Here is a 72,089-nt window from a genome sequence, read left to right as displayed (position 1 = left end):
CACACAAGGAGTAGGGGCTGCATGATCAGTTCGTGCACAGCTGGTTGTAAGATCTGTCAGGGACTTCTCTGAACAACAGTTTTTAGCAGTTTGATAAGGGGAGGTTGTGAGACCTGTCCGCGGGAGGGGCTGTCTCCTGGCGCGATGGGTTTTATTAGAGTAAACACACATCAAGAAGTTTTATATCCTGCAGAGATGCAGGTATGCAAAAAGCCCTGCAGTGGGGAGTGGGGCTAAGGTTTCCCTAGGCTCCAGGCACCCAGAGAGCCCAGGGGTGGGGGTTTATGACTCTACAGGGTGGCAGCTGGCTCTGCAGTTAATATTCCACATATGAGTGAAATCATAAGTATTTGTCTTTCTCTATCCAACTTATTTCACGTAACATAACATCCTCAAGGTCCATCCTCCCTGCTCCCATTCCCCCCACATCTGAACAAGCTGCTCAGAAAGCCTGGCGCTTCCTACTCTAGTGTCAGTGGGAAGTTCAAACCACATGATCCCTGACCCACACGCAGGAACCTTCAACCCACCCTGGTACCCTAACCGCCATAAAAACACCGAGCCACTCTCCTTTCCTTGTTCTCTGGAAGCATTTGTGGACCCGCTTTGGAGCTGCCCTACTGTCTCCAGAAAACCTTGTTATATGAGTAATACGGATTTTCACCGTTTCTTGGTGTGTGGGGGGTAGATTGTAACCGAGCAGGACCCTGTGGGGGCCTTCCCAGGACAGCCTGCTCCCCCACATCCTCTGCTGTAGCTCATCTCTGAAGTACCCAGGTAATAGTATCTCATGTGTATTCCCTGAGTTTTTCAGATGCTAAAAACCACCACCAAAGGGAAGAAATTAACTACTTGATGGTCAAGGGCACGTGGCCCCAGACATTCTGGTACCCAGGGGTCGATAGTGTGGACCACCCTCTTACCTCTACATCAACCCATCAGAGGATTGTGCACAAGCTGATCCTGTACCCTGCAAACTCTCTCCCTTATCTGGCCTTTAAATGTGCTTTGTTGAAACTCTTTGGGTATTTGGCTTTTTATTTTTTGTTTTTTTTTTTTGATCATGAGACACTGGGTCCTATTTGCTTCTCTCTGCAATAAACCTTTCTCTGTGCCAAACTCTGACATTTCACAACAAAAAGTCAGAGGAAAGGTGGATTTCTCTCCCTTTACTTGAGCTGGGACATTCGTCTTTCCTTCCCTCAGTGACTGATGCTCCTTGGACTATCTGCTTGGCCGCCATAATCTCACAATCTGATTCCTGTAATAAATCTCTCTCCAGACAGATAGATATCCATCTTTGTATTCATCTATCTGTTTATTCTGTTTCTCTGGAGAACTGTCATATACTTCCCAAATGTCGCATCTCCACACACCATCACACTGTGGATTAGGGTTTCAACATAAGAATTTTGGAAAGACAATTCATTCCATTTCACCCACATGGTTAAAACAGTTAAAATGGCCCAAAGTAAAATAAAACAGAGATTTCAAGGGTTTAAACCCATCATGTAATACCTGTTTAGAGAAGGTGTGATGATCCCCACTGCTTCTCCATTTTGCAGCCCAATTTGTTCAGCTCTTAAGGTTGAAAATAATGAATGACACTATACTGCCACGATCTTAAGGCCATGGTTCCACCCGCAGGGTCTCCATGGGCAGTGTTACTGACATTACCCACCATTCAGTGAGCAACTGTTAAATATGTTGCAGCTATAGATTAACCTAATATGTTCTCTTCAGTGCCTATTCCAGCAGCATCTCAGAGGCAGTTTGCCTTCCCCTCTGAAGGACTATAACGCATCTTTACTTGGCTGCTCATGGGGAATCTCAATAGCCCGGCCAGTGAAGGGCTTTATATACACTTTAAAGGTCCTAGTGGGTGGGTACTGAGATCTACCTGTCTTGTGGCCGTGCAAGACAAGCCTCATATGTAAGTTATTACAAATTATTAAACCTGTCACCACCCAACCTGGAGTGATCTGCTTCTTTCTTCAGCCTGTCCTTGCCCTCCATGTATGAGGGCCACTTTTAAATTCTGCTGGGGAAATTCTCAAGTTTGCAAGCCAACTGGGTCTGATCAGGCCCCCCAAGATGGCTGTTGTCTCGCTCTCTGTACATGCCCTGCTCACCAGCCCCTGTTTCTCCTACACCTACTCACCTGGCTGACCTTCCCTCTTAATCCTAGAGCCTAATCAGTGAACGCCTACATACTAGCGCCCCAGCCCTAACTAGTGATTGTTCTAATCTTTAGCTAGTTTATCAAAGGGCAGTGAGGGGCGTGCCCCTTGCTGGTTTCCCTGGTAACCAGGGAGCCAACCTGACCTCAGTTCCGTCTCTAACTGGTGACCTCCTCTCCCCCGGTAGGGAAGGTGCTGCCATGTCCTGCCTGCCTTCTGCCATCCATAGAGGGTGTCGTTCCAGGACACCTTTGCCTGGGATGTGTAAGATCCCCTGTCCAATAAACCACTGATGTCTCTGTCAGCGTCAGTGGCTCTTTCTTCGGTCTTCAGGCTGGGCATTTACAAGCCTAGCAGGCCTGTGGGGTGCAGCCCAGTGAACAAGAACACACATGGACAAAGAAGATCATGAAAGGGGTTGGGCCGTGATCCTGACTACAGTCAGGCTCCACCGGCTCAGTTACATTCCTGAAGACTCTTTGGCAAACTCAAAGTTGTCCCATCCTTACAACTACAAGGAAACAATTATCGATCTTCTTCATACCCATAATATTAAAACGAAGATGACGTCTTACAGATATTCTGAGATCTGGAAGCAATGCATTTTGAGGGGAAGGGTAATTAGGTTTGTTTGTTTGTTTGTTTATTATTTTTATTATTTTAAATAGAGGTATGGGACCGAACCTGGGACAACTTCATGCATGCTAAGCATCCATTCGACCACTAAGCTCTACCCTTCCCCCTTAGAAGCAACGCATTCTTGATTTACAACTTTTACCTAAGCTAATCTATGCTGGTTCTCACAAATGTTCTTTCATTTAATTGGGTCTCCTAAAAGCAGCTTCTGAAATCTGTCCGAATTACAATACACTTGGCACTCCTGTTAGTGCCTCCCAGAGGAGGCCTCTTTATTCTAGAAGCTTTAGCAACCTTCCCTCCTGTGTGCTGGAGTCTTTGGATCACCTATGATGGTTGTAAGTTGCCCCAGGGCTTCTGGTGCAAGAAATTGCCCTCCTCTGCTGCGTGCTACACATGATTGGGGTGACAATCGCTGGATGCATAAAAGAATCTCCTGGAAACAGAGGCTCTCACTAACTAGATGATTACACAGTTGTCTCTGGTGCCATCTCGTGTCTGGAGGATGTAAGAACTCTAGGCAAACAGAAAGCATTCATTCATTCTCAAGCAATCCCAATGCCAAAGAGCATTTCCTTAAGGCTGCTTCACGGTGAGTGTTGTAGGTTTTTGGGGGAAAGCAGCATATATTTTCCTGATGGCCCTCTGTATCACACAGGTTAACTTTGGGGGCTGACAATTTCTGCTCTATATGATGTTTGTAATTGATCTTTTGTCTCCTAGAAGTTCTCAATTGGAGCCAAAAACTAATGTGAAATATCACAACAATCTGTCAACTAAAACAAAATCACACACGTGCGAACTGTGAGTTAAGTTTTATTTGGGTCAGAATGAGGATCTAGCCTGGGAGACAGCATCTCAGCTCTGAGGAACTGCTCTGAAGAGGCAGAGGGAACTCAATACTACATATGATTTCAGTGAAGGGGGGCACGTGCAGTCAGACATACACTTAGGCAGAAGCTTGCTGCTCGTTATGGGGAGCAGGTGTCACTGTTAATGATTTTAGTGCTTTTCTAGATATGAGGCAAGAATTTGGGCTGATAAAATCTCCTCCTGAAAATATCTATCTGAAGGCCTGTTCAGCAGTCTTCCCAGAGCACAGAGCACCTCATTCCTGACCTGGATCCTGAACTCCTTTCAGGGTGTGTTGGAGGTCAGCGGCTGCAGGGCCTCGCGATTTAATCCAAGCAGAGCCAGATGCTCTCAGGCATATTTAAAGTCCTCCCATCTTTTCAGAAGATGCTTATCTAAAGTCCTTCCATTTTCTTAAGACAGCACTTGCTGATACCAAACTCTGCAGAATCTTCCACTGGGCTTACCCCTCAAAACCACCAAGAATATCAGCTTTCAGTACTACTAATAACAGGTAACAGCTTTGAGCTTCCAAGTGGTTTTTAAAATAATTTAAATAATAATAGTTACATTTTTAAATATCTGAACTATTTACAAAGAACCTCCATAACAAAGGGGGTCTTTTGTAGAATTCCACATATCATTAAAAACAACCACAATATTAATGACCGTGAAAATTGCGCATTCAAACTAGTACTAACAGAGTTGCTATTATAATCATCAAAGTATTTTAAAAAGTAAATTACAATAGCAATAACCTGCTAATTGTTCCCTAGGAGTCCCTTGGAAAAGCGTATGTTTAGAATCCTTCAATTATTAGGTCCCTAATGACATAAGAATGTATGTAAAAGTCCTTGGTTCTATTGGTGAAATTATTCATCGGGGTAATCTGGGTAATTGGAAAACAGCGCCTTCCTTGGTAAGTAGCTTCTGTGGTTACCAGACTGGCTTTAAGGTGCAAAGATAGGCTTTTGTGGATCTGGGAGAAAGAACCACTGATTTACGTCTAAATAATTAAGAAATCACATTTATCAGTTTCATATGCACAAAGAAATCTATCTCGTGTCACTGTTTCTTACATGGCTTATGCAGGGATCAGAAACACTTTTTGTTTAAATAAGCTATTTTGCTACAGATGAGAAAACTGAAGCATGGCTGACTTCCTGATATTTGGAATTAATTTATTTTCTATTTTAACATTATTTTGGTCTATATTTGGGAAGAATTTAGTGAATCAAAGCATTTTGATGGGATCTTTTTGTTCGGTCTCTTCTAAAGCAAGAATGCAAGATTTGCTATCTTCTGTTTTTACCCTCAGGCTTCTCTTCCCACTCACATTTCTCTACATAGAATTCTCAGGCTCTCAGTGGATGCTCCGTGTACATCCCTGAGAGTCATGCTCTATGTTTTCAGTAAATATGTGAGTCATTCCTTTCTTCCTTCAGCGACTCACAGTCTCACAGTCGCCACATTATTAAGGCTCCAACCAATCTCCTATTACTGTCATGAGCTTTGACCTGAGACACACCTGAATTTGAATTACATCTGTCCACTACCAGCTGAATGACTTGGAGTGTCACTCTAAGCTTCCATGTTCTTATGCAAAATATGGAATTAACAGGAATCTAGCTTATGGTAGAGCAAATGCATCAGAAAGCTTTGGAGTCAGGAGCTTGGGTCCAATCCTGTTTTCAACACATCTTGGTTCTCAAACTCTCTGTGCCTTAGTTCCTTCATCAGTAAACAAAAAATGATAGTGACACTACCTGAATCATAATTTTGTTAGTTTGTGACCATTAAATGAATTATATGTAAAGTGTTTAGAATATTGCATTCCACATCATAATTATTATACAAATAGGAGCTGTTATTAATAAATCCTTACCATGTGGTGCTAGGCATAAGCTAAGAATAAAAGAGGAGTGGAGCAATTGAAACTGAACTTTGCTGTTTGTCAATTATGTGTCAGTCTGTCTTAAGTGTGACAGCTTGGAAGGATAGATAGATAGACAGACAGACAGCTAGATAGACAACTTCTCTAATTTGACCCATAGAGCAATTATGTGAGATATTTATTTCCATTATTATAGTACAGATTATAATACATACATATATTATATATGTTTTATATATCTTATAATACTGACATGGTATGTATGGTCCAGTATAGTATAATACTATATAGTATGGTACAGGATATATATAATGTTACATATAATATGCATAATATATATGTTATATATATATATAATTGTGCAAGGTCACACAGCCCACAGGTAGCCAATGTAAGATTCTCTCCAAATTTTTATTGACTCTAAAATCAGATCTTATCTTTTTGAAATACCCTGATTGCTTTGAAAACAGATAAAATAGGAATAAATTAACTACTCTCCCAGCGTAGGGCTGCATCTCACTCGTGCTCTCTGGGGCACTAACGTAAGACGGCACACTAGCCCTTCTGATTCTCTTAGGCTTCTCTGTGCCTCTGTCAGAGGGTGGTTCTAATGACTGGATAATATGCCAACCGTGGGGTTCTCAGCACTATCACTGTCGTAATAATATTTACATAAAGGAGAGGAGGACCCCACACCATTTTACTCTGGCCCACTGGGGCAACACCAGCATGGCTCATTGGATGTTTTGCTTGTTTGATTTATCTATTTTCAAGCCCATCCTTCCAGGTTAAGTGTAAAATTTCTTGTACTTCAAGTCAGATTCAAATTCCTCCTACTCTCAGGAAAATTCTGAGACCCCAGAAGCAGGAATGGACAGAATTCTTGGACCCAACACCGTGAATCATATTAACGTACAAATAACTGGCGGCTAAATATTTGTGTTTACTCACACGTGTAATCAGTGAGAAGGCTATGTTGAGTATTTTTTTTTTAATTAGAAGTTAACTGGTAACTAATTTTTTACCCACATTACTCAATCAACTAATATTCACTGTGTGTGTACTAGAAGCCAAGAATTATAATAACTGCCAAGGAGAAAAACAGTTAATGACTTTAATTACCTTGACTTAGTATCTTGACAGGATTTATGGAATGACCCTAAACTCTATATGCAGCTGATGCCTACTGACATTTATTTTTATTTTATTCATTTCCCTTTTATTCAGCATTTATAAAAAAAAAAGAGCTGTAGTATATTTCATTATGCCATTCCAACCACTCTGTCAAGAGTACAACACACACCACCATCTATTAAATCTTAGACCAAAGGAGCAAATTGTTCTATAGTTATCATTCCAAGGTGTATTGTATAAGTCAATTTATTTTAATTTTATAAATATATATACTCTTTTATTTTATTATATACATATATTTTTTTATATATATATATATATACTCGTCACACCATCAGTTCATTCATTAATTTATTACTTCCTTTAATCTTTTGGGCCAGCTATTGTGCCATATTTGGGGTACAAAAAGGTAAGAAAAAAATCAGATGTGACCTTTACATCTCTGTCCAATAGAAGATATAGTCATTAAACAAACAAATAAAATGAGATACAGCTACTAAATTATGAAATATAGTTCCCAAAGTCTATATTTGGAAGGAAATCTGGGCTGGGGGATTCTTTATTTGATTGCCTGTTTGTTTACTTAAATAATAAAACAACCTTATAACTACAATTGTTTTTTCTTTCCATCAATACAACATTTTAGGATGTTAGACCCCTCATAAAAAGGAAACAACAGAGAATATGGAACTTATAGATGGAAACTATACCTTGGTGACTGAGTTTATTCTCTTAGGCTTTCCAGCTCTCCCTGAACTACAGATCGCGCTGTTTCTCCTGTTTCTGACTTTGTACTGCATGATTTTAATGGGGAACATTGGATTGATGACGTTAATCAGGATCGATCCGCACCTTCAAACCCCCATGTATTTTTTCCTTAGTAACCTCTCCTTTGCAGACCTTTGTTATTCCTCAGTCATTGTTCCCAAAATGCTGGTCAATTTCCTCTCCGAGAACAAATCAATTTCCTATCATGGCTGCGCACTGCAGTTTTATTTTTTCTGTGCTTTTGCGGATACAGAATCCTTTATCTTGGCTGCCATGGCGTATGATCGTTACGTCGCCATCTGTAACCCTTTACTGTACATGGTTGTGATGTCTCGGGGCATCTGTATACGGCTGATTGTCTTGTCATACTTCGGAGGCAGCGTGAGTTCCCTGGTTCACACATCCTTTGCGTTTATTCTGAAATACTGTGATAAAAATGTCATTAATCATTTTTTCTGTGACCTCCCTCCCCTGCTGAAGTTATCCTGCACAGACACATCAGTTAATGAGTTGCTTCTCTCCACATATGGCAGCTCAGTGGAAATTATCTGTTTCATCATCATTGTCATCTCCTACTTTTTCATTCTTCTCTCCGTCTTAAAGATCCGTTCTTCCAGTGGGAGGAAGAAAACCTTCTCCACCTGTGCCTCTCACCTGACTTCAGTGACCATTTACCAGGGGACTCTCCTCTTCATTTACTCACGACCCAGCTACCTGTATTCCCCCAACACTGATAATTATCTCAGTGTTCTACACTATCATCATCCCAGTGCTGAATCCCTTGATTTATAGTTTGAGAAATAAAGATGTAAAAGACGCTGCTAAAAAAGTCATCAGATCAAAGATAGATTCTTCGTGACAGAAAGTGTTCCAAGATTCACCCAAATCTCCAATTACAAACTCTAGGAACCTGCAAAACCTTGGCAGCACGTACATAACTTTTCACACAAGGCATTTTATCAAACACTTGTTTTTCACACTGCCGAATGTGTTCCATAGCCCCAAGAAAACATTTAAAAGTTTCAAGATTGTTTCAAAATAATAGTTGGACCACGGTCCAACTATTAGGAGCTTGGAGTTAATGTTAAAATTGGTTGTATTGTTTTGTCTTAAGGGATATAGTACATACCTCAGAAGTGTGTGTGTGTATGTGTGTGTGTGTGTGCGTGTGAGTGTGTGTGTGTGTTCATGTGTAAACTATGTCATTTACAAGGGTATATTACTGGATTAGGGAGGAAGCCAGATTCCTTTGGTTCATATGCTAGCCTTGTACCTAACTAGTGAGTTGTACTTTGAACAAGTTACTTAATTTTTCTCTGCCTCAATTAACTGATCTGTAAAATGGGGAGAATATAGTGTCTTCATCATGGATTTCTGCATGTTTAAATGCTAGAATAGTACCTTAACCATTTCAAGCACTTGATAGATGTTAAATATATATGTGCATATATTAAAGTGCATATAGCACAGTAAGATGGTGGGAGGCAGGGACGTTAGGAAAGCTATAATACAAAATCAAATACATTTTCTTAAGTGCAGTTTGAGAATATATTGGAAATCTCGTATACCCAATCTACTCCAAAGTAATTTGGAAGCATTTCCTAAGTAGCAGCTTGAAAAATATAGGTTAATTGCAAGGCAAAATATTTGTGTTCTTCCCTATCTTTTATTTTTAATATATTAAAATTATTGAAAGTGCAGCACATCCTTCTCTGACATCTCAGAAATATGATCAGCTACCTAATATGTAACCTGTGTCTTCAGGGACAAATCAACTCACATGACACTGGGAGGCACCACACGGAGAACGTGCATTTGAAGACTGAACTTAGAGGACATATGTCATCACAAAACATATTTCCATAGCTGATGCTTTTGCTGTATATTATGTATTAAATTATTTAATTTCCATTTGTATATCTTTTATGGTGAGGTACCTGTTCAAGTCATTTCCCCATTTTTAGTTCCATTGTGTTTTTATTATTTATGAGAATGCTTTGTATATTCTGGCTGCAAATTCTTTGTCAGGTATATGGTTTGCAAATAGTTTCTTCAGTTTAGCTAGCTAGCTAGCATCTATCTATACTACACAATAGTACATAGTAGTAATAATGATTTTATAAAATCATATAATGGTAATAAATGATTAGGGAAAACATTTCTCTCTGATTATCTTTTATTCATACTGCTTCAGTTATCTTTTGTGATACAAACACTATCCCAAAATGTCTTGGTTTAAAATAATAAACACTGGGCTATAGTCTACCTTTCTCACGTTGACTGAGGAGGTCATGTGGTATGCAGGAGAGGCTGTGGTGTGCTGGACAGTCTCTACAATAGCACAAGCATAAAAACAACTAGAAGAGTTGGTTCAACTGGTCCCCTTTCTCTGTCCATTTAGTCTCGTGGCCGTTCACATGGTCTACCCAGAAGATTAGTTGAAATTCTTACGTGGCAGCTCATGGCTTTCAGAAACTGTCTTCATAAAAGCTAGACTCAATATACAATTTTCATACAAACTTCTGTGGTTATAGCCACTAAAGGCCAGTAAAAGTTCAAAGAAGGTATAAGTAGTCACTATCTAAGGAAAATGTGTTAAAAAAAAAAAAAAAGTACTGCCATCTTTATCAGCCCAAACTATCATCAGCCTGTTGCAGAACTCTATTTTATATATCCCAGGTTTTTTAATGTATAGCTTCTTAATTAATAGTTTAGGTAAATTAATGACTGTGTGTGTGTGATCTGTTGTTTTTTGCTGTGCACGTACTTAGCAAACCCACTGAAGGAAGCAGAATTTGAACGGTGTGCATACAGTAAGGAGAGTGAAGACACACTTAGCATCCAGGTCACTAGGTCCAGGACCTTCGGAAGTACGCAAATGAGACCAGATACTAAGATAATACCAAGGTTCGAGAAGTATGGAAAATGTATTGCCACCTCTTGGGAAGGATTTGGAGAGGGTATGGAAGTAAAACTTCCAGTATTTCTCAGTTTTGCAAAGAACTAATATAGATAACAGCAAGTTAAAATTATTTTTAGGAAAAAAAAACAGCAGAACTCTGATTTTTTTAGAAAAAGTAATATCCATGCCAAAAATCATAAATGAATCATCCTTGCACATATGAGCTATCCTATTAGGGAAAAAAAAAATCCCTCATTCCAGTGTATTTCCATCCTTTTCCCATCACCCTCCATTTCTAGTAGCTTTAAATGCTTAACAATAAATATTTAGCAAGAATTATCTTTGTAAATCTTTTGTGCTAGGGACCTTGGGGAATACCAAAAATAGACATTGATACTCCTAAAGCCTTAAATGTTGTAGAGATATTCTTTTATGAATAAAATAAACATAAGTCAAGAAAAAGCGCATGAAGTGTAGAGAATGTGATAGAATCATAAAGTCAGTGACATGTCCCTGGATGGGATGTGGCTGGAGGACGGGAATAAGACAATGTTTGGTGGTGAAAATGGCATTGAAAAAAGAATAGTTACAGCATCATTATTTGTCACATCCCAAAAGTGGAAACAACCCAAATGTTCATCCAATTGATGAATAGATCAAAAAAAGTTCATAAATAAAATATGTTTTCAGCCCTAAAATGAAAAAATTTTGACACATGGAACAATATGGATGAAACTTGAAAATATTATGCTGAGTCAAAGAAAGATGACACACACGAAACCACACATGCTTTATGATTTTGCATGTATGAGACGTCTGGGATAGGGAAACACATAAAGTAAGAATGTAAATTAGTGGTGATCAGGGGCTGAGAGAGGGGAGAAACAGGAGTGATTGCTAACCAGTATGGGTCCCTAACTGGAGTGATGAAAATGTTCTGGAATTGGATAGCCCTGATGGCTGTAAAACCTTGAAAACATACTAAAAAAAAAAAAAAGTATACATGTTCAAAGGATGAATTTTATAGCATATCTATTATATTAAAAAATAATAATACTGAAGGGTAATAATACTGATAAATATGGTGATGAAGGAGAATGTTTCAAAAACAGAAGGAACAAAATAAATACTATTAAAGTGCTGGAAATGATGGAGCAAGGTTCTACTGGAATTTCATTCGATTTCTGCTTTGACCAGAGAAGGAGATAACTGTGAAGCGTATTATAAAAATCATTTGCAGTTTCCCTTCCCTGTGATCATAATGGTTACCAGAGTAACCATTTAGGAAAAGCACAGCTTTTCCTAAAGTTGTCTCTGTAATCCTGGGGGAATATACAGAACCCGAAATATAATTAATGACATGTTTGTATAACAACAAACCATAAAGGCAGTACCTTCAGGGACTGAAGTCCCAAAAGTAGCCGGTAAAATAAAATGCCACCCGCCCGCTGTTCAGCGACCCAGACCTCCTCATCTCAGGTAGGTTCCTGAGTCTCCAGATTTAAATACTATAGGAGGGGCAAAAAAAGCTTACCTTTTTAGAAAAAAAAAAAAGTGAGAGATTTATAAATGAATCATTGATGCCTGCTTACTCCAGTTAACAAACACTGCAGTTGGAGAGTCACAAAGGACACCGTCTACTCAGAGCTGAAAGACTTCGATTTATTAGTATCTGCAAAATTACATTGAAATAATTATTCTCATCTAGTTTACTGTGAAGACTTTGCTCCTGTTCTCCCTGGGTAAGTATCAGTGCAAGTTTAAGGGGTCTTGCTGTTGTTGATTTAATTCAAAAGTTGTTGAGGTTCCACATTACAAGTAACAATGTGTGAAAATCAGACCATCATGGGAACCATAGGCCCAGTTTGTTTAAGTACAAAAATATATCTGTCACCTAATATTCCAATTCTTGTACATCCGCAGAGACATACACACGTGTAAGCATATAGCACACACATAAATACACAAAACCACAAGCGTGAGAAGCCTATCTACTTCTTTTGTTTTTTAAATTTTATTATTGGGGGTAATTAGGCTTATTTATTTATTTTAATGGAGGTACCAGAGATTGAACCCAGGATCTCCTGCACGCTAAACACATGCTGTACCACTGAGCTAGACCCTTCCCTTATTTCAGAAGCATTTACTATCCATCATCCCATTTTCATTTAATAGCATAAAAGTGCTTTTAAAATCCAAAGACATGTAAAATTACGTGCTAAACAAGGTTGTTTTCTCTTCTATTTAGCGTTTTCCTTCAACAAGTCAAGAGATTCATCTTTTGGCATCAGACAGTTCGTGCAAATAGATAATGGGTATTGTGGCAAAACAGTAATAAATGTCTAGAGAAAAGGTTGGTAATTCTTATTTAATGTTTCACCAAATGCTGAACACAACATAAACCAAAACCAGGAAAGATCATTACTTTCATTATGATTAGTCAATGATACGCGCATTGTCTCTGCATCTAATACCGGCACTCAAACCAATTACGTTTTTGAGAGACAAGACTATTGTGATCACTTTCTGTATGCATCTGAATATTTTCAAGCACAGAAAATGCTCAGAGCAGCGTCTTACAGCCTGATAGGTCTCATGCTGGTGTCTCTTCCCTATTGTTTTGAAGAGAAGAAGAGAAACAAATTTATCCAAACCTACTCCATGAAATAAGGAAATTAAGACTCCGAGAAGGGCTTGTAGAAAGTAACACACCTCATGAATGACATGCAGATTTAGATCTCAGTTTCCCTACTGTCTACCCGGGACAGTTTTAATTAGCATTGACTAGACAGCAATGCCTCTTTAACGCACGGGTGCAGGGCTGGGTAATTTCCTGTGTACGAAAAGACAATTACACAAAGAACTCATGTTCTGCTTCACGATATTGTGCAGATGTCTGGAAATGTTACACATACATGTATCATTTTCTTAGAATTTTCTCAAATGCTTGGACAAGAACCTTGAAGAATGGATAGAGGGAATTGCTCCTCCTTGACTGAATTCATTTTCTTGGGAGTCACTGACAACACTAAAAACAAAGTGACCCTATTCACCATGTTTCTACTTGTTTATCTCATTAGTCTCCTGGCCAATCTTGGAATGATCATCCTAATTAGACTGGATTCCCAGCTGCACACACCCATGTACTTTTTCCTCAGCCACCTCTCTTTCTGTGACCTCGGCTATTCCACAGCAATTGGCCCCAAGATGCTGGTGGACCTATTTGCCAAGAACAGATCAATCCCCTTCCTTGGCTGTGCCCTGCAGTTCTTGGTCTTCTGCATCTTTGCAGATTGTGAGTGCCTCCTGCTGGCAGTGATGGCCTATGACCGGTACAAGGCCATCAGCAACCCCCTGCTCTACACAGTCAGCATGTCCAGCAGAGTGTGCTCCCTGCTCGTGGCGGGGGTGTACCTGGTGGGGATGGCGGATGCTTTGATGCACACGACATTAGCCTTCCGCTTATGTTTCTGTGGCTCAAATGAGATTAACCATTTCTTCTGTGATTTACCTCCTCTCTTCCTCCTTTCCTGTTCAGATGCACAGGTCAATGAGTTAGTGATATTCACCGTTTTTGGCTTCATTGAACTGAGCACCATTTCAGGAGTCCTTGCCTCTTACTGTCATATTATCCTATCAGTGGTGAAGATCCACTCAGCTGAGGGGAGGCGCAAAGCTTTCTCCACCTGCACCTCCCACCTAACTGCTGTGGCCATTTTCCAGGGGACTCTGCTCTTCACGTATTTCCGGCCGAGCTCTTCCTACTCTCTGGATCAAGACAAAATTATCTCACTGTTTTACACCCTTGTGATTCCCATGTTAAACCCTCTGATTTACAGCCTACGGAACAAAGATGTGATAGAGGCCCTGAAAAAACTGAAACTTAAAAGATGGTTTTGAATATATTACACTCACAAATACACACACACAATGTAGTTTTTGTATTTGTAAAATTGCTTTGTATAATACAAGAGAAACGATCTTGTCTAAAATATTCTAACTGATAAAGTGAATATTTATTCTAAAGCCTGATCTTAAGAAATGTTGCAGTTCCCCAAATATGTCATACTTTATTATGTGTCTAGAATTTATAAATGGCACTCCCTCTTTGTAGAAAACTTTTTTGACTTTTATAATTTTGTCCAATGTTTTGTTCATTTTTTCCATTCAAACATTAATTTGTTATACTTAAATTGACTGTGTATTTACTAAGTGAAATTTGAGCATTTAAGTGCATTTTATTCCCTGGTACATCAAGTAGTTTCCTTACTAATGAATCTTACTACCTTTTTGAAGGAACTGATGTTAATTAAACAGGCACCAAATAATTCATACTAATCCCAACATCATCATGAAGTAAAAACGAGGGGCATTGAATCCAAAGACAACGTCCAAACCTAGTGTGAAAGAAAGGCTTTATTGGGTGGGGATTTTGAGTTTCAAATATAAAAAAAAGATGCATATTTGGAGAGGAAACAAGGGAGAAGAGCTGACAATTAAAGACGTATTGAGGTGATGAAGCCCATAACTATAGAAGTAAAGAAGCTTTGGGGAAGAAAAACTTTTACTTCTGCCCTTCAGGTTTCTTCTGGTTGGTCTAAAAATTAAATTGATATTAAACAGATTAACCAGAGGAAGAAATCCAAATTTAATTATATCCATAAGGAGAATCCACATAACATGAGAGATTCCAAAGACAGGTAAAATGGTGTATATATGTTATTGTAAACAAAAGAGAAAGGGCTGTGGGTCTGGAATTAAAAGGGAAGGAAAGCAGTTCACAAAAAGATAAAAAGAACAAATGTTTGGTGAACAAACGTGTCCTTGGCTGTACCGAATCAATGAGACACAGACATTGTAACGGGCTGTTTTTAGGTTCCTCCCTGTCTACAACACATAGTTCACATTACACTGTCGTTATCTGTGGTAATAGTCCGCTTCCTGAAACAGGTCCTTTCTCTAAATTTTTTTAGGCAGTTAAGGTGGGGGTAAAAACTAAGAACTTTCTGGGTCTTCTGTTTCTTCTTTTATTCTTTTTTTTTTTTACAGTTCGACTGCACATACACATTATATTGCATGTAAAAACATATATACAGTACACTGCACATTTTTTTAGTTTACAGATACGTACTTGAGTCTTCTGTTTCTTAAAAATATTCAGCCTAAAATAATCCTCATGTCAAAGAGACATTTTGGGGTGGCACATTTTGATCCTCTACAAAATCATATTCACCAAAACATGGGTGAACCTTGAGAGCATTATGCTAAGTGAAGTAAGTCAGACAGAGAAAGACAAATGCTGTATGTTCTTTATATGCAGAATCTAAAAAAGTTGAACTCAGAGAAACAGAGTAGAAAAGTAGCTACCAGGTGATGGAGGAGTGGGAAGAAGTGGATGGTGATGTTGATCAAATGATACAAACTTTCTGTTGTAACATAAATAGTTTCTGGGGATCTAATGTACAACACGGTGAATCTAGTTGACAACACCATACTGTATACTTGAAATTTGCTAAGGAAGTAGATCTGAGTCTTTTCAACACAACAGAAAAATGGTAACTATGTAAGATAACAGATCTATTTATTAACCTTATAGTGGTAATCTTTGATAAATTATACGTATACCAAAGTATGCATTGTGCACCTTAAAGAAACCCAGTGTTGCCAATTATATCTCAATAAAGATGGGGGAAAAAAAGACGAAAAAGTGTCCAGTTGGTTAGGTTATAAAGAACAATGGAAAGTGCCTTGGAAAAACATATCATTGTGCTTTAATAATCAGCAATCAACTTCTCTAAAAGGTATATAAGTTTTTGTATATAAATTTACCATCTTTCCACTAAAGTAATGTTTAAAAAAGCAAAGGAGGTATGAATAGTTGTATATAAACTAGAAGATTAATAAAATAAATGAATACACATCAATGGAAAGAAATGCAATGCCTCTGTTAAGAACATTTTTATATGTAAATGTGTTTATTGCGGTATCGTTTTATTTAAAAATCTGATAGTATATCCAAGAAAATGTTGTCATTTCTATATTGCTATATATAGGCAGTGTGATTTGAGTTGGATATCCCTATCTTTATGTAGAATCTTTAATTGTCATGAGAAGTTTAGTGGGTGTATGTGTGTTGTGAAAATGTGTGTATGTACTGTCTGTTATGGAATTAAAACAGTGTACCTACACTGGGATTAGTAAAGCATAAATAATAAATGTTGGTTGGGTGGTAATCATAGACTATTTTTAACCAGGTGTAAGACTGGGCATTGAGGAAGACAGGAACAAAAGAATAATGGGGAAAAATCTATATTTCTATCTCAATAACCCTACTTATTTGAAATATCTGATCATAAACCATATGATTAAACTTGTCACTTATTTCTGAGTACCAAATGTTGAAAAACCCAGGGACCAGACACAGACATCAATATAAATTCTAAGTAATTCTGGAGACAACATTGCCTGGGTAGATAGAACCACATCCAGGAAAAACATCACAAGTTTAGTCACAGGTACTAGTAATTTTGGGTGTGATTTTCTCATTTTTTATTTTATTTTTCCTTAGTTATTTTCTTCTTTTCATGAGCATAATAAATTTCACCTTTAGTAAACAAAATTGTATCATGTGTTGTGGAGAAAATCTTAAATAATTACACATTTTTAGCACAGAGTGTATCTGGGTAGACTTTAGAGATGTAAGCGCTAAGTGCCACTGAGCCAAAATGATACATCCTCTTCTGATTTAGAATCAAAAAGAAAGAACACTGTCTTGGTTATTTTCTATGCAAATACATTTTATCCAGTTAAAAATGGATATGTATTATTTTTTTATAATAAAGGCATAAAGTCAAAATAAGGGTTTCACAGTGTTACTATACTTAATGCATTTTTACAAAGTTTAAAAGCAATCACCATAGGTTAAATTATAATTATAAATGACATTTGATTTTAATTCAGAATTTATTTATTTGTTTGTCTATTTCCTGAAGAGTGTCCTTGTGGTATGGACAATATAGGAATAGCTATAAAAATTCCCCCTGCCAATTAAGAAAAAATTTTTTTAACTTTTTTTATTGAATTACAGTCATTTTACAATGTTGTATCAAACCTGCCAATTATTAAGCAGAATTAAAATAATACTGCAATAGTTATGTACACAAGTCACATACCAATGAATACATGCATTCAACTCAGTTTCTCCACCTCAATCCAACATATGTGTCCATGCATGTTGGAACACACATTCCAACGAATGTACATAAGATAAATGAATATATGCACTTGCATTCATATTGTTCCTGGCAAGCAAAGGACAAGGCTTACTGACATTATTTATCTCCCAATACCAAATGATAAAATTGCCAAGCTGTATACACATCCTTGTAGCAGAAGTAATTTTCTCTTCAGCCTTTCCTCAAGCTGTTAGTTTACTACTTGAATATAAGGTATCTGAGCAGCTCTTGTGGTATCACCATTAGCTATAGAGAGTTCATAAAGTAATTGTTTTTTTTTAAACATTTTTTATTGAGTTATAGTCATTTTACAATGTTGTGTCAAATTCCAGTGTAGAGCACAATTTTTCAGTTATACATGAACATACATATATTCATTGTCACATTTTTTTCCTCTGTGAGCTACCACAAAATATTGTGTATATTTCCCTGTGCTATACAGTATAATCTTATTTATCTATTCTACATATGCTTGTCAGTATCTACAAATTTTGAACTCCCAATCTGTCCCTTCCAAACCCCTCCCCCTTGGCAACCACAAGTTTGTATTCTATGTCGATGAGTATGTTTCTGTTTTGTATTTATGTTCTTTTTTTTAGATTCCACATATGAGTGATGTCATATGGCATTTTCTTTCTCTTTCTGGCTTACTTCACTTAGAATGACATTCTCCAGGAACATCCATGGTGCTGCAAATGGCATTACGTAGTCGGTTTTTATGGCTGAATAGTATTCCATTGTATAAATATACCACTTGTTCTTTATCCAGTCATCTGTCGATGGACATTTAGGCTGTTTCCATGTCTTGGCATCGTAAATAGTGCTGCTATGAACATTGGGGCACATGTGTCATTTTGAAGTAGGGTTCCTTCTGGATATATGCCCAGGAGCGGGATGACTGGGTCATATGGTAAGTCTATTCCTAGTCTTTTTGAGGACTCTCCATACTGTTTTCCGCAGTGGCTGCACCAAACTGCATTCCCACCAGCAGTGCAGGATGGTTCCCTTTTCCCCACAGCCTCTCCCGCATTTGTCATTTGTGGACTTTTGAATGATGGCCATTCTGACTGGTGTGAGGTGATACCTCATTGTAGTTTTGATTTGCATTTCTCTGATAATTAGTGATATGGAGCATTTTTTCATGTGCCTATTGGTCATTCATATGTCTTCATTGGAGACTTGCTTGTTTAGGTCTAGGAAACTTATAAGCATCATCAATTCTTATTTATAAAAATATCTTCTTTTTGCTTTGCTAAACAGAGAGAAAACTATAAGACGAATCAGCATCAGTTTCAATACACGTGAATCAAAAATTGTTCTAAAAGTGAAGATACAGTGCAGGTATAAAATCAGCACATTTTTCTCTCTAAAGATTGTTAATGGAATTGCGATACTCTCGCAAACTACATCTGTGTTCACTATTAATGCAGTTTAAGAATTGATTTTAGATACTGATTTTTGAATCTGTTGGCCTTTCATGCATTACTTTTGATGTTCCTTCACAGCCTTTTAGTTCAGGGAATATTACTAAATGACGTGGTGAAAATGAAAGTTGCAAAAATAAACAAAACGAAGAGTAAGAAAAAGACGTAAATTACTTAGTGCAGTGGCAGGAGGGGTCTTTTTGTATTTCACTGGGCTTCTGCTTTGACTAGATACCAAAGGTGTAGATTCAGTGTAACTGCACTTAAAATAAAAAATAATTTGTGATCTTCTTCCTGTTAAATCCATGTGTTAACCATAGTGAAAAAATATAGCTCAGTTTTTGCTAAAGTTGTCGCTATATTCATTGGGGAAAATACAGAACAGAAAATATAATTAATCATATGTTAGCATCCATTGAGCCAGAGGGCAGAAGCCTCAGAGATTTAAATCCCAAATGCTACCTGGTGAAATAAAATGCCATCTGCTTATTGTTTAGCCACCAGTAGCAAGGATAGAAAGAACTGCTCATCTCAGGTACGTCCCTGATAATCCAAATTTAAGAATATAGGAGAAATATTTTACATTAAAAAAAATGAGAGACTTGTAAATTAATCATATGATGTCTGCTTATTCAGTTTAATAAACTCATCAATTTAATGGTCAAAAAATAATATTTTCTTCTCAGAACTCGAAGAATCTATCCCAACTTATTTATAGCCATGAAATATTGTTTTAATTATTTTCTTTTGATGTAGATTCACAGGAGAGTCTGTACTCTTTTCTCATTGGGGAAGTATTTATATGAGTTTATACAAATTTTTTTTTCAAATATAATTTAGGTACCACTTTATAAATAACCATATGTGCAAACTTAACTGTCTCTAAACTACACGCCAGATATACTTAAATGAAAAAAAGATCATCACCTCCATTCTTATTCTTACATATCAACAGAGACACACATTCACACAAACATGACTTACGCAAATACACACACACACACACACACACACACACACAAGGAGGAGACTATATACATCAGAAGCATTTACTGTCCCTCATCCCGTTTTCGTATTTTTAACATAACAGTCCACTTAAAATCAAAGAGATGCGGCTGTGTGCATTAAATTCTGTTGTTCTCACTTCTTTTTATCACTTTTCTTTGACTACTCAAGAGATTCATTCTCTGGCCCTAGATTTTACTCCCCAAATAGGTAATGAGAATTGTGTCAAAGCAAGAATGTTTCTAGAGTAAAGGCCAATAAATCTGTTTCATCTTTCACCAAATAATGAAGATAACTTAGACCAGGACCAGTAATACATTATCCTTTATTGTTATTATTATTATTATTTATTTATTCAGTATTACTATTAGTCAGTGATATGCTCACGGTTTCTAGAACCAAGAGAAAAGCATTTTAAACCATTGTTTATGTGAGCTGTGTCTTTTGAGAAACATAACAAAGCAAAACATTTTTTTTGTGTCCATGTGAATATTTTCAAACATAGAAAATGTTTAGTCCTGTACCTTACAGCCTGGTCTCTCTAACATTGGTGTTTTTACCATGGTATTTTTGAATACAGAAAAAGACATTAATTTATTGAATTATACTTACAGAGATAAAAAAGCTAAAACCCAGAAAAAAAAAACTGATAGAAAATTATATACATCATGATGGCATGCAGATTTAGATTAAAAGTTTTTTTTTAATGTCAATCACAATTTTTGCTCGTTTTAATTGTCAAGCAGACAGCAATGCTCCTTCAAAGAGTGAGCACTTGGCTGGGTAATTTTCTGAGTATAAAAAGATAGTTACAGAAAGAAATTGTGTTCTACTTTACAGATATTTTGCAGATGTCCAGATACTCCTCTATCCTTTTCCTGATTATTTTGTCAAAAACTCAGACAAGAAAAAAGGAAGAATGAGAAAAGAAAATTGCTCCGTGACTGAATTCATCTTCTTGGGAATCACTCATAACACTGAGAACAAAGTGACCCTATTCTCCTTGCTTCTACTTGTTTATCTCATTAATCTTGGGGCCAATCTTGGAATGATTGTCCTAATTAGACTGGATTCCCAGCTGCACACACCCATGTACTTTTTCCTCAGCCACCTCTCTTTCTGTGACCTCGGCTATTCCACAGCAATTGGCCCCAAGATGCTGGCGGACCTATTTGCCAAGAACAAATCAATCCCCTTCCTTGGCTGTGCTCTGCAGTTCTTGGTCTCCTGTACCTTTGCAGATTCTGAGTGTCTCCTGCTGGCAGTGATGGCCTATGACCGGTACAAGGCCATCAGCAACCCCCTGCTCTACACAGTCAGCATGTCCAGCAGAGTGTGCTCCCTGCTCGTGGCGGGGGTGTACCTGGTGGGGATGGCGGATGCTTTGATACACACGACGTTAGCCTTCCGCTTATGTTTCTGTGGCTCAAATGAGATTAACCATTTCTTCTGTGATTTACCTCCTCTCTTCCTCCTTTCCTGCTCTGATATACAGGTTAATGAATTGGTATTATTCACCATTTTTGGCTTCATTGAACTGAGCACCATTTCAGGAGTCCTTGCCTCTTACTGTCATATTATCCTATCAGTGGTGAAGATCCACTCAGCTGAGGGGAGGCGCAAAGCTTTCTCCACCTGCACCTCCCACCTAACTGCTGTGGCCATTTTCCAGGGGACTCTGCTCTTCACGTATTTCCGGCCGAGCTCTTCCTACTCTTTAGATCAAGACAAAATTATCTCATTGTTTTACACCCTTGTGATTCCCATGTTAAACCCTCTGATTTACAGCCTACGGAACAAGGATGTAAGAGAGGCCTTAGAAAAATTGAAAAATAAAATATGGCTTTAAATATTCATATTAGGCATTTTTTTTACACACGTACACGCACACACACATAGTGGTTTCTGTTTCATTAAAATTATACAATATGCTAATGAGAAATATACTTTTCTCAAATTCTTAAATATAGTAGTATTTGCATTAAATTCCCATCTTAAGTATACTGCTGTTCCCCACAAATGTCCTACTTCATTATGTGTCCAGAATTTACAGATGGCACTTCTAAGTGAAAACATTTCTAAGTTTTTTATTATGCTCATTTTTTTCAGTTTTTACTCAAATGTTTTTTCAATTACACTAAGATTTATTGTGTATTTTTGAGTGACCTTTGAGCATTTAGGTCCTTTATGTACCACAATGCATCTTGTAGTTTCTATACTAATGAATAAAAGCTAGTATTAGTAATGTATTAACCAGACATTCAAGTAATTCATAACAAGCCTCAAATTCATCGTGTAATAAACAATTGAGGGCTATACATCCAAAACAAAATACCCAAAACTAGTGTAAAAGGAAGGCATATTTGGATAGAGAATTTCAATCTCAAATCTAAAAGAGATTCAAGTAGAGAGAAGAAAGGATACCAGGCAGAAGGTCTGACAACTAGACAAGACTTGAGTTGGACAAGACCATGTCTTAAAGGTAAAGATGTCCTGTTTGCCATGACAAGGAAGAACTGTGAGGGCAATATGTTAAGTGAACTAATTCATACAGAGAAAGACAAGTGCTGTATTCTCACATATTTGTAGAATCCAAAAAGGTCAAACTCACAGAAACAAAGAGTAGATTGGTGGTTGCTAGGGGCTTAACTATGGGGGAAATGGGTGATTTTGATCAAAGTGTACAAGCTTTCTCTCATTTTATGAGTAAGTTATGAGGACCTAATATACATCCGTGCCTCTAGTTAACAATGCTGTATTCTACACTTGAAATTTGCTGAGAGAGTAGATCTCAACTGTCCACACCATGCACACATTAAAAGTGCTACCTCTGTGAGGTGATGAATGTATTAACTAACCTTATTGGGGTAATCATTTCACTATATAAACATATATAACATCATCGCATTGTATACTTTATAATTTTACATGCTACTTGCCAATTATATTTGAATAAAGCTAGACAAAAAAGAAGAAGAAAAGAAGTCTAAAGGTTAGATTATACAGAACAATGAAACGAGCCTTGGTAAATTACAGCATTGTGCTGTCATCATCAACTATCAGTTCTTCTGTCATTTTCTTCAAGATAATTTTCTTCCCTTCTTCCTCATCCTCAGCCCTGGTAAAATCCTCCTCTTTGTCTCTTTGTGGCTCACAAATACTCATCTACATAAAGCACTATTTTATATCACCCTGTTTGTGAGAATTCTTTGCTAAAGGGTTGAGCTTTCCATCCTTTTATCCAAAGCATTGCATGTTGTCTGGGATACAATGGGAAGATAAACAAATGCATAATAAACTAAAAATACCAGATAATATTTTTGAGTGTTAATTTTTTTGAGTGTTAATCTTAGTAACTTAAAATTAACTGAGCATTTGGTAAGTACCTTAAGATATATATATATGTGTGTATATATATATATATATATATATATACACACACACACACACATACATATATATATACACATATATATATACCACAATACATATTGCATTCACTTACACAACAGTTTCTTGGAAGGCACATAAAATTGTTATGGACACTAAGATAGTGGATCTATAAAGACATGCATATTAATTACTCTAAAAGTAAAAGCTATAAATTCTTGATATCTATTTCATCTGCCTTTGATCTTGTTCCCTGAAGGCTAAAGCATTGAATCAGTTTGCTGAGAAAGTGTGGTATGGCCATATATTTGAAATACCATTAAGGATTGAAGGATACTCTTAATTAAAAATTAAGAGCCACTGATGGTCTTAAGTGTTCTAGCTACCATTATAAGATGCCCTTATGTGAAAATATTTCAGAATGGAAGTAAACCTACAAACTTCCTCTGTTATTCAAGATGGTACTTGTGAAGCATTGTAGCATGTTAGGAAAAGTTCTCACAGTAGAGAAAAAAAAAAACTTGCAGAGAATTCTTGTTTTAGATAACAGGTTTAAAGATTTCTACTCCTATTCTATTCCTAGAATTTTTTATCAATTCACCCAGACTTTGTATTGTTGCATATGATCAGCAGAAAACAGTGGCTAAAATATATTAAAGTTAGGCAAGAGAGGGTGTCAGTGGATTGCCATGAATTAAGAGATTAATAAGCACATTGTCTAATTAATCCATTGATGTGTGTATGATAGATACTTATTTCAACATCTAAAGACTGAGTTGATAAAAATATTGGCTCATTTTATTGGATCTGGTGGATGTGCTATAACAAAAGGAAATTTAATCTCATTAAATTGAAGACCAAAAATCAAACTGACTGATTTAGTTAATTGTAGGCTTCCTCTCATAGAATGGGAGAGGTTGAATGAGAAATTATGGAATTTTTTATGGAATTCATAACTTAGAAGTTTGGGCAATGTTGCAATGTTGCATAATGACTATTCTTTCTTGACATTCTACAGAAAAGGGGAACACTACATCAAAGGACTTCAGTGTATTTTAGCCTGTCTACTTCAATCTTCTTCATTCTTTTCCCTTTTAGTCTCTTCATATCACATCCCTCTCACATATCCACCAGTAATGGATGGAAAACTTCCTTGTCCAAATACAGATTTATCAATGACAGTGTGTAGTGAGTTAACACTATAGTCAAATTCCTATATCTTGACCTCCTCCTTCATCCCTGCCACTGAGATACTTAAGCATAAATATGGCAAAACAATGTTAGATTTGGGTACATGTCCAACACAGAGGACAGACAGATATATACTGGTCATAGGCTGTGTAAGTGCATTCGTTATAGATAGAACAGTAATGGTATTCAATAACCCAGTAAATAGGAAGTTCTGTGTTAAAGCCAGCAGCAGCGTTTTTTCATCTCCCTGGACATCTGTCTCTTTAGAACCATGCTGTGAACCAGGTAGCACGGCCACTCTAAATTTAACTCAGCACTCTTCCTTTCTATCCCTCAGACCCCACTATGTGAACAGGACTCCAATTAGATAACTCTAATCTAGTTCCTTCTAGCTGATACACTCTCTCCCTATAAAATATGACAGCTGGCATGTAAATCCATCCCTAGTGTTGGACAGGATTATGACTCATCTACAGAATGGTGAAATATAAACAATTTAAATATCAACTAATGGTGAAGATGTGGAACAATTGTGGCTTTTACATTGACAGTAGAATGAAAATTGGTGAAACTCCATGGCTCAGTCTACTATAGCTGGACATATAAATGCCCTTTGATCCCAAAATACCATTCTGGCTAGAGCTGGGTTCTGACTAAACAAAATGTAACCCAAGCCCAGAGGATGTCTGCATCCCAGAAGACAGGCTGCTCCCCAAGGCCACATAGACTAACATCCCTTCAATCTACCTCCACCCAAAAGTTTGAACCTGTCGTGTATATGGATTTAAGATTTCAAATAGTTTCTTCACATATATATATTTGTGTTTCTATTTATAAACACAAATATATGTGTAAATATTTCTCTCCTGATATATTTACATGGTAGCTCATGGCTTTCAGAGACTCTCTTCTTAAAGAAAAGACTCAGAAGTGATATTTTGCCAATTTCATTTGATCAAGCAATTTAAGTACTACAAAAATTCAAAGGGAAGATGTATAGGTACTTTATTTCTAAGGAAAATATGTAAAAACCTGTATAGCCATCTTTAATCTGCCCAAACTATCATCAGTCCATTAGAAAACTCTGTAATTTCTAATTCCAGATTATTTTATTAGTAATTTTAAAATATTTTAACTAAATATATGAGTTGTGTTGTAATCTCGTTTTATTTTTGGTGTAGTTATACCTACCAAAGCAATCAAATTAAGCAGGACTTAAGCAACACACATGGGAACGGAGAGTAACAGACATTTTAATCCTTCAGGTTATTGTGAAAGTAGAGTTTGTTCTGGGACCTTGGGAAATGGGCCAATCACATCAGATGCTAAGATGGTAGACCAAAGTTCAAAGAGTGTGGAGAATTCCATTGCTATCTGTTGGGGAGGATTTAGGGAGGACATGAAATCTAATGGTACAGCCACCAAGGAAAACAGTATGGAGTTTCCTCAAAAAATTAAAAATACAACTACTATATGGTCCAGCAATTCTACTCCTTGATATATACCTGAAGCATATGAAAACAATAATTCCAAAAGATATACGCACTCCAATGCTCATAGAGCATTATTTGCAATAGCTGAAATATGGAATCAACCTATGTGTTCATAACAGATGAATAGATAAAGAAGAGGTGGTATATGTATGCAATGGAATGTTACTCAGCCCTACAAAAGATTGAAGTTTGCCATTTACAATGACATGAATGGCCCTGGAGAGTATTATGCTTAGTGAAATAAGTTACACTGAGAAAGACAAATACTTTATACTTTCACCTATATGTGGAATCTAAGAAATAACACAAATGAATAAATATAAAGGAACAAAAATAGCCTCACAGATAGAACAAACTAGTGGTTGCCAGTGATGGGGATGGTGGGGGAGAGGCAAGACTAAAGGGGACTAAGGGGTACAAAATAATAAGTATAAACTAAGTAAGATGCAAGGATGTAATACATGACACAGGGTTATAGCCAATATTTTATAGTAAGTTTATACTGAGTATAATCTCTAAAAATATAGAATCATTAATCTGTACACCTGTAACTAGTATAATACTGTAATTCAATTATACTTCAATGAAAAAAGAAGCTTCTGGTATTTCTCAATGTACAAATTTTGTGCTGATAATAGCAAACACATTATTTTAAGAAAATAAAAATCAAACTCTGCTTATTTAGAAAAATCATCAAAAATACAAAAAATTTTAAATGAAGCATCCTTGCACATATGAACAATAGCATTAGGAAAATTCCCAAACCCAGTGCATTTCTATTCTTTGTACATCATTCCCCACTTTAATAGACAGAAATACTTAGTAACTATCTAGAAAGTGATTATCTTTGCAAATTCTTCTATTAGCAATTTTAGGAAATACAAAAAAAGGTACAGAACTTTTTCCTAAAGTCTTAAATGTAGTAGACACATTCTTAGAGAAATAAAATAAACATAATGGAGAAACAGTGCACTGTGTAAAGAATGTGGTGAAGTCACAATTTCAGTGAAATGTCTCTGGCTGATACATGGACGGGGAACGAGAACAAGACAATGCTTGGTGATGAAGGCTGCCCTGGAAGGTAGCATTAACGGGAATGTTACAGCATCATTATTCACAACAGCTAGAAAGTAGAAACAACCCAGTGTTCATCCAAATGAAGAGTGGATCCACAAAATGTGCTATATCCACAAAATAAAATATTATTCAGCCATATAATGAAACAGAATTCTAACACATGCAACAACATGGATGAACCTTTAACACATTTTACTGAAGAAAAAAAGCCTGGCAGGAAAAACTCATATTGCATGGTTCTGTTTATATGAGATGTCCAGAAGAGGAAATCACACAGAATCCAGAAGCAAATTAGTGGTTGCCAGGGCTGGATGGGGGGGAGGAGGTTGGGCGTTGGAGGGAGAGCTGACAGGCAGTAAGTATGGGTTTCTTACTGGAGTGATAAAAATGTTCTGGAATTAGACAGTGGTAATGGCTGAACAACCTTGAAAATACATTAAAATCCAAAGTAATGTATACATTAAAAGGGTGAGTTTTATGGTATATGTATTGTATTTCAATAAAAAAGAAAATATGATCAAAAGGATACTAATGTTCCTAAATAAGGGAGTGAAGGAGAATGTTTCAAAGACACAATGAACAAGGGGTAGGAGTGGGAAATTGTTCCCCCAACAGGTAAAGAGCAAAGACTCCAATTCTTGTCATACCTGAAAGATAAAATTACAATCGGGTGACAATGTGTTGTGTAGCAGAAGATTTTAAAAGATTTATTTAGGAAAGAAAAAAGTGCACCTCCAAGAATGGGAGGCGGGCTGTCTCAAGGGAGGAAGAGCGGAGGGTTTTGTCTCCCCTTCCTCTTATACCCTCGGTTAGAGGTGGTCTTTTGATTGGTTGATGGCTCTTGTCCCTGGAGTGCTTAGTCATGTTTGGCCCCCTTTGCACACGTCCTTACTCATGGTGCACACAGAAGACCCCATGGTGGGGGGGATGCTAAACTGCAGTGTTAATTGAAATACACTGAGCATTGGGTCAAGTCTAGTTAAGTCCTTTCTGCTACTGCACAGTCATGGCTGTCAGATTCTAACCAATTCCTTGCTGGCACTCATTTAGAAGAAGTAAAGTCCATTTATGCTGGAGATGGGCATAATGTCATCTTCTGGACCCTCTTCCCTCTCCTCCACTTGTACACCCAGTGCCCCCACTTATCTAACTACCTAAAAAAATGATTAAAGAGGGATCTATTTGAGTTTCATTAGATTTCCTCTGACTTGGGCAGAGAGTTTCAAGGTCACTGTGAAACATACCATTAAAATAATCTGCAGTTTTCTTCCCACTGGAGATCAATTTGGTGATAATAATGAAGCCATGTAAGCTCACCCCTTCCTAAAGTTGCTTCTCAATTCACAGGGGAAGATAGAAAAGCAGAAACATAATTAATGATGTTTTGCATAACATGAATGCCTATGAGCAGTAGCAGAGATTTAAACCCCAATGTACCTGGTAAAATAAAAGACCATCCGCTATTGCTCAGCTACCCAAGACTTTCTCATCTCAGGTAGGCTTCAAGGTCCTAATTTAAAGGATATAAGTCAAATAGAATACTAACCTGTGGTTGCCAAGGGGGAGGGGGGTGGGAAGGGACAGACTGGGAGTTCAAAATTTGTAGATACTGACAGGCATATGTAGAGTAGATAAACAAGATTATACTGTAGAGCACAGGGAAATATATACAAGATCTTGTGGTAGCTTACAGTGAAAAAGAATGTGACAATGAATATATATGTATATTCAAGTAAAACCGAAAAATTGTGCTCTACACTGGAAATTGGCACAACATTGTAAACTGACTATAACTCAATTAAAAAAAAAACTGTCAAAGTCACTAAAAACAAGGAAAGTTTGAGAAACTGTCACAGTGAACAGGAGCCTAAGGAGGCATGATTCCTAAGTGTAATGTGGTGTCCTGGATGAGATCTTGGACTAAAAAAGAGAAAAGGTAAAAACTAACGAAATCTAAATTAAGTATGGGCTTTAGTTAATGATAATGAGTTAATATTAGTTCATTAATTGCAATAATATGTCATACTAATGTAAGAGGTTAATAATAGGAGACACTGGGTATGGGGTATATGTCAACCTCTGTAATATTCTTCTATATTTTTTGCAAATCTAAAACTGTTCTAATAAATAAAGTTTATTTTAAAATATCACACACACACAAAAATTATAAGTCAAAAAAACTTACCTTTTTGGGGAAAAAAGAAATTTGTAAATAAAATATTTTATGTCTGTTTATTTAGTTAAATAAGCTCTGTAATTTCATGCCCAGAAATAATATTTTCTTCTCAGAACTGGAAGAACCTGTCTGCCCTTGGTGGTATCCATGACACAACTTTTACGTTCATTTATTTTGATGTTGGTTCACAGGAAAGACTTCACTCCTTTGATCATTAGAGAAGTAGACATGCAAATTTAAGGGGTTTCCTTGTTTGGTTTTATTTAAAAGATAATGTAGGTACCACATTAAAAATTAAAATGTGCAAATTCATCTTCATGGTCACGTTTACTTGCAAAGAAAAAGTTTCTTAACCACATTCTATTCTCATGTACACCTGAAACATATTGTAAATATGCAGACACATGACACACACACGACACACACATGCACAAGGGAGAGAGACCACGTATGTCAGAAGCATTCGTTCCTCTTCATCCTGCTCCAGTTTTTTAATATAAAACTCCATTTAAAATCCAAAGAGATGCAGACACATGTATTAAATCCTGTTGTTTTCACTTCCTTTTAGTATTTTGCTCTGGCTGTTCGAGACCCCTCCTTTGGCACCAGATACTCTACAAACAGGTAATGAATAGTGTGGCAAAGCCATAATAAATTTCTAGAGAAAGGTCGATGTTACTTATTCCATGTCTCACTAAATCCTAAACAGCAGGATCGATAACATAATTGTTTTCATTGTTATTAGTGTGTGATATGCCAATAGATTCTAAGACTAATACACAAATATTTCAAATCATGTTTTTTTGAGGAACACAATAATTGGCATCATTTTTTTCTGTACCCATGGAATTTTTTCAAGCGTAGAAAATATTTGGTCCTATATCTTACGTAGCCTGGTGTCTCTAACACTGATGTTTCTTGCACACTGTTCTGAAGATGTAATGAGATGTCAATTTACCCACGTGTCTTTCTTGACACAAGAAAGGTAAAGCTCAGGTAAGTCAAAGAGCTTGTAGAAAGTAACACAGCTCATGAAGAGCATCTGGATTTAGACGGAAGTCTAAAGTCTCGCACGATCCATCCCAAATAGTTTTTATTACCTTTGTGTAGATAGCAATGCTTCTTGCAGAAGTGATTATTGACCAAGTACTTTTCTGAGTTTAAAAAGAAAATGGCAGAAGTGAACCGTGTTCTTCCTTACAGGTGCTGCATGGATGTACAGACATGTTATACGTGTGTGTGCCATTGTCTTGATCATTTCCTCAAAAGTTGAGACAGGAACACTTTAGAAGAATGGAAAGAGGAAACTGCTCCTCCTTCACTGAATTCATATTTTTGGGAATTACTGACAACCCTGGGATTAAAATGACCCTTTGTGTCACGTTCTTTGCTGTGTATCTCATTAGTCTCCTGGCCAATCTTGGAATGATCACCCTAATTAGACTGGATTCCCAGCTGCACACACCCATGTACTTTTTCCTCAGCCACCTCTCTTTCTGTGACCTCGGCTATTCCACAGCAATTGGCCCCAAGATGCTGGTAGATCTTTTAGCCAAGAACAAATCCATCCCCTTCCTTGGCTGTGCTCTGCAGTTCTTGGTCTCCTGTACCTTTGCAGATTCTGAGTGTCTCCTGCTGGCAGTGATGGCCTATGACCGGTACAAGGCCATCAGCAACCCCCTGCTCTACACAGTCAGCATGTCCAGCAGAGTGTGCTCCCTGCTCGTGGCGGGGGTGTACCTGGTGGGGATGGCGGATGCTTTGATACACACGACATTAGCCTTCCGCTTATGTTTCTGTGGCTCAAATGAGATTAACCATTTCTTCTGTGATGTTCCTCCTCTCCTATTGCTATCTTGCTCAGATACACACGTCAATGAGTTAGTGATATTCACCATTTTTGGCTTCATTGAACTGAGCACCATTTCAGGAGTCCTTGCCTCTTACTGTTATATTATCCTATCAGTGTTGAAGATCCACTCTGCTGAGGGGAGGCGCAAAGCTTTCTGCACCTGCACCTCCCACCTAACTGCTGTGGCCATTTTCCAGGGGACTCTGCTCTTCACGTATTTCCGGCCGAGCTCTTCCTACTCTCTGGATCAAGACAAAATGACCTCACTCTTTTACACCCTTGTGATTCCCATGTTAAACCCTCTGATTTACAGCCTACGGAACAAGGATGTGAAAAAGGCCCTTGAAAAATTGAAAATTAAATTGAGAAATTGAAAAATGAACGATGGTTTTTAATATTTATGTTATACATATACACATATATAACAATTTTTATAAAATTATATAATACATGAGAAACATGATTTTCTCAGTAGCAATACTAAAGCTCCGTCATAAGAAAATGTTTCAGTTTCTCAAACTTATGCTTCATTATGTGCCTTGAACTTATCTATGAAACTCCCTCTTCCTGTACAACTTCCTGACTCTTCTAATTTTGTCATATTTTATTTGTTAATGTGTTCATTCAAACATTATCATTTCACATATATTAAGGTTTGTGAGTGTTCACTTTTTTTTTTGCATTTAAGTGCTTTGCATTTCATGAAGAATCCAGTAGTTTGTGCACTAGTGAATCCTAAAGCCTAGAGGAATAAACAAACATTGATTAGGCAGACAAATAATTCCTAATAAGAAAAAAAAAAACAGAAATACAAAACAGGAACAGACTCATAGACATAGAATACAAACTTGTGGTTGCCAAGGGGGCGGGAGGTGGGTAGCGACAGACTGAGATTTCAAAATGCAAAATAGAGAAACAATATTATACTGTATAGTACAGGGAAATATATACAAGATCTTGTGGTAGCTCACAGCAAAAAAGAATGTGACAATGAATATATGCGTGTTCATGTATAACTGAAAAATTGTGCTCTTCACTGGAATTTGACACAACATTGTAAAATGACTATAACTCAATAAAAAATGTAAACAAAAAAAGTCCTAATGAGGTTCAAAACTCCCATTTAGTGAAAAAGGACTTCAGGTTAAAAATCTAGAAACAAATGTCAAAATCTAGTGTGCAGAAAAAAAGGCTTTTTTGGATAGAAGTATTTACTCTCAGATCTAAGAAGTGTTAAGATGGGGAAGTAAAGGATTCTAGGCAGATGGTCTGACAGTTACAGAGGTCTTGAGGGGAACAGTTTTATACCTTTTTAGAATTAAGAAATTCAACATGGATAGGTGATAGTAACATAAAGTGCCTTGGCAAATTACATCATTTGCTGGAATTATTAGCTATCAATGCCTCCCTCTTCTCAGCTCTGATTAAATGTCCCTGTTTTGGGCTCACATAGAACCATCTTCTTCAGTCATTCTTTTTCATGTAACCTTGTTTATTACATCATTGCCTACAATATGAGACTGTGAGCAATCTTTGCTCAAGGACTGAAAATTCCATTCCTATTATCCCAAACACTTACGTAGTCTGGGACAAAAAATGGAAAAAAAGAAAGATGAAAGGAAGGAAAGAAGGAAGGAAGGAAGGATGGAAGGAAGGAAGGAAGGAAGGAAGGAAGGAAAGAAAGAAGGAAGAAAGAAAGAAGAAAAAGAAAGAAGGAAGGAAGACAAGCAAGAACTCACTGCACACGAAAGAAGAAAGAAAGAAAGAAAGAAAGAAAGAAAGAAGAAAGAAAAAGACAGAAAGAGAGAAAGAGAGAAAGAGAAAGCGAGAAACGAAGGAACGCGAAGACAGGAACGAAGAGGAAGGCCGAACTGACGGCACAAGCAAAAAGCCTTCCCGCCTTCCATGCCCATCCCCCAGCCCTCCGACCCAACCACCGCCCGCAAACCGCCTCCCGAAGGGAGGGGAAAACAGTAGACAACATTTTTGAGGTTTTTAGACATCAGTCACTAACAAAAATTAACTGAAGGTATGGTATGTGGCTTGAATATATATACTTTATAAATTTTAAGAAAGAACATAAAATTGTTGTGGCTAGTAAGATATTGATCTACAAAGACATACGTATTACTCTAGAGTAAAGAGCACTGATCTGTATACATTCTTAATATTTACCTATTTCATGTGTCTCTGCTCTGGATTCTGCTGTCTAAACCACTGGACCAGCGTGCCGAGACAACACAGATATGGCCATATATTTTAAAGACCGTGTAAAACTTGTATAATTACTCATTACAATCATAGAAGTTAAAAGCCACTACATATAGATTTTCTGGCTGTCATTGTAAAATGCCTTTGTGCAAAAACATTTCAGGATAGAATTAAAGCCCAAGAAGATTTTCTGGCTTTCAATGGGGCATTTGTGGGACGCTGTGACCTCACACATAGTATCACATTGGAAAAAGACCTATGAAGTGTTTTTTTAATAAAAGGTTTTAGAGGTTTTCACTTGTGCTGTTTTCTCACTTCACACAGGGTAACATGGTGGAAACATTGCAGAAAATATTTTTTTTTTTAAATACGTTGTCCAAGAAAAATGGGGGATCAGCAGATTGCTGCTAGTTCAGAGGATATAAACACGTAATCTGATTACATCTCTCCTCCTTTTGATTGCTATATATTATAGCATCTAAAAACTGACTTGATCTACATGTTGGCTGTGTTATGAAATCTAGTAGATGTGAACTAAAGGCAAGGAAATTTTAAACCCTATAAATAAAATTTCAAAAATAGAATTGACTGATTCAGTTTATTTTGGGCCTCCCACCCCGATTCACCAAGCACCCCCTGAAAGGAGCTGATAAACATAGACGCACCCCAGCTTTTGAGGCTGCCCTGAGGGATGTGTCCCCAGATCATCTGACTCTGATAGCCAGCGGGACTTCCACTCAGGAACGCCACAGAAGGTTGAAAGCATGTCAAGCCCCTTTTCCAACCACAATGGAATAAACTAGAAAACAGAGGAGTAAACTGGAAAAATTCACAAATATGTGGAGGTTAAACAACATGTCCCTGATTAACCAATAGGTCAGAGAACAAATCAGAAGAGAATTCAAAAGCAATCTTGAGGCAAATAAAAGTAGAATCATGGCGTACCAAACAACAGGGGATGGAACAAAAGCAGCTCTAAGAAGGTTTACAGTGAGAAACGCTTACATAATGGGAAAAAATCAGATAACTTTATACTTCAAGGGACTAGAAAATACTAGTCCAGCATGTAAATAATAATTATGTGGTAAAGCAGTTATATATCCCTAGAAAAAATGTGTATATATATTTACTGAAGTGTGGCCAGTCCACAATGCTGCGTCAAGTTCTGGTGTATGGCACAATGCTTCAGTCATGTAGGAACATACATATATTCATTTTCATATTTATTTTTCACTGTAAGTTACTACAAGACACTGAATATAGTTCCCCGTGCTATACAGTATAAACTTGTTGTTTATCTATCTTATGTATATTAGTTAGTATCTGCAAATCTCGAGCTCTCAATTTATCCCTAGAAAAAAATTTATTGAAATGTATCTCATGTCACAAAAAATACTAAAAAAGATGCAGACCAAGAATAGTGATATCATACTGTTCATTATTTTTAAATCTGAGAAATGTTCATTGTTTCTGAATTTAATACAGTGTCTTAAACAAATCATGATTCTTAAAGAACTCAGCAAGTGTAATCATTTTCATGCCCAACTGGGTATTTATTTTACGAGTGTAAGACTATGTACATATTCCAGCTTTGTCTTTAGGTTAAGTGTTGTTTTCATACCATATTGACCTGCAGTCATCTTTTGGTTCATGACTGATTACTGAGATAAAGCGGTGAAGGTTCACACAATCCACAGTCCTCATGGATAACATCCAAATTTAGAGCCAAGCTTACTCAAACTCCTGTTCCAGGCACTTTAACTTTTGTCAACAACGTAACAATGAAACTTGTCTGGGCTATTTTATAAGGATAAATCACACAAAAATATAATGTACTGTAATAAATGCTTTCTGATTTACAGATTATATTTTTCTGAATCTCAAGAGGTGTTAAAACTTTCACATTTTCTTGATCATTTCTGTAGCATGTTAGAAGAAGAATGAAGAATATGTGGAGAAAATGAATCTTCTTTAAGTGAATTCCTTCTCTTGGGAATTAGTAATAACCCTGGGATCAAAGTGACGCTATTTACATTTCTAGTTGCCTGTGTCATTATTGTTAGTGAAAAATACAATGTCCAAGTAAGACATCATCAGTGTCTACATGTAATATCCACGTATAATGCAGTATTACACATCAGTTCCTTCATCCTAGTTCTGTCCACCTGCCCAGGCAACGGCCTCCCTAAACACGAGCATAGCCAGTGGTGACACATTAGGGTATATGTGCAATTAGCCACATACAAAAAAAAAAAAAACTACTATTCTTCACTCTTTTAATAAGCGTGTGACTCTTTCTTAAGAGGCAGCAAATATAATCTAGCTTGATATCTTCTTTAGAAACATGCTATGACCTAGAAAAACAATGACAACAATACGGTGTTGGAATGTTCCTTCAACTCACCATAACTGTGGCTTACAACACATCATTTTTACTTTTTTGGCTTCAGTTTCCACTCTGTCCCAAGAGGGATTTGAACTGGATAATCTTTATTGTACATTGTAGCTACCACATACTGTATCTATGTTGATTTGATTTTATCAATGAATAATGCACAAACCTACATTTGGGGAGATAAAAGAGAATAACAGATGGGTGGGAATTTATTTATACCAAAGGACTGCATTACATTTCTAGGCCAATTTGACCCAAAATGGAAGTGGTAATGATGATAGAAAAAAATAGCTTAGGCTGCATGAGCCTTAATGCTATCAAGATGTATCTGTTCTGCATTTCGATTTTAAGAGACACTTCGTAAAAATGGATATCCACATTTTTCAGTCATCAGGGAAATCGTGTAATCTACACAATGGCTGAAATTAAAATGACAGACAACATGGAGCACTGGTTAGGATGTGAAATAGCCAGAACACTCACTCACTGAAAATGTGATAGTGGAAGCATGCGTTTCTATAATTCTTTGGAAAACAGTATGGTGATATTTAAACTTTATACACACACGGGTGCACACACGTTTGAATCCTAGTTTTATACACAAGATAAATGACTGCATCTCTAACAAAAGACAAGTACAAGAATATTCACACTAACATTATTAGTAATACAAAAAAGGGGGGAATATCCTCAACTGCCTATCAACATTAAAGTAGATAAATAAATAATGATATATTTGTACAAAGTTTTACTATTCAACAAGAAGCATGAATGTCCTGAAATTCAAGCAACAGCAGGGATGGTTTGCACAGGTATGTTGTTGAGTGAAACGGTACATTCTATAAGCATCCACTTTTGTGTGGTTCAAAAAAATACAAAACTAATCAATCATAATAAAAGTCAAGAAAGTGTCTACTTCTTGGCGATAAGAGATCAGCAATTTAGGGAGGGACATATAGAAGGCTTTGTTGATTCTGGAAATTTTATATTTTTTGGTCTGGGTCCTGACTACAAGGCTAATTTTTTTTGAAAATGTATGTGTGTTAATTTAAGGATTCTCTGCAAGTACATTACACATCAGAAACATTTTCCAAAAGCAAATATTCACCATTAGATTACAAGCGACTTCAGAATTTTGTTAATATAAACTATTATCTTTAGATATTCTTTATACATAAAAGTGTATATTTTTAGAAAATGAACAGTGTGACTTTCATATTTAGTTAGTGAATAATGATCTCTTTTGTTATTGAAAATGCAAAAATATCTTATTTGACTCATGAGCACTCAATATTTTTTCCAGCAACACGGAGTCTTAATGAACTTGTTTGCCTTGGTACCAATTATCAGGCCCAGAACTCAGGGCCACACAATTATTTTCCAAAGGTAGGTGTTCAGAAGTAGACAGTTACCTATAAAGTGTTCCATGTAGAGGCACAGTGGCACAGGGGAAATCATACAGACACAGATTTTTTTCTCCCTTGCTTGTCTCTGATGTATTAAATTCCAACTATGTGATTCTCTCCTGTGATGTAAGAAAGCCAACTTCAAGTCAAACTAAAACCCTTTAAGAAGTTAATTATCCATTTTTTAAAAAAAATAATAATACAGCTACTGCAGCTCATTCCCCCATAATGGAGGAAAGTCACCCTAAATGGTCTGCAGGGGCAGTCATGTTTAGGAAGCTAAATTTAGGTGCTGTCTCAGCAGAGTGAAACCCAAAGAGATTTGTCATCCCTGGAGACAGAGAAGCACCTGATGCAAAAATGAGTTTGAAAAGGAGTCAGAATAAAACTACCAAGGAAACCCCATCCTTCAAACATGCAGCCAGAGAAGCAGTTAATGGCAGGAAAGCCCTTGGGTGACACAAACATATCAGCACCTTCAGTTCAATACGTGTCAAAGTATTATAATTACTTAGTTTGAGTTAGGTCTCAACAATGTCACTTATAACAGTCAATTAAATATATTTGTAAAGAAATTGTCACTCAAATAATTACTCTAATTAGTCATCACTCTAATTAACTGCAATTAGGCAACAATTAATATATCACGAAGGTACCCTTTACCACATATCAAGAAGACTTTATTTTAATGATTTTGGCCAACAGTGTGTTCTACCTTTATAAGATCTCGAAAAAAATCTAGGTCCCTGTATAGCTCCCAGTGAGGTTTCAGAAGAAACAAATTCCCTGGAGTATTTGTAAACACACTCTAGCTTAATACTCATCCCTTCATCAATTACTTTGTGCACATTCAAAATTTCACTTTACCTCTTTTTCTGGTAAAGAAATTAATTAACTGCAGTAAGGCAGAACCCATAGTAGGAACACATTATTGTGTGTTTCATTCAGGAGTAGAAATTAACAGATACATAGAAAGTTGTGCTTCTCAGCATCCTGAAATGATTCATGTATTTTAAAGTATCACTCAGAATGTGGCCAAAAAAATAGTGTATCCCCTAAGGCTGCCATGTTGCACAACTTCAGGGGCAACATTTTACTTATTTCCTTGTCCTCCCTGGATTTGGGCGGTACAGTGTTTACTTGATACATTTATACATTGGAATTTAATTACCACCATATCTTTAGTTAACACCCACATCAGTCACATAATTATTGTCCATTTCTTGTGATGAGAACATTTAAGATCTAGTCTGTTAGCAACTTTAAGGTATATAATAACAGTATTGTAACTAATCACAACGCTGTGTGTTAGATCTCCAGAGCTAAATTCATCTTACAACTGCAAGTTTGTACACTTTAACCAATAGCTCCTCAATTCCTCCACCCCCAGCCCCTGGCAACCACCATGCTATACTCCGTTTCTATGAGATTGTCACACAGAAGTTTTTTCCGAAACAAAGGAACCTTGGCTTTTTTTTTTTTAAACCGTATCCCAACACATTTTTTATAGACCATCCTTGTACTTATCAACTATATTAGTAAAGAGCCTTCAAAGGCTATTTATTTCAATTTTTTTTTGGAACTTCTACCAGTATTATCACCAGAGATAAGGGACATCCCCTATCCAAACAACATTATCAAGTATTAATGTTAAAATACTTAATAACACTCATTTACTGAGTTGTTACTCATGGAAATCTTATGCTAAGGATGGCTGAAATGTACCAAGACACGGACAGTCATACCTTGGAGATACCGCAGGTTGAGTTCACCTGATAAAGTGAATATTCCAACAAAGAGAAGCAGGCAATTTCTGGTTTCCAAGTACATACGAAAGTTACATTTACACCATACTGCAGTCTATTCAGTATGCAATAACACTAGCTCTAAAAAAAAAAAAGGTAATAGTATAATTAAAAAAAACTTTATTGATAAAAAAAAAAGCATTTGAGCTTTCAATGAGTGGTAGTAATAACATCAAAAATCACCAATCACAGATCACCATTACAAATATATTAATGATGAAACAGTTTGGAAATTGTGACAATTAGGAAAATGTGACACATTGCCATGAAGTGAGCAAATTCTGCTGGACACGCAGTGCTAACAGACTTGCCTGACATAGGGCTGCCACAAGCCTGCAACTTGTAAAAAACCACAATTATCTGCAAAGCACGATAAAATGAGGTATGCCTGTGAATGAATGAAGTACATTGTTCAATAAAGAGTGTGCTGTGTGTGATGGATGTTTTACAGTTGAAGGAGAACAGAATACGCCCCTCCAAAATATGCCACTTTGGCTTAATAATTATTTTTAATTCACAATCTTTAAGAAACAGCTGGTGGAAAAGGGACCCCCTGACCCTCCTCCGTGTCTCTGAAGGCAGGAAATCAATGTCCTGTGTGAAGTTTCCCCTCCTTGTGCCAGAAAGGTAGAAAGCATTCATAGCACCAGAAACAGGGAATTAAGGGCCAAGAAGGCTGCATAACCAAACCTTGTTACTACTTTACTGGTAGTAACCAGCGTAATCCCCTTTGTCCCATCAATTCATCACAACTTTAATGTTTTCTTGTCTAAAAGAAATAAAAGCTGCCTGCTTTGGGCACTTTGCATGTCATTCTTTTTATGAGACCCCTATATGTAGAAAATTAAACTCATTTTTCTCCTGTCACTTTGTCTTATGTCAATGTAATTATTAGGCTAGTGAGAGAACTAGAAGGAAAGAAGGGAATGTCTTCTGTACCTACATAACCAAAAAAATCATTGAAATAAGGGTGATTGACATGTACTCAGGGGAAAGACTCAGACAATGACTAATGGTCAAATCAGTATGTAAGATGATCAAATCTCGGAATGAGAACTGAAGTTTCAGAAATGGAGGAAGTTGGATGACAAATGAAAAGGAGAAGAAAGTCATTAGCACAGAATCTAGCTTCACTGGAGGAGAGATTTACGGTAGCCATGAAGCATGACATTAAACTCTGGTAAATTTCTGACATCGATTTGGTGAAAAGAATAAAGAATTAAAAGGTCAGCCTTTGCTCAAGTCACTGCAGCAGTCACAAGAGAAAATACAGAAACAGAAACCTAATTCCTCATGTTCTCATAACACAAAAACGCAAGGATGGAGGCTCTAGAGATTTAAGTCCCAACAGTCCCTAGACAGAAATAAAATGCGATCTGCCTACTGTATACGGACCGGAGAAAAAAGGACAGAAAGCCTCGCTCATTTCAGGTAGGTTTCTAAACAGCTAAATTTAAAGCATATGGGAAAGGAGGTAAAACTCACTTTTATGGAAAAGTGAGGAATCAAGTATTGGGGATGTGTAAACGAATCATTTTATACGTGCATACTCAGTTAATTAAAAACCGCAATCTAGTAACCAAATACAATGGCAACTTCTGAAATTCCTCTCCAGAAATTTGCTTATGAACCAGACACCCAGTGCCACTCTGAGTCACTGTAGCATTTAACAACTCACTCTTCCCTGCTAGACTTCAGCCCCTTCTCTGTAAAAGAAAACCTGTCTCTACGTATCTGTGATCTACTCCTGTGCAAACCTACCCCCACAATCGGAGGTATTAAACACATAAAACTTTTAAAAACACCGAAAATAGACCTGTTTCATCACCACACAAAAGAATTGCTTAGTATCTCAAGGCTGATTTGACTTGAAATGGCAATAATAATGGTATTATATGTAATAATAATCATGATAATAATGTATGTTATAATATGTAATAATACGTGATAAGAATAATTATAATAACAATAATATAATATATATGTTATTATAATAATGCTATAAATGAGGAAATGAGCTGTAGAAGACCAAATACTCTTAAACCCAACACCTTTTTTTAAAAACATTTTTTTTTATTGAGTTATAGCCATTTTACTCAACACCTTTAACTGGGCCCCAATTTGACACCCAGACTTTAGTAGACTTATCATAGAAATGCGTGTACAACTTTTTTCTGTATGCAGGTAAATAAAACTGTAAAACTCAGTCAGATTGTAGACAATGGCAGCATTTCATTCTTTTTCACTCTTTAGCAGATCCTGGTACGCAGTGTTTTTCAATACATTCTTGTAAAATTAGTAAAGCATATAATTTTCATAGATTTATGAGTTTCAAATAGCAATGAGTATGCTTTATGTTACTGAAAAGCACTGTTTTACTTATAGAACAGAGATGTTTAGCAAGCCAAGCAATGTTGTCTTGTTTTAGGCAACAGGGACCTAGTAAACCTAGGTTTTCTGGGTTCCATTATTACGCACTGAATTTATAGGATAATGGTCCATGCCTCTGGGCCAGACAACCATTTTCTGGAAGAAGGTGAGCAAAAGCAAACCTTTGCCTGCTTAGTGTTAGGTTTAGGAGCACCAATGAGACCAGAACAAAATACATAGACACAGATTTATTTCTAGTGTCTTAACTGCTACCTTATGTCTTCCCCTGAGCTATTCTCTGTTAACATACCAGCTTTGGGGAAGTAATTTATAATCTGATTTTTCAGCAATACATTACTACCCACACTCCAGATTGAATGGCGAGTGGGAGATGAACTATGTGGTTCATGAGATTGCAGCCTGCGCCCTGCTAACAAGGACAGCCTGGGGGACTTAGCGCCCCTTGGGATGCGTAAGCACCTGAGGGAAACGTGATTGTGGGAAGGCACCGGAAGGCAGTCACCAAGGATGACTCTGTCTCCTTCAAATATGCACCAGAGAAGAAGGGAATGACAGTACAGTTCTGGGCATCACAAGTCTATCATGGGGTTATGATTTCCTGATGGAAAATGACCAGCAATTTCTTAGGTAATTTCAGAGTTGCCACAACAATTTCTCCCACAGGAGGACATTAGGTATTTTACTATTGGGAACATCACTCAAAAAATAACAATGCGTTAGAAAAAGACGTTAAAACTGGTACTAGAATCATTTTTCCAAAAATTAAAAATATACTAATTTCATCAAATTTTGCCTGAAGAGTATTCTGACTTTATAGAAAGCAGAAAGAAAGTCCATAACAGCAAACAATACAAATTAGTATACAGAAGCAGCTGCAAACCTGCGTTTCTGTCTACTCAAAGCTAATCTTTGGGGGAAAAAAATGAAACTACCTGACATATTACAATACATAAACTGCATGCCCTGCACACTTTTTCTTGTGTGTTTTTTTTTTTTTACACAAATTTTAAATTTACAGGTCTGTGGCAGTTAAATTAACTGCAGTAAGATTAAAGATGCTCAGCTAATGTACATGGTTATTGTACATTTCGGGGAACATTTATCCACTGTGTTCATTTAAAGAACACACAGCAACCTATGCTTGTACGTGTAGTGCAATGATTTATATATAATAAAACATTTTCAATAAATGGTCAATACAGTGATTATCCCCCTAACATCAAGGGATTCCAGCTTGTTCAGTTTCTATCTGATTCCTGAGACTTTCCAGTGAAGCCAGCCCCCCACAGCATCTTCACTTCACACTGACATTTACTGTGTTCCAGTGTCCAGGTGATATGAATAGAGCAGATCACCTCCCAACGTGAACATCTTTCCTATTTGCTCCCCTCTGCCATCAGCCAGTCAAAGCTGGGATCCCACCTTGGTTTAGAAGTGGGACTTGAATGGTCTCTCAGTTCTCTAAGAAATCTCAGAGTCTATGGGTTATTAATTTTATGAGTTTTCAAAGTCACTTTAACATAAACATACCGCAACAGTCTATGAGGCTTTTTAGGAGAGTTGTATTGTAAGACAGATTTGTTTACTGCACTGTATTCAGGAATCCGTTTTGAGTAATTTTGATGCGTCAGAGAAACAATGTCTACAGGACTACAGAAGTTTAGTTATCATCTCTGGGTTTCAGTTTCTCTATCATAGACTGAGGTTGTCAGAAACAACTCAGGACATATGTGATAACATAAAATACATGATGTATGAGGTGATAATTAAATATGAGTTGGTAAAAAGGCCCAAATTGCCTCTATTTAAAATCAAATCTCTTTGCATTTAAAAGCCATTGCTTAGAGTTATTTTAAAGAAAGACCAGATAAATTGTGTATGTATAATTTTACTCATATCAGGAGTTTTATGATATAAAAATTGTATATTAATCAGATGCTCATTAGCAAAGGACAGAATGAATAAATGCATGTACATCAGTAGAAAGACTACATCGGCTATGTTCATAATATCTATATGTATAAAATATGTTTGTTTTGATGTCAATTTTGTTTAAAATGTTAAAATGTCATAATATAGAAAATAAAACTAGTTATCCCTAAGAGCTGTATGTTTATGATTATTTTCTTGCTGTGTTTACAAAAAAATGTTTTACCTGTAAATGTGTTTAATGGGCTAGAGTTTGTGCATGTGTGTCCACGGAAGTGTGAGTGTGAGTGACCGTGGCTTTGTTTTTTAAATTATGGAATTAAAACAAAATGTCTGTATAGAGATTTTTGAGCTGAAAATAAGGACCACTCATTGACCGGACTCATTTTACTATTGTTAAATAAATATAATTGGGCAGGAAGGTAGAGAGGACAAAAGTAATATTTTCTGAGTTCTGGTTTTTTTTTTTTTCTCAGTCACCCCGCCTGTAAGAGATAACAGATGATAGACATACTATTATATTTGTCACTTATTCCCCAGAGACCAAGTGCTCGACACCAGGGAGCAGATGCAGAGGTGGTTATATACGGTCCAGCTCAGTCAGGAGAAGACGCTGGATCTTCCTGCAGAGAGAGCTGCTTGCAGCAAACAAGTCATGGGTTCTGGTTCAGTTACTATCATCTCTTTCTTGTTTTTCAGACTCAAATTTTAGTTTCCTTTACCTCTCATTCTTTTTTTTTTTTAACTGAAAGCATGTTACAAAGCCAAAGTAGGATATGAAATATTATACAAACTTTTATTTCAATTACATTTTTCAAGCTATTTAATTAAAATACATATATACACAGATAGCAGGGGCTACAAACAAGAGCGACTATGTGGTGGTCAGACATTTTATTTTCTTTTAAATGTCTTACCTGTACTTTTATACATTTTTTAAGTTTTCATTTTTAAAGGAAAACTTTTTTTTAAAATAATGTATCTACATAGATTTTTAGGGGGGGCATGGCATTTTTTTTTATGGAGTTATAGTCAGTTTACAATGTGTCAGTTTCGTACAGCACAGTTCTTCAGTCTTACATGAATATACACATATTCATTTTCATATTACTTTTCACTGTGAGCTACTATAAGATATTGAATATAGTTCCCTGTGTTGTACAGTGTAAACTTGTTTATCTATTTTATATACACCAGTCAGTATCTGCAAATCTCAAACTCCCAGTTTATCCCTTCCCACTCCCTCCCCCTCGGATGGACAGATATTTAAATGAATTTAAGCCAAGGGTTTGGAGACCCGCACTTTGAACTCTAGACCATTATTTGGATACTCATTTTCAGCTCTTCATCTGTCTTCAGCTTCACTTGAATATTCTCAAAGAACAGAGGAGGACATGAATGACATTAATAACATCATTGGTTGGGGAGAGTATAACAGTGGGGCAAAGAATTCAAGAAACACCAACTTATTTAAGCTAGGAGGAGGCAGATTTCAGCAACATTCACGAGAAATCGTGATCAAAAGAAACAATAAAACAACGTTCAGTTTCTGGGGAATGGGGATGGGGTGGGGTTCAGATGTGACTCTCTCTGAGTACTCTTACCAAGCGTCTTACACATCTGATCTGCGGGTGAATAGATCCTGTGGGTGCCGGTCCACCGTGGCAGAAGGACTCAAGCACAAACCACACTGCCTTTCCTGCCTCTGCGTCACTTGTGCATCCAGTAACCCTTACATTAGGTCCCGTTCATTCTTCAGAAATTCTCCTGAGTGACAGCCAGTGTCAGGGGGAACGTGGTCAGCCCTGGCGTATTTCTGCCCGTGCTCTCCAGAATATTGCTCATGCTTCCACCTTCTTTAGCTCTCTCCCTGCCCCAGTGGGCCCTGAATCACAGAATATCTCTATCCTTTGTTGACTGATACTGGACCTGAGTGGGTTAATGGGGAAGTGGGGGCGTGTTATATCCAGGAAATTGGCAAAGCAAAAGTCTTGTCAGAAGACATGGGTTATCTGGACCAATTAATTTAAGAACTGTTGTCTCAATGCTGAGGACATTAATTTATTGATATGAGATAGAAGTAGCAAAAATTATCATAAATGCAATGAGGTTGGTGTGTAAATAGCATGACTTAATTTAGATAGAAGTATGCCACAGATGGTACAGTGCTAGACAAATGTAAGTGACATTATTATCATTACCATTGATTGTTTTACACTAAACTGGATATAGTTTCAGGGAGCCAGTGTACCTCATGCAGCCCTAGCATTCTCTCTTTTCCTAGTTATTGAGATAGAGAAAGAACCAGCAGTTTAGCTGTGAAGATAGTAAGATGATGTTAACCCTCCACTCCCACCACCTCCGTTTCCTCTACCCCAACTAGGGGTTCCCAGATCTGAGTCATGGCTGCGGAGAACTGCTCTGTGTCTGCTGACTTCATGTTCCTGGGACTTTCTGGCAGGAGAGACGCGCAGCTGGGGCTCTTCGTGCTCTTCCTGCTGGTTTACGGCATCACTGTGATGGCCAACCTAGGGATGATCCTGCTGATCAAGGTGGACCCCAGACTCCACACGCCCATGTATTATTTCCTGAGCAACCTGTCCTTCTGTGACATCTGCTACTCCTCCACTGTCTCTCCCAGGATGCTGACTGATTTCCTATCGGAGCAAAAGAGGATTCCATACAATTTGTGTGCCATCCAGATGTTTTTCTTCGGAACCCTTGCAGATGTGGAATGTCTCATGTTGGCTGTCATGGCTTACGACCACTATGTAGCCATTTGCAACCCACTACTGTACACAGTCACCATGTCCAGGAGAATCTGTACCCAACTTGTGGCTGTCGCCTACATTGTAGGCTTGGTGGATTCAGCAATCCACACCTGTTTCACATTTCAATTGTCTTTCTGCCAGTCTAATATCATCAATCACTTTTTCTGTGATATCCCGCCCTTGCTAGCCCTCTCCTCCTCAGACACATCCACAAATGAGATAATGTTGTTCATTTCTAGTAGCTGTGTTGTGGGCTGCAGCATCATCACCGTCCTCCTTTCCTACAGCTACATCATCACCACCATCCTTAGAATGAGCTCGGCACAGGGGAGGCGCAAAGCCTTCTCTACGTGTGCCTCCCACTTGACGGCGGTGGCCGTGTTTCACGGCACCCTCCTGTTCATGTACTTCCGACCCAGCTCCAGTTACTCCATGGACACGGACAAAGCGGCCTCTGTTTTCTACACGGTTGTCATCCCCATGCTAAACCCGCTGATCTACAGCCTAAGGAACAAGGATGTGAAAGGTGCCCTGAAAAAAGCAATCAGCTCTGAATTATGTTCTGGGTGATACAATGTTTTCACCTTAAAGTATTTATTTTGAGATTCTGAGAGTGAAATGGCAGGTGTTTTGACACAGATTCTTATAGTCTCACCAATAGACTTTCTAGATACTTTCCATTACTTATTTTTGTGTGCCCAAACTGAGTAGGGGGGTCAGTGATTTTCTTTTTTAATCTTAATCTTTTCTCAAAACTAAGGAGGAGTAGCTATAGCTTCGTTTTGCTGTTTGGCACAGAAGGCCTGTGCACGTGTCCGCTCACCCTGTGCTTGTTCCATCACAACACTCAGAACTGCACAAGTAAGAAATAAATAAATCAGAATAAATTAAAAGCAAAACATCATGCCCCGAACTCCAGGTTCCATAAGTGCGAGGCCCCTGCTTATCTTGTTCACTAGTATTTCTCATTTGTTGTTTAAAATGCTTGACGTCAGTATGCCATTCAGAGATACTTAGTGAATAAATCTACAAGCCCCTTGCGAACTGATGCAAAAGGAAACATTGTCTATTTTTGAAATAAAATAATTCCCTTTATCCTATTTTATCCCAGAACATCCATCCTAGAGAAAATCCCTCTATGATTCTGTCTTTTGGCTTAGGCTGAATAAATACCAGCGGCAGGGATCGTTGGATGTAGGGAGCTTCTTGGATCCTCTGTTTCTCATCATTCTGCCCAAGTTACATCAGCAGGCAACCCCAGGATCAGCAGCTCAGCATTTAGATTGCACCTCACAGTCTTCGCATCAGCCTGTGGAAGTTCCTTTTCGCCCTCACTCCAGAGAACAGATACGGTGCTGCTGACACCAGCCCAGAAGCTGCACGAATGACAGTTGGAGGTTATGTACCTAGACCTTCTCTAAAAGCCACTAGAAATGAAGATTCCATCTTCTTTGGTGTGTTAAAAGCACTGTACTTATTAAAATTAAAAAAAAATGAAATGCACAACTGATACACTTTGAGTTGTATAGGAATAGTTATTAACAAAAATATATATTCAAAGGGAAAAAGAAGTCATATTTACATTCATATTCTGTTTGTGAATAATTGTATTCACTCTCTGTGTATCTGTCAAATAAATGGGAACTGTATTCTAAACACAATTTTAATAGTGGTCATTTCCTAGTAGCTGGATATCAAGTAACTTTCACTTTACGTAATTAACTCACGTTAATTGCTTATGCTGTTCTCACTGTAATAAATTAGTGATTAGTCCATTTCTGACAAACATAGCACTAGATCAGGTTGTCAAAACTACACTTTTTATTTTATGTTGTGCAAGAAAGGAACATGGAGGCAGTTTTTTCTGGTTCCAGGAGGACAGCAAAATGAGTTATACATGGATTTCAGTGTTGCTTCTTAATTATATATATGCCTTTAGACATAAAATGTGCTGAATATTATGTACTTCAAACATTATGAAAATGAAACAACACATTAAAACATGCAATTTTTAGCATGAGAAGAAATCCTGTCTTTCTGTTAACTCTCAGGTGATGTTTCTGAATAAACAGAAAAGTATCTGGAGTCCTCAAGAGAATAAACTGGTGACACAGGAAAATGGGACACAGAAGAATGTCCACATTCCAGGTCCCAGGAGAGTCCCTGGGATGCAGCCTAACAAGTGAGGGTCCTTGGCTTCATTCAGGAAATAATTCAGAGCAAGCCATAGTTGAGTAAAAGTAGATTATGTGGCTGGAGAAAGAAAATCACACATGCTTAATGGGAAAAAAAAAAGCATTTAGCATAGCAATTGAAAAATTGTTATATTTCTAAGTGAGAAAGGGAAGGAGATTTGTTTCAGAAACAAAAGAACAGGATAAAAATCATTAAGGATAAACAATAATTAGATACAATAATTTTTATTTAATAAATGCATTAATTTCAAAAAATTTATGGTAGAAATAATAACAGGTGAAATTATTAAGTGGAGGGGCCATCTGAGTTTCGTTCGATGTCTGATTTGAGTGGAGGAAGAGGGTGTAGACTATGGGTAACAATGAATCGTGCTTTACACAGCATTTTCCCTTCCTGATGTTAATCAATTTGGTGCAAGTGTGAAGAATTGAAAGTTCAGCCTTTGCCGGAGTTGTTACAACAGTCCCAGGGGAAAATACCAAACTAGAAATCTAATTAATCACGTTTGCGTAACACAGAAGTGTGAGATCAGAGGCTTTAGAAATTTAAGTCCCAAATGTCACTACATAAACATAAAATGTGATCTGTCTAAACCCATCTATGGGAGCCAAGAACAGAAACCCCTGATCATCACAGGTAGGTTTCTGAGCTGTCAAATGTAAAGAGTGAAAAATAAGGAATCAAATATTTAGAAAATTGCAAGTGAAGATTTTATTGACTTCCTTTGGTTAGTCATCTGCAACCTAGTGGCAAAAATTACATTTCTCATCAAAGCAGGGTAAGTCAGATTCATTCTGACTAGCAAATGAACAGTTTTGCTTACTTATATCTTAATCAAATTTAAGGAAAAAATAGGATTTTTAAAATCTCTGTGAAAGGGTATATGCAAATATAAGACTTTTTTTTCTAATTTTTTAACCAGTAAAAATTGATGTATCACAATACAAATAAAAATTTGTGTAAATTCAAACCCATATGAACCATGTATCATATTTACTGAGGTCTAATACAAAATCAGACCATCGTTCATATTCCAATTCTTATATATTGACAGAGAGTCATGGTGCACATCCACACACACATGCGCACACACGCAGAAGCTTATATCAAAGATGTGTTCATTACTCCAGTTCCCCTCTCTGTGTTTTTAATGAACAAGTCAGGTTAAAATCCTAAAGGGCTGTAAATGCATTGGTTAAATTCTGTTGTTTCCACTTGTTTTTAGCATTTCTTTTTATCTGGTCAAGAGACATGTCCTTTGGCACCAGAGCACTCTTGAATGTAAGTAATGATCATTTGGCCATGCAGTAAAATAGTAGTAGAGAAAATTTCACTAAAATATAGCTAATGTCTCAGTAAAACATTAAAACGTAGACCAAAAACAGTAATACCATATTGTTCATTATTTTTAAACCAGAGATAAGTTCATTGTGTTTTTAATATACAGTAATAAATAAATTATGATTCTTAAGAATTGAGTAAGGATATGAATTTTTATGTTTAATTGGGGATATATATTTTTAAAATATGAGGCTGAATACTCCAGCTTTGTCTTTAATTTAGGTATTACTTTTATATTATATTTGACCTGTAATGAGCTTTCAGTTATGATTCATGGCTGAGATAAAGCAGTGACGTTTCACACAATCCACACACATCATGGATGACATTCAAATTTAGAGGCAAGCATTCTCAAAATCCTATCCCAGACACTAACTCTTTCCAGTTAAATAGCAATGAAATTTGTACAGGCAATTTTCTGAGAATAAAGTATTTAATGTACTGAAATAAATTATATCTGACTTACAGATTATATTTTGTGTCAAAAAGAGAAAAAACTTGGATCTATCATTTTCTTGATCATTTCTGGAGCATTTTTAGAAGGAAAATAAAGAAGAATGGATGGGGGAAATTGCTCTTCCTTGAATGAATTCCTTCTCTTAGGAATTAGCAATCGCCCTGTGATCAAAGTGACTCTATTTACCACCTTTCTACTTGTTTATCTCATTATTCTTGTTGCAAATCTTGGGATGATCATTTTAATAAGAATGGACTCCCAGCTTCACGTGCCAATGTACTTTTTCCTCAGCCACCTCTCCTTCAGTGACCTCTGCTATTTCACAGCAATTGGACCCAAGATGCTGGTGGACCTATTTGCCAAGAACAAATCCATCCCCTTCCTTGGCTGTGCTCTGCAGTTCTTGGTCTCCTGTACCTTTGCAGATTCTGGGTGTCTCCTGCTGGCAGTGATGGCCTATGACCGGTACAAGGCCATCAGCAACCCCCTGCTCTACACAGTCAGCATGTCCAGCAGAGTGTGCTCCCTGCTCGTGGCGGGGGTGTACCTGGTGGGGATTATGGATGCTTCTATAAATACAATATTAACGTTCCGCTTATGTTTCTGTGGGTCCAATGAGATTAACCACTTCTTCTGCGATGTCCCACCTCTGCTTTTGCTCTCTTGCTCAGACACACAGGTTAATGAGTTGGTGATATTTATCATTTTCGGTTGCATTGAACTGATCACCCTCTCAGGTCTTTCTGTGTCTTATTGTTATATCATCCTAGCAGTGCTGAGGATGCGCTCAGCTGAGGGGAGGCGCAAAGCTTTCTGCACCTGCACCTCCCACCTAACTGCTGTGGCCATTTTCCAGGGGACTCTGCTCTTCACGTATTTCCGGCCGAGCTCCTCCTACTCTCTGGATCAAGACAAAATGACCTCACTCTTTTACACCCTTGTGATTCCCATGTTAAACCCTCTGATTTACAGCCTACGGAACAAGGATGTGAAAGAGGCTTTGAAGAAACTTAAAAATAAAAAGTGGTTCCATTGAAAATTTATATGTATATGTTTTTCCCCCAGTCTTACACTGTAATTCACGGAAATCAAAACTGCTTCCACTACCGTGGTGTGATCCAGTAACTAGGCCCTGTTCCAGCCATGTCAAAATGTGTCATTCCCGAGAGGCCATGTGCTTCATTTTATGTCTTAATTTATAGTTGATACTCATTATTTATGGAAATGTTTTGGAGTCTTGGTTTCCCAAAATTGTTTTTCTTCAATTTTCATATGTGAATTCATTAATTTTTCTGAAAGTAATTGAGTACTTTCTAAGGTCTTGTTGCACTTCTATGTGCTCTGTATTTCATGGGGAGTCCATCTGTTTTTATACTAATTAACCTTGTTATCCAACAGAAGTGACAAATATTAATTATTCTAGCGGTATAGCCTGTGGCAGACTGGAAACATCAGAGTAGGCCAGACCAAAAAAACTTACAAAACTGTCTTAGGCTGTGCACAAAACATTAAAAAAAAAACAAAAAAAACCACCAAAACTCAGTCTTCCTTCCCCAGCACTGACTGAGTCAATAGGACAGTGAAGACAGAGTGAGAATTCTGGCTGAACAACCACCAGCTGGGCCTTTCACAGAGATTCCCGGCAGGAAATCCACCCACCCACAGAGGGGCTGAAAGAAATCTAGGCATTATGATTTGGCCATTGTCTAAAACATCAGTTTTAGATTCCACACATAAGTGATATCATGTGATATTTGTCTTTCTCTGTCTGACTTATTTCACTTGGAATGATAATCTCTAGATCCATCCATGTTGCTACAAATGCCTTTATTTCATTGCTTTTTATGGCTGAGTAATATTCCCATATATGCCACATCCTCTTTATCCAGTCATCTGTCGATGGACATTTAGGCTGCTTCTATGTGTTGGCTATTGTAAATAGTGCTGCTAAGAACATTGAGATGCATGTGTCTTTTCAAGTCAGAATTTTCTCCAGCTATATGTCCAGGGGTGGGATTGCTGGCTCATATGGTAAGTCTCTTTTCAGTTTCTTAAGGACACTCTATACTATTCTCCATAGTGGCTGCACCAGTTCACGCTCCAGCCACCAGCAGTGTAGGAGGGCTCCCTTCTCACCACACCCTCTCCAGAATTTAGTATTATTTGTAGGCTTTTGAATGATGGCCATTCTGACTGGTGCGAGGTGGTGCCTCATTGTGGTTTTGACTTGCATTTCTCCAATAGTTAATGATGTGGAGCATCCTTCATGTGCCTATTAGCCATCTGTGCGTCTTCTCTGGAGAAATGTCTTTTTAGACTTTCTGCCCATTTTTTGACTGAGCTGTTTGTTGTTTGTTTTTTTGTTTGTTTTGTTCTGATATTGAGCTGTCTGAGCTGTCTGTACATTTATTAGTGAACTCTATAATATAGTGGAAATAAGAAACATTAGTTAACTAATCTTACTAATAATTATAATAAACTAAATCACCAAAACAAAAAAGCAGGATACTCTCAATGGACGCAAAAGGTCTCCATTTAGAGTGCAGAGAAGAAAAGATTCTTTGGAATTCAGCTTCAGATCTAAATGATGAATAGAGATGCAATGGATGGTGAGGAGAAGAAGGGGTTCTAGATAAAGAGGGTGTAAACTAGAGATCGGAGGGCAATCCCATCATAGAGGACACGAAGTCCAAGATGAGGAGAAAAGAGCAAACTGGAGGCACCTGATGAAGTACGTCTTTGTCTGAAACTCTCACTGTCACTTCCATTCTGCTCTCCTTCCCTTCTTTCTCCTTCTCAGTCCTGATTAAATGTCCCTTATTGTGAATTACACATAATACTCTCCTCACAGCATTATTTTATCTCTCACTCAGTTGATTAAACCATTGCTTCAGTGTGAGACTTGGCACATTCTTTGCTCAAGGACTGAGTGTTCATATTTCTGTCATCCCAGTACCTACGTCATGTCTGGGATGCAAATGGGAAAAAATAAGTAAATAATAAAAATCAACATACCAAATAACATTTTTGAATACACAACAGATGTCACTGAAACCATAATTAAATGAACTTATGACACGTGCCTGTATGTACATATATATACATATGTGTGTGTGTGTGTGTGTATACTTAATAGTTAATAGAAAGTACACACAAGGGTTGTAGATAGTAAGGTAATGCATCTATAAAGATATTTATGTTTATTACTCATAAAGTGAAAATTATCCATCTGCATACTTTCTTGATGTGCTCTGCTTCATCTGGTTTTGTCAGGTTTTTTCTGATGACAAAGCATGTAAACACGGACATGGACGTATAAATGAAGGACCGTGCAAGACTCAGTGACATCCTTATTACCCATTAGAATTTCACCTCTTTAGCGATTTTAAGCACCCTGTGTGAAATCGTGTCAGAATGGATGTAAAACCCAAGACACTTCTTGCTACTGATGTTGGCATTTATGGGAAACAAGTGACAATTAGGGGTAAATACAGGGTTGGGAAAAATTATGGGGAATACCTCTTTTAAAAATATGCTAAGATTTTCCATCTGCATCATCTTTCATCAGTTTACCCATAGTCTTGTTAGTATTTCTTAATAGCTCAGTATGGCAGAAAAAAGAGTTTGAAATATATTAAAGTCCAAAAAATCATACAACTTTCATGGAATATTTAATTAAGTTATTATTCCTTATGTTAGGGAAAAATGCCTAGCTTAGAGAACAGAGATGTTTTTAGCAACTCACAGGTGCTCCTTTTCTTGTTTCCTGCAACAGGAAGACACGGTAAACCTAGTTTTCCTTGGCAGCATTAACGTGCACTGAACGTGTATGACAACAGCTCATGCCTCAGGGCCACACAGCCATTTTCTAGAAGAAGGCATTCCTAAGTACAGCTGCCTCGGTGGTATCATATTTACATGAACCAGTGCTACCAGGAAGTCCATACACATAGAGATTTTTTTTCACTTGTTTTTCTCTAACATCTTAAAACCCACCTTACGTCTCCCTTTCATAGTTAAAGCCATTCTCATTAACACGCAAACGTTTTGGGAAGTAATTTATTATCCAATGTTCAGTAATATATTGCTCCTCATTTTCTGGATTTGATGGGGGTGGGAGTTAGACTAAATGGTCCCGAGGGGCATCCATGCTTATGAAGTTACGTTTGGATCCGAACCAAATAGTGTAGCTTGAGGAAGTTCGGCATCCCTGGAGACAGGGACACATCTGAAGGAAAAGTGAGTCAGGAAAGGAATCAGAGGATGGGGACCAAGGATATCACTGCCTCCTTCAAATATGCCGTAGAAGTTGAGAATGGAAGTAAAACTCTTAATTACAACAAATATATAATTTTCTTATGTGTACCTGATGGATAATTACTAGCAATTTCTTAGTGGCTTGAAAATTGCCCCAACATCTCCCTCAGGAATGCATTTGATAGTTCAGTACTGGGACCATGACTCAAAGAACAGCAACACATTATGAAAAGGCAGTAACAGTTGTCACTAAAGTCACTTCTCCCAAAATCATAAATATATTAATTTCATTGAGTTTTGCCTGAAGATTATTCTAGCTTTATAGAAAGCAAGAGGCAACTGCATAACAGCAAACAACAAAAAGTCAACAAAAATAGCTTCAAAAATCTAAGTCCCTGTTTACTCTAGGCCAGGTTTCAGAAGAAACAGGAGACCACCCGGAGTACTGGAGTGCCTAAACCCAGCATGTCTTGTACATCTTACTTTTCTTGTTTGTTTGCACAAGTTTGGCATTTCTGTGACGACTAGGTGCATTAAGACTCAAGATGTATGGCTGATATGTGATTATTGCACATTTTTGGGGAAAACGTTTATCAACTGCAGGCATTTAAGGAACACGTGGCACCTGCACTCACAAGTTTACAGCCGTGATTCACACACGTGCTAAAATATTGCTCAATAAATGGACAGGGCAGATATTATTTCCTATACTGCCAGGTTGCACGATGACAAAGAGCCCCGATTTCCTTATTTTCTATATGATTTCTGAAACTGGGCAATGCAGCCTCCCCCTCCATACGTCATTCTTCACACCAAGGCTAACTGTGTGCAAGTGTCCAGGTGACATAAATGAAACAGATCACCTCCCGATGAGACTCCCTTCCTCTTGGCTCCCCTCTGCCATCCGTCGCGTTGGGACCCCACGCTGGCTTAGAAATGGGACTTGGGTGGCCTCTCAGTCCTCTCGGAAGTCTAGGCATCTACAGGTTCCTGATTTTGTGTGTCTTCAGTTGTTACTTTAACATAAACATAGTCCAACATCCTATAAGAACATTTAAGGGAGTTATCTTTTAAGACAAATTTGTTTCAATAAAGTCAGTAAAGCTTAATGTCTAGGAGACCCTGGAATTTTACTTATCATCTGTGGGTCTCAATTTCTATCTCAAAAACAAGATCATTAGAGACAATTCAGGACATCTATGATTATATACATATATATAACACATGATAGCATGTGGTCATAATTTGATAAACATCGTATTGTATGAAACATCATACGGTGAAAAGGCCAAAATTGCATTTGTTTAGGTAAATCTCTTTTCTTTTAAAGGTCATTTATGGAATTTATTTTAAAGATATGATAAATTATGTAAGTATAATTTTACTCACATCAGCATTTTATGATACGAAGTATTGCATATAAACCAATGGCCTTTGGCGGGTATGCTTAATACTTATTTATATGCACAAAGCATATTTATTCTGACATCATTTTGTTTAAAAATTAAAAATGCAAAAATATAGATAACAGAATATGGTTACCCATAGGCATTGTGATTCAGGACTTTTTTTTTTTTTTGCTCTATTTACAAAAATCTTTTCTTTGTGAATATGCTTAATAGGAAAGAGTTTGTATATGTGGGACTCTGTCCGTGTGTTAAAGTGAGTGGGTGTGGCTTTTTGTTGTTGTTGTAAATTATAGAATTAAAAACAAAGTGCCTATATGTAGTTTGGTGAAGGGACGTAAGGAATGCTGGTTTACTGGAGACACTTTACTATTGCTAAATACGTAGACTATTGGGCAAAAAAACAGAGAGAAACAAAATACAAGAAAAAAAAAGTAAAGGACTATTTTCATTCTCAATCACCTTACGTGCATGAGTATCAGATGATAAACCACATTATTATTTTTGTCACTTATTCCTGAGAGACAAAGTTTTCAACTCCGGGGGACCAGATGCAGAGAGGGTTATAAAACCCAGGTCAGTCCGGAGACGAGGCCAGATCCTCCTGCAGATGGAACCACGTGTAACAGACACGGTCTGGACTGGGAACTGGTATCTCTGGCTGTTTCTCTGATTTGTAATTTAGATGCCATTAGTTCTTTTATCCTTTTTTTCAGCTGAAAGCATGTTGTAAAACTAAAGAGGTTGTGAAACATTATACAAACCTTTATTTTAATTATATTCGTTAATCTGTTTATTTAAATACACACCTATATAGGTAACAAGGAATATAGTGAAATGCATGTGTGGATTGTAGAGGTGGTTGGCATTTTTACTGTTTGAAATCTTTTACCTGTATTTCTATATAGTTCGTAAAATGTTTTCATTTTTACAGGAATTTTTTTCAATTATGTGTTTACAGGGACAGATATTTAAAAGAGGTTAAGCCAAGGGTGTGGAGAGCTGCACGTTGGTCACTGGACTGTTATTCAGATTTTCATTTCCAGTCCCTCAGCTACCTTCTCTTCCCACAGAGCAGAGGAGGTCACGTACGATACAATATATGATATGCTTGCTTTGGATTAAAATATAAGAGTGGGTCCCAGAATCCAAATGACCTCCCAAGAACCACCCGTTCTTTTAAATTAAAAGGAGGCAGATTTCAGAGATACCAAGGCGAAATTGGGTTTAATGAAAACAGTAAACCTATTACATTACTAGGGATTGGAACAAAAGCAAAGTCAAACACAAAGCTTTCTGAGTTTGGGGGGCTGTGGGCTTAAGATTGCTTTTACATTGTGCTTTATACACCTGATCACGTGGATTCAGCAGATTAAGGCAGAGTGACTCACACTCCCTTTTTTTCCTCTTTCTTACCAGCATCCCCACAGTTAGGTCCCAAACGGTCTTCATAATCTCCCTGAAAACAGCAAACACCAAAGCCAGCATGATGGGCTCTGGCACACGCCTGCCTGTGCACTCCAAAGTGTAGGCACTGTGGAGACCCTTCCACCTTACTATCCAACAACTGCCGCCCTCCGCACCCCAGTGGGTCCTGGATGACATATATCTCTATCCTATGCTGACTGAGGCTATGTTGGTTCAGAGGGGCTCACAGGGAAGAGGGGAATGTTACATCCAGCAACCTGCCAGAGCTCTGTCTGCACAGTTTTAGATGATGAGGAGATAACAAAGGAATATATTCAATACTATGTCTCTTATGCACTTATGTTTTTCTATATACAAGATATAATAACATTTCTGAGAAAAACAAAACAAAACACAACTAGCATCAATCTTGTCAGAAGGCTTGGTTTATCTGGACCAACTAATAGTAAGAACTTATTTCCTTGACTCTGAGGACATCAATATCTTAATATTACATAAAAATAGGAAGAATTATCTTAAATACATTGTAGACTGGTATGGAAACAGCGGGATATTATTTAGATGAAATTGTGTTAGAAAAAAACGTATGGTGTTAGACAAATGCATGTGACATTATGATCATTTTATCAATTTATTTTAAATTGGATGTATTTCCCAAAGAGCCAGCTAACCTCAGGCAGTCCTAGCATTATTTATCTCTTTTCTTTTTATTTTTAACATTTTTTATTGAGTTATAGTCATTTTACAATGTTGTATCAAATTCCAGTGTAGAGCACAATTTTTAAGTTATACATGAACATATATATATATATATAGTCACATTTTTTCTCTGTGAGCTACCATAAGATCTTGTATATATTTCCCTGTGCTGTACAGTATAATCTTGTTTAACAAGATAATAGACTTATCTCTTTTCTAATTACAGAAATGTAGAAAGGACTAGCAGTTTCACTCTGAAGATAGTAAGATGATGTTAACCCTCCACTCCACCGCCTCCATTTCCTCTACCCCAACTAGGGGTTCCCAGATCTGAGTCATGGCTGCGGAGAACTGCTCTGTGTCTGCTGACTTCACGTTCCTGGGACTTTCTGGCAGGAGAGATGTGCAGCTGGGGCTCTTCGTGCTCTTCCTGCTGGTTTACGGCATCACTGTGATGGCCAACCTAGGGATGATCCTGCTGATCAAGGTGGACCCCAGACTCCACACGCCCATGTATTATTTCCTGAGCAACCTGTCCTTCTGTGACATCTGCTACTCCTCCAATGTCTCTCCCAGGATGCTGACTGATTTCCTATCGGAGCAAAAGAGGATTCCATACAATTTGTGTGCCATCCAGATGTTTTTCTTCGGAACCCTTGCAGATGTGGAATGTCTCATGTTGGCTGTCATGGCTTATGACCGCTATGTAGCCATTTGCAACCCACTACTGTACACAGTCACCATGTCCAGGAGATTCTGCACCCAGCTAATATCCATTGTCTACGTGGAAGGCTTGGTGGATTCGGCAATCCACACCTGTTTAACATTTCAATTGTCCTTCTGCCAGTCTAATATCATCAATCACTTTTTCTGTGATATCCCGCCCTTGCTAGCCCTCTCCTCCTCAGACACATCCACAAATGAGATAATGTTGTTCATTTCTAGTAGCTGTGTTGTGGGCTGCAGCATCATCACCGTCCTCCTTTCCTACAGCTACATCATAACCACCATCCTTAGAATGAGCTCGGCACAGGGGAGGCGCAAAGCCTTCTCTACGTGTGCCTCCCACTTGACGGCGGTGGCCGTGTTTCACGGCACCCTCCTGTTCATGTACTTCCGACCCAGCTCCAGTTACTCCATGGACACGGACAAAGCGGCCTCTGTTTTCTACACGGTTGTCATCCCCATGCTAAACCCGCTGATCTACAGCCTAAGGAACAAGGATGTGAAAGGTGCCCTGAAAAAAGCAATCAGCTCTAAATTATGTTCTGGGTGATACAATGTTTTCACCCGAAAGTGCTTAAAGATCCTGAGATCTGAAGTTCATGTGCTTTGATACAGATGCAGTCTCACCAGTACAACCTTCTGGATGTGCCCCATTACTTACCCTTGTGTGTAAAGCGAGTGGTGAAAGGGTTGTTACTGATCTTACTGCTCTCTCCAAGCTAATGAAGCGTAGTAACACGTTCACTGTGCTGTTTTGCAGAGAGTGTCATTCTGTTTCTTTTTTCCCTGTTCCTGGTTAGTCCTGTGAGATGTCCTGGGCAGAGCAACCCCTCCACCTGCCACTTCAACTTACTCTCCTTAAATCTCCAGGTTTAATAAACTTGTTCAGCCAGAAGGGAGGTCAGTGGGTTAAATTAGGTTTGTTTGTATCCTTTTTATGTACATATAGCACCCCATAAATGTTCCATCATAACACTTAGAAGTACATGAGTTGTAAATAAATAAATAAGACAAATAAGAAATCCCCCCAAGACTAAATATTCCATAACATCACAGCCCTTTCTGTCTTGTTCATTATTATTCTTTGCTATTTACAAGGCTTAGCCTTAGAAGGCAATTCAAAAATATTTATTGAACTAATTAATGAGCGTAGCCTGAAAAAGTCATACAAAATGGAGCCTTTGTAAACCCACCAAAAAGAAAAAAAAAAAACAACTCCAAAACAAACAAACGAAAACCCCTCCATTCTTTAATTTCATTCTAGCTTGTTCTCTTTAAGTGAAATTCATCTGCGTGCTTTCTTTTGCCCTCGGCAGAAGTGAGTATCTGGAGCAAGGATTATCTGATGTAAAGCTCTTCTCAGAGCAGTCCTCTTCATTCTGCCTCAGTTATATCAGCAACCGCCCTGTGATCTGCAGCTCCAGGTTTACATCCCACCTCGCAGTGCAGGTCAGCCTGTGGACTCCCCTTCTGGTCCTCACTGTGGAGAACAGATTCGTGTGATTGACAGCTGTACAGAAACTGCATGAATGGCAGTTGGGTGTTAGGGTCCTGGACCTTCTGCAAAGGCCACTGGAGAGGACTCAACTCCCCGATGGGTTCATGGCATTATATTCATTACAATTTAAAAATAAATAAACTGAAATGCCCCCATTGACATAGCTTAAATTGTAAAGAGGGACTTACTAACAAAAATATATCTCCTTTGGGAAAAAAAAGAACAATTAACAAAAATATATCTCCTTTGGGGAAAAAAAGAGAAGAAAGTAGCACTTATATTAGTGTGTCATATATTGGGTCTCCATGTATCTGTGAACTAAATTAGAATTGTATTCTAAATAAAATTTTAATAATAGTCATTGCTGTTGTGCTGAATAGTTGAATTAGTTAATCCTGTAATCTTTTCCAAAAGCTTAATTAATTGCATATGTTGTTTTTCCCTGTTTTCAATTAGTTATGAATCCCCAGTTGTGAAAAACATAACACAATTTCAGTTTCTCAAAAGGATTTATTTTCTCTTAGGTTGTTGCCATGGAGGGAAGGGGGAGGTACTCTTCTCGGTTCCAGGAGGAGAGATTAATGGCTTGCTTATTAAGGGTTTCTCATGTAGATCCTCTTCCTTAATTTTAAATAGTCCCTTCATTGTATAAAATGTGCTGTAGTCAAAACATCATAGGAAAGAAACAACATATTAAATATATGCAATTTTCAGCAGGTTATGTGTGTTGCATTAGTGATTAAACTGAATTTTACATAAAAATATTCCATTACTTCTTAAATATATCTCTTCAGTTTTCTTTTATAATCTTCATTTTTTTTTGGTTTATAGAATATATCACATATCAGGAACCCTCAATCAGTGTCCATGCCTCTTCCCAACCTACTGTACTTTATTAAAAACATATTAAAATATTCATATCTATGCAAATTAAACCCATTCATATTATGTAAAATTAGCTTCACTGGCCATATATGTGTAATGAAAAAATATATTTCCCCTTTCTTTTTCTTTATGGTTTTATTTCAAGATTTTGATTTAATTGTCTTTACACATAGTCAGGAAACCCAGGGTTTTTGTTTTATCTTCATTTTAAGAAATAAAAAAGATGGAAGAGAGTTTAAGATAATAACTAGACTTTGAAATGAGACAGACCTGAGTACAAATCTGTAAACTACCATTTACTTGTTAGATCTGTGACCTTGGCCAACTAACTCCCCATCAAGGACTCATCCCTTGGTGCTGGAAGAAAAGACGGTATCGTTCACGGCACCACGTCATGAGATGGAGTCTCCAGGATCCATCTTTATGCACTTTACAGCCTGCTCACCCAGTCTTGCAGATTCCAGCTCACATCCCAGCCTCCGGTCATGCTTGGAGCTCTCCGCCCAGCAACCTCAGGGCTTGTTTTCCCTGCCCCTGCTGTGTCATTCCTGGTTAGAGCTGAGCGGAGACTTCTTTGCAATGACCCATGCTGGCCACATCTTTCCCAGTCCAGACCACATGCCTGCAACCGTGCCAATGATCTAATTCCCAGACCCCGCATGGCCAAGAAGGGAGTTTAGATAATTAATCCCACAGCACCTCCTTTTCTGTTCTTCTAAATGGCACACACAGCTGCAAAGGAAACACTGTCTATTGTGATGAAGCCATGCACCTCTGACATTTCCTGCTCCGCATCTAGGACACAGGGTTCGCACCACCCTCAGGCTTCCATTCCTTTCTTCCTCACTGAAAGCCTGCCCTGGCCATGCCCTACCTCACCCCTGATCTGCCTGGACAAAACCCTCCTCGTAAAGTCAGTGTCCACTGCAGTGAATGGAACTGAGGTCTGGATTTATAACCCGGCGCATGTTCTTTAGTCTCAGAAGGCTTCCTCTCTAGCCTATCCTCTCTCCACCACTCAGCTCATCTTAGAGTTTATCACTTACTTCAGACGTTCCCCCCATACGTTCTCTGCTGGCCACGCCCCAGCAGCCGACCAAACTATCCTCTCACCATCCACCAAGCCCAGTTCTCATCTCTCAGAGGGCCTCCTTCCTCAGAAATTTTAGCTGCTTACTAATCAAGCGATTTCAGACTAAATATATATATATATATGATATATACACTTTACAATATTTATTATTGAAGTCTAGTCAGTTTACAATGTTGTGTCAATTTCTGGTGTACAGCATAATGTTTTGGTCACACATATACATACATATATTTATTTTCATATTCTTTTTCATTATAGGTTACTACAAGATATTGACTATAGTTCCCTGTGCTATACAAGACAAATTTGTTGTTTATCTAAGACTGAATATATTTTTGAGAAAATATGTTATGAGCCAGACTTGAACATAGTCAATATTGGCAAGTTGTTTTTAAGAAACCACCATACTTGATAAAATCTTAAAATAGGCACATGTGTGTAATGTGCCCCTGTGAAGAGCTAACCAAATACACTGCAAGAGAAAGTTTCACCTATTACAGGCATATGATGTAAATGAAAAAATCATCAGTAGTAAACTTATGTTCATTTTATAAAAATTTTCTCAGTATATACACTGGGGAAGATACTGTGATAGAGAGGCAAAGATTCAAGTAAATCTTAATTATTAATGAATAAGTTTAGTAGAGGGACATAACAACTATATGATTAGATAGAAGGTGGTAGAAATCTTAGAAGCACACTTAAGATTCTAGCGAGGTTTAAAATATGAGTCAATTATATTGAAGGAGGTTTCAGAAGAAAAATCATATAGGAGTTAATCTTTGAAAAAGGATTTTTTTTCCTTAAAGTATAGTCAATTTACAATGTTGTGTCCATTTCTGACAGCATGTTTCAGTCATACATGCACATACACACATATTCCTTTTCAGATTCTCTTTCATTAGAAGTTACTACTAGATATTGAATATAGTTCCCTGTGCTATACAGACAAAAGGCTACAATGCATGCATATTTACATGGAAATAAAATGAATTAACAAAAAGTCTCAATGAACTGCATTTATTTTCTTTCACAAAATGAGGGTGGTGATATACGTCAATGGCTTATCCAATGTTGAGACTACATGTGATAATATTTAGGCTGAGGAGAGAAAAAGAGTATGAATGTGAAACATGGGATATTATATGAAGAATTAATGTACCCCTGGGATAAATATTTAAAAATTCAAACTTATTTTATTTAACCCGTCCCCAACTAATAGGCATTTAGATTGTTTTCAATATTTGCTACTACAAGCTATGATGCAAAGAACACTTTTGAAAGTAGTGAAATTTTATAGGTTCAATTCCTAGAAGTAGATGTGCTGGTTAAATGATATATGCATATTTAATGCCAGGTGAATTATAGCCCATAATGAACATTAGCAAGTTATCTTCCATAAACAACACTAATTTACACTTCCACCAACAATGAATGAGTGTGATAAAAATTTTGACTTCAAAATGATACAGAATTAGACATAAGTGATGTAAGAGGGCTTGGTTCTAATGTTGGGCTCTGGCCCTGTTTTGTGGTCGGGGCCTCATTGCCTATAGAATCAGGGAACATCCATATTAAACTGACTTTCCCATCAGTTAGAACCAAAGGTCAAGAAACGGTGTAGGAAGGTTGTCAGGCCCAGTTTCATCCTTCCTTAAGAAAGCAATTTTCTGCCAATCATTTTCCTAAAGGCATTTTTTACATCTTTGTTCCTTAGACTGTAAATTAGGGGGTTCAGCATAGGTATGATCAATGTATAAAACACAGAGGTCACTTTGTCAATACTCAGTGAATGACCAGTACTGGGGCGCAAGTAAATGAAGATCAGGGTACCGTGGTAGATCATGACCACAGTCAGATGCGAAGCACAGGTGGAGAACCCTTTTTTCCTTCCCCCGGCAGAACCTGTTTTAAGAATAGCTGCCATGATGCACACATACGAGAGAAGAACTGTTAGAAGGCAGAGAGCTTCCACCAGACTAGCGAAGACCACCAGGACAATGTCATGGACGTAAGTGTCAGTGCAGGCCAGAGAGAAGAGCGGGGAGATGTCACAAAAGAAATGGTTAATTTCCTTGGAGCAGAAAGACAGATGAAAGGTATTAGTGGTGTGAATAATGGAGCTCACGGTACCCCCCAAAAAAGCCCCAAATGCAAGCCGGCAGCAAACCCTCTTGGACATAACAACAGTATAGAGCAGCGGGTTGCATATCGCTATGTACCGGTCATAAGCCATGGCGGCCAAGAGGAAAGATTCCGTGTCAACCAAACAGCAGAAAAAATATAACTGTGCCGCACAGCCATTGTAAGAAATTGTCTTCTTGTTGGAAACCAAGTCCACCAGTAACCTGGGGGCAATGACCGAGGAGTAGCATGCATCTATGAAAGACAATATGCGGAGAAAAAAGTACATAGGGGTGTGCAAGTGGGGACTGGTTGTGATGAGAAGAATCAGCCCAAGGTTCCCCATCAGGGTAGCAGAGTAGACGGAAAAAAACATGGCAAAAAGAGCACTCTGAAGCTCTGGACGGTCACTAAATCCCAGGAGAAGGAACTCCGTCCTCACAGTGCTATTCTCTGGCTCCATTCTCTGCAGAGCTCCTGGGCTTCTGAGGTCACGACAGAGTGATGACGCCAGTATGGACAATAACCTCAACATTAACATGGTTAAGATAATTAGAAGAGTAATTCTCAGTCCACTGGGGCATCCTGATAGCACCTAGGCACATCTAAAGTATAATATAATACGTAGAATTTCAATTTTTTTGAATAAAATTGATAATTACTTACTTCTATTCCTTGAAGCTATTTTCTGCATTGACTGATGCACCATCAAACCAGCAGGTGAACTCCAATGCTGGGCTTCACTCTTACTGACTTTGACCCTCTCCACATTCACCAATGTCAGGTGATGGCGGTTCGCCACATTGGTGTATAGCGAACTCTGAGCAACTAGTCTCTGTTCCCCTTTGTGGTTTTTGTTTTGTTTTTGTTTTTAAGTTTACTAATAAAAGCATGGCCATTCCAGGTGAAGCCTTGTATAGATAGAGCTACGGATATTCTATATTTCTCACCTTGAGATGTGGCTTTGCCTCAGAGGATAAAAGGAACTTCTTAGAGTTGCTTGAAATCCACTGATAGAAAGAGGAAAGACTCGGAGTTAGTTCTTTAAGGAGCTGCCTCTTAGCCGTGCCACTCAGTAGTCATGAAAGCTTGGGCCAGCCACATGGTCACTGAGTTCAGTTTCATCATCTATCATATGGGAATGGCTGTGCCTTTCTCATCAAATTACGTGTCAAATGAGTGTCTTCCCACAGCTCACTAGCTTCACCATCTTGTTCATTCACTGTTCTAACACTGGCAACACAGTCATTCTGAGTCAATCCATCCATTATTTTATCTGGAATCCAGGCTATAGGACACAACTAGAGAAATCCTGCTGCTTACATATTTATCAAATTCATCCAGGCAATACAACAATAGTATCCAGGGGGATGTTTCCATGCCCTTTGTAATGAAAAAGAGTAAAAGATGTTTTAAAAGGGTCAACTGCCTACCTCTCTAAGTTATCTCTGACTTTCTTTGTCATTGCTCCAGCCTACAGCCCTGTAAGTTGTAGATAACCTATCGCAATGCAAGAGATACTCGTCTGTAGACAGCCACATTGTGTGCAGCGTAGAGACAGTTTCCTTCTCCCCAGGTGGAAAAAGCCAGTTTTGTATCAATTTGTAAGTTTATTTGTGAGTTTCTATTTAGACGATTGTGATTCTTTGAATGATCTTTTGTAATATTTATAACATCCTAATCAATAAAATAAGTAAAATCTTTTACACATGTACACTTTATATGTATATGAAAGTCATAATTAAGTTATACATGTATGTGTATATATGTTATGTATACATATATGTCATTTTTCAAAAAATTAATTACACCCAGCTCCAACAGGTTCAGCATTTAAATACATTCAGATTTGAATATATTTTCATTTCATCTCATATTCTCCATCTCAGAACATGATCTAACAGCATGACCAAAATCTTAACCTCCTACCTTTTCCTCAATTCTTTCCAGGTTCTTAATACAATTAGATGTTTTTATTAAATGTTTTATACATTCAGTATTAATAAGCATAATGCAGCTGTATGAGAAGTCTAGGATTAAGGTAAGAACACTTACCAGATCACTATCTTTTTCATTTACCTTCTTACAATGCTGTCATCAGCATCCGTTCATTTTCCACTGGAAAAATCAGTTTTGACACTTTAAAAAATTGATTCATTGCAAGATGTTTTATAATCCATTTGAGCATGCCTTCTATGTTTATAGAAGAAATTTGTGCCTCCCTTAGGAAAGCTGTAGTTCCTGAACATAATGCAAGGCGTTTTATATTTTGCTTTGAGGCTTTTGAGATTAGCTTTCTGATCTCACATCGGATCCCAGGAACACACTCTCTGATATCCAAATCCCAGTGGGAAAATTTACATGAGTAATTGCAGTTCTACCTACGTGTTGGTTAAGCACCAAAGGAAATAATTTAATGTGTTTTTCTGCATCTTAAGAATAGCTCAAGGAAAAATACATTGTGGATCTCAAAATAGTGGATTATTATATATAAAATTGGATTGTAATATTTGCTATCTAATTTGATTTATCCTGCTCAAAGCAAATTATCAAACAATTAATAGAATGTTCTACATGATAAGATAGTGGAATAAACTGGAAAGAAGCAAAAATGTATCTGTCTAGGTGTTGAGAATTAGATCTTTAAGTCAACATGTAGGTGGAAAATCAATTACAAATGAAGTTAATGACTCAAATATGTGCTATAGGTGCATTATATTCAAATGGAATTTTGGCCATCCATGGCCAGAATCTGAGAGTCTTAATTCAATAAGAATGTTTCCTCTATGAACGTGAGCCAGGCAGTGCTCTAGGTGCAAAACAGAGAAAAGGAGGATAAGTTGAACTTGGCATGAAGAATTTTGTCAAATACAGAATAATGACTGAGAGATGATAGAGGGGAAAAAAAAAAATAAGGAATCGAATAGAGTTTGGAAAGTCCATGGCATGATTAGAGACTTGAAATAGATTTAGAGAGATGTTGCCTAATGAAAAAAAAAAATATACATATATGGGAAAAAAACATGTATATCTTGACAAAGAGAGCTCTGAGCAGTTTTGACCTTCTTTCTGCCCAGAGGATTAACCTTAGCAGAAAGAAACTCTTCTTTTCCAATAATTCCAGCAAAACCCCACTTAAGTCACTAGCTCACCTGTGTCCCACTCAGAAGCCAATCCCTGGATCTTTTGGTGACTGGCCACGAACACTTCCCCAAATGCCATTGGGTACAAACACAGGGAACCACTAACAATAGGGGAGGCTGAGTCCCCACCAGAAAATCAAGACACTATTGGTAAGAGAATGAGAAATACATATTAACCCCTATAATTTGCAAGTAAGGGAGTGGCCAGATTATACATGTAAAGCAAAGCCTCTTAAAGAAATACAAGACACCTTTCTGTGTTTTTTTTTTTTTTCAGATATGTTTGAGGAGAACTCAGTGTTCTCCTCCATTGTTCTCAGACACCTGGGGTGTTACCTGTGAGATAACGTGGGAAGGGAAAGAGAACCTGATATTTAAAGGTTTTTATTTTTGTTTGTTTGTTTTGTGAAGCTGAAGACTAAATTGACTTCCTTTTTGCTAAAATAAAGCAATGAGTCTTTCCATACAAAAAGTATGCCTGTGTCTAGCAGGACATAGGGGTCAATACTTACGCACGCTGAAGTAATTCTGTGTCCTTGAAGTCCCAGAGCCCGCAGTCTCTGAAGGGACAGTGCGGATTCTGGAGAGAGATCAAACTGGTAACTGGAAAAACTACGAGCCCGGGTAGCTGAGAAGTCTCTCAGTTACAGGGAAGCGCGGCACTGAAGGCTTTTCCGAGGAGACTAGAGCTCTGGTGTGTTGATGCTGTCTAGTCTAGTGGTTTCTGGCTGCGGTGACTTTGCCTTCCAGGGCAGATGTGACAATGTCCGGAGACATTTTTGCTTGTCACAGATGTGTTTGGCAATGGTGCTGTCATCTAATGCGCAGAGGCCAAGGTTGCTGCTAAACATTCTATAATGTGCAGAACGGACTCTCACAGCACAGAATTTTCTAGCCCAAAATGCCACTAGTGCTAAGGTCAAGAGACCCTGTTCTTGTGGGAGGCCCACAGGTGAAAGATGCTTCTCTTAACTTCATCTTAAAATACAAAGTCTCCTGGATAATATGGGAAATTCACTCTATTTAAAACATTTGAAACTTATGGATAAAGCCACCTGGCTCCCTAAGGTTGACTTTGATAGTTTGTGAGATTTATTTAGCTGATTTGGTCCAGTTCTCTGCCGGGCCATGGGTGAGGTCAGCTCTTCAGGTTGGTCTAATCCTGCTCATCAGATGAATTTAGACAGGGAGTTGGAGGAAAGGGAGGACCCAGTGCCTTTGACTTCTGGTTTTATTTATATGGAAAATATTGGACAGAAAAGCCAGGATTGGTGGAGAAGTAATAAAGAGCCTAGCACCGGGCAAGTTACATGATTGATGTGACTGATAAATATTTAGCTAGAGGTATAAACTAGTCAGGAGAATGTGAAAGTTTGGAACTCAGAGGATGGATCTCAGGATGTAATAAAAATTCGGGAATCCACAATATGTAGATGGTATTTAAGGCATGAGAATAGATGATTTATTTAGGGAGGAAGTATAGAATTGGAATAACTTGGGGCAGATCATTCACTTTGCCAGTAGCCCCACCTCCACTAGACTGGCTTCACTCCTTCAAATTATCCACTTGGCTCCCAAAGACACTTGAGTTTGTCAGCCTTAATGACAGAAGATTAAACAAATGGCAAATATAATTATTGCTTTGATTACTCCGTGGAGTTTGTTATATGATGGTATAAACTTAATTTGCACAATGTTTGTTTGAAAATATGCTCTTAGGATCGGGACTTCATATTCTGATGTGGAGAGCCCATTAGTAACCTGAGTAAGCAGGCTGCTATAGTTTGTGGTAGCTATTTAGTTTTTAATCCCTTATGGTCTTTTTCAAAACAGAAATTTGGGATCTTATTCTACATATAGAAATTTTAAATTATTTTCTCTCCCTTGTCTATGATTCTTTCGTTGTCAAAATTGTAGTTTTATACTTTGGGTTTTCCTTTGTTCTCCCATGTTGACTCTGTTTTACCTCTTAATTCTAATATCTCTCTTTGGAATCTCTCACAAAACTGTCTTGCAGTTAATTAGCCAATAATGGAAAGTGGCAAGAAATGATATAAAGAATCTGCAGAAATTTTATAAATTTGGAGAGGGGCTTAATTGATCACTGTATATTCTAGGTAAGTGGGATCAACCCTTTAGACATCTCCTTAAGGAAAAAGCAAATGGAAACTGAGGAACTTTATCCTCTGCTCTCCTTCCTGGTCAGCAGGAGGATTATGTGTGCCTTCATATACACAGCAATGAAATTGAGTCAGGAGATTCTGTACTTGAAACGTTACCTGGTATGTGCTCCATATGTTTAATTTTAAAGAATTGGAAACACATCACTCTCCGGAAGTCACATTCTTTCTCATTGCCTTACCAAAAAATAAAGCAAAACAAAACGAAGACAAAGACAAAGAACAATAAAAACAACAAAACTTGAGTTATTTGCCTATCTCAGAGTTAAAACAGAAAAAGCAACTTGGAAAAACCCCTTCCTTAAGTCCTAGACTGATAGTAAGAAACTAGTTTATAGTAAATCCATAATTTCAACATTTTATGGTTTCTTTATGCTTACTAATCTTTCTTGCTCTAAAGTCTACTTTGTTTTATATTAATATATCCATGCATGTGATATTTTGTATCCTTTTATGTTTATCTCAATATGTCTTTATAATTTAAGAAGATTTCTTTACAAAGCACAGAATATTGTTTTATGTCCAAAGTGATGATCTCCATCTTTAAGTTGCTGTGTCTATGTTACTGAGTCCAAGCTGGTACTTACTGCTTTCCCTGTGACAGGCTATTAAACCAAGAGATGACTTGCTGGGGCAAGGAATAGCGACTTTATTCAGAAAGTCAGCAGAACAAGTAGATGGTGACCTAGTGTCCCAAAGAACCATCTTGTCCTGGTTAGGATGCTAGTTTCTTTTATAGAACAAAGATGGGGAGATATGGGGGTTAAGTAAAAAAGGCAATAAATTGCTGCAAATATTTCCTGGTTCTGGCCAGACTCCAGAGGGCATGTGTTAACTTCTTCTTTCCTGCAGCCATTCACAGGTGGGCCTGGTCAGGATGTTTCCTGTGCGCTAAACAAAGGTATTTTAGCTTAATGCCCACGCACGGAAAACAGGGTTCCCAGAGAAGGACAATTATGTATTCTGTAGGCTACAGGCAACATCCCTTAGTGATTAACTTGTAGCCAAAGCAGCAGAATACAAAGTTTAAAGTAAAAGAAATGGATCCAATGTGGAGTCAGATTTGTTCTCCCTAGTACATCTATACTATTTATAGTCAATGTAATTATTTATACCATTGAATATAATCTACTGTCTTGATATATTATCTCTATTTGTTTAATCTACCCTTTCTTTCTTTCATTTCTTTTTTTTCTGTCTTATTTTGAAATATTTTTGTGATTCTATTTATTTTGCCTCATCTATTGATGTATCATTTTTACTACTTTGAAAAATTGTAATGGCTTTCCGGGAGTTTACAATAAACTTATCTCATAAATTAAAGGTCTTCTGTGGGCCATAAATTGTCAGCTTCTAAGTCCTCACTTATTCATCTTGCTTTTATTATCTGTTCTACTTTTACAGACTCTATAAAAGCTATTTCATTTCTAATGTTATTCTTTTTTTTTTTTTGGCCTTCAGTCTGCTGTGTTTTAGGAAAATTAAAAATTTTAAAAATGAACAGATTTACTCATTATTCAATTACTCGTTTATCTCTTCATGAAACCTTCAATTTTCTCTTCAGTAGTATTTCCCTTCTCTCCGAGTAATTTATTTTAAGATTTCTGGTCGTGCACGCCTGCAGGTAATAAATTCTCTTGGTTTTTATTTCAATCTCAAAAAGGTTGTTTAGTCTTTCATTTTGAAAGATATTTTTATTTGTATACAATTCTGGGGTGACTGGTTTGTTTAAGATTTCAATTTTCTATCCATTTTTTCTGACTTGCATGTTTTCTGCTGAGTGGTTACCTTTTTCCCTTGAGATCAGTTGTTCTGAAGTAGAGATGGTTTTGTACCCAGTTCCACCTCCTTCAATACACACACACAAACACACACACCTATACACACAACCAGGACTTTAGGCAATGCGTGGAATATTTTTGATTATCACAACTGCAAGGGAGGGCTGCTGGCAGCATCCAGTGTGTAGACACTATGGATGCTGCTAAACAGCCCACAAGTATAGCATCATGTCCTACAACAAATATTACCCAGTGAAAAATGCCAGTAGTGCTGTGGTTGGAAAGCCCTACTCAGCGTGTACTGGTTTTGCATTCAGTATTTTCTCTTTTACTTTATTTTCTTCTGAGGTGTGTGTATGTTGTGTGTGTGTGTCTATTTGTGGTGTGTGTGTCTGTGTGTGTGTCCATTCTACTTGGTGTCCTCTGAGCTTCTTGGATCTGGGTTTGCTGGCTTTTAGTTTCAGAATAATTCTCAGCCATTATCTTAGCACATTTTTCCTCTGCCCTGATCTCCTTTCTCTTTTACTTCTAGGTCTGAAATTATAGTTGTCTTTACTATAATATTGTTACCCAGGTTTTAAGTGTTTTCATTTTTCCCTCCACTCTTAACACTTAAGAATTGATATTATTTGCAAGACAACAGAGATTGCAATAAATGTAATTTCACCTGGAAATTAACCCAATCTGCTTGACATCAAGTATGGAAGCTGAGCTGGGCTTCAGTTTGCTGATGCAGTGGCTTTCTCCGTGAACCACAA

At 37.5% G+C, this 72,089-nt stretch overlaps 8 protein-coding genes across 8 annotated transcripts; 7 read left to right on the top strand and 1 right to left on the bottom strand.

Annotated features, from left to right (window-relative positions):
• Window positions 1–7,302: 7,302 nt before the first annotated feature.
• On the top strand, window positions 7,303–8,323 carry LOC102516228 (olfactory receptor 5I1-like). Its single transcript, XM_014563446.2, is given in 2 exon segments — window positions 7,303–8,198; window positions 8,200–8,323. Coding segments are annotated over 2 exon segments (942 nt in total). The 5' UTR covers window positions 7,303–7,380.
• Window positions 8,324–13,324: 5,001 nt separating this feature from the next.
• LOC102516478 (olfactory receptor 5W2) lies at window positions 13,325–14,266 on the top strand. Its single transcript, XM_006189655.2, has one exon. It carries the CDS (start codon window positions 13,334–13,336, stop codon window positions 14,264–14,266), a length of 933 nt encoding a protein of 310 aa, XP_006189717.2. The 5' UTR covers window positions 13,325–13,333.
• Window positions 14,267–20,949: 6,683 nt separating this feature from the next.
• Window positions 20,950–21,879, top strand: LOC102504735 (olfactory receptor 5W2). Its single transcript, XM_006179015.1, has one exon. The coding sequence runs from the start codon at window positions 20,950–20,952 to the stop codon at window positions 21,877–21,879; it is 930 nt and encodes a 309-aa protein (XP_006179077.1).
• Window positions 21,880–30,650: 8,771 nt separating this feature from the next.
• On the top strand, window positions 30,651–31,571 carry LOC102517921 (olfactory receptor 5W2; the record flags this gene model as incomplete). The annotated part of the gene is made up of 1 exon (XM_006178988.2): window positions 30,651–31,571. A coding segment is annotated over exon 1 (921 nt), but the record flags the coding sequence as incomplete, so codon positions are not given.
• A 14,177-nt stretch (window positions 31,572–45,748) lies between these two features.
• On the top strand, window positions 45,749–46,687 carry LOC102518170 (olfactory receptor-like protein OLF2). Its single transcript, XM_006178989.2, has one exon. The coding sequence runs from the start codon at window positions 45,749–45,751 to the stop codon at window positions 46,685–46,687; it is 939 nt and encodes a 312-aa protein (XP_006179051.2).
• A 3,524-nt stretch (window positions 46,688–50,211) lies between these two features.
• On the top strand, window positions 50,212–51,147 carry LOC102518417 (olfactory receptor-like protein OLF2). The gene has a single exon (XM_006178990.2). It carries the CDS (start codon window positions 50,212–50,214, stop codon window positions 51,145–51,147), a length of 936 nt encoding a protein of 311 aa, XP_006179052.2.
• A 7,091-nt stretch (window positions 51,148–58,238) lies between these two features.
• Window positions 58,239–59,177, top strand: LOC102518646 (olfactory receptor 5W2). The gene has a single exon (XM_006178991.2). It carries the CDS (start codon window positions 58,239–58,241, stop codon window positions 59,175–59,177), a length of 939 nt encoding a protein of 312 aa, XP_006179053.2.
• Window positions 59,178–63,757: 4,580 nt separating this feature from the next.
• LOC106728934 (olfactory receptor 5I1) lies at window positions 63,758–64,711 on the bottom strand. Its single transcript, XM_014554444.2, has one exon. The coding sequence runs from the start codon at window positions 64,688–64,690 to the stop codon at window positions 63,758–63,760; it is 933 nt and encodes a 310-aa protein (XP_014409930.1). The 5' UTR covers window positions 64,691–64,711.
• Between the last annotated feature and the right edge of the window lie 7,378 nt (window positions 64,712–72,089).

Source organism: Camelus ferus, chromosome 10 (assembly GCF_009834535.1).
Source record: "Camelus ferus isolate YT-003-E chromosome 10, BCGSAC_Cfer_1.0, whole genome shotgun sequence".
NCBI classification, from domain to species: domain Eukaryota; kingdom Metazoa; phylum Chordata; class Mammalia; order Artiodactyla; family Camelidae; genus Camelus; species Camelus ferus.
The sequence above is the reverse complement of the archived record's forward strand: the minus strand, read 5'-3'. Positions and strand labels throughout refer to the sequence as shown.

What these genes read in the sequence shown, in the direction of transcription:
- LOC102516478 (XM_006189655.2), top strand. Translation starts at nt 13,334, where the DNA reads ATGGATAGAGGGAATTGCTCCTCCTTGACTGAATTCATTTTCTTGGGA.
- LOC102504735 (XM_006179015.1), top strand. Translation starts at nt 20,950, where the DNA reads ATGAGAAAAGAAAATTGCTCCGTGACTGAATTCATCTTCTTGGGAATC.
- LOC106728934 (XM_014554444.2), bottom strand. Translation starts at nt 64,690, where the DNA reads ATGGAGCCAGAGAATAGCACTGTGAGGACGGAGTTCCTTCTCCTGGGA.
- LOC102518417 (XM_006178990.2), top strand. Translation starts at nt 50,212, where the DNA reads ATGGATGGGGGAAATTGCTCTTCCTTGAATGAATTCCTTCTCTTAGGA.
- LOC102518646 (XM_006178991.2), top strand. Translation starts at nt 58,239, where the DNA reads ATGGCTGCGGAGAACTGCTCTGTGTCTGCTGACTTCACGTTCCTGGGA.
- LOC102518170 (XM_006178989.2), top strand. Translation starts at nt 45,749, where the DNA reads ATGGCTGCGGAGAACTGCTCTGTGTCTGCTGACTTCATGTTCCTGGGA.